Below are 72,089 nucleotides of genomic sequence, written 5' to 3'. Positions count from 1 at the left end.
GATTATTGATATATACTTGATTAAAAAGCCCTAATTTTGGGGTTGCTTTGATCTATTTTTATGCAGATAAATCGGCGATAAAGATGGCTAATGAAGAGTGGTTCTTTTTCTGTCCTAAAGATCGCAAGTATCAGAATGGGCAGCGATTGAACAGAGCGACTCTGGCTGGGTACTGGTGATTTTTTCTCTCTATCTAATTTTTTGGCTTGCTAATCAAACAGCTTCTATGAACTGGTTGTTGGCCTAGGTGTCTCAACCTGCTACGGTGCCTCCGTCCTCCACCGTCGAGTTAGCCACCATGTCTTCCCACCATGTCTGGTTAAAATATACACCTTTTGATGAGTTAGCCCCCATGTCTTTCCAAAGCAAACGTAGAGAATCCCCAATTTGATGAAACTGTAAATCTTCAATTTTTTTTCTAACACTGTTGGCAACAGATGACGTCTATGGTCTCCAAATTTTGCATCATTTCTACCACATACTATGCTGATTATGAACAAATAAATAAATAGTTAGCCAAAATAAAAATGTATTAACTTGGTCTCAATAGCATTCCTAGATACGATGAAATAAAATAAATGTTGTCCTAATTCAAAAATTGGGAGAATGGGGAAAAGAAAAACCAAAAAAAAAAAAGGTATTGTCCATTGCCCACACCAAATGTCAACATAAATTGGTATGAATTGTAGAATTATGAAGTGTAAAGATGAAAAATGAAAAATAAATTAATAAATAATGTTGGATGATGAACTGCATATCATTCATTTGGTTCTTCTGACTATCGATGAATCTCACAGATACTTGGCTAACCAGGGTAGCTCCTTGCTGTCTTTCAATGCAAAAGCCACATCATCGCTACCATAAAACATGTTGCAAAAAAGATCAGAATACTGAATTCACTTTCTGATGCTACTATATTTTTAGTTCAGCTCAGATAGTAGTTAGCGATGTGATTTTAGTTGGGGCTTTTAACCAGAAGAAGATCATGTTATTAGATGGAAATAAAAATTGCAACTCATGGAATGAATGCACACCACTCAGATAAACAAATGCAAGTGAAGTGAACTATTAGAAATGAAAGCTGAAAAGGATGGCCTCAGATTGCTTACAAATTCTCACATTGTTTAGTGCAACTTCTGTTTATAACTTAAGTTGGATGCGATGACAGCATATCATTCCATTTTTGTCATATGGCATTTAGACAACATGTCTCCTATTAAAATAGAATTGCATGCACTCATGCGCAAGCAGACATGGGGTCATCACCAAAATGACTAAAAGATTATTTTGAAAGCTACAAATTAGCTGTGCTTTTAAAGTGGTAAGAAAGGAATCATATTTATCCCAAGTACCACCGAAGGCAAAAGATATCAAATATTAGAGAAGCAAACAGAACATAAATGGGTCTGTATAGGACATAAGGTATGTTACACTTGAATAAGCTTGAGCAAATCCTGATTCAGGATAAGTTAGACCATACAAACCCTCCTAAGATGTGCAAAAAATGATTTAACTGGGAAGACTGCAAGAAATTTAGTTAAAATTTGAAGTATATTTCCACTATATTTTGCGAAAAAGGGATTGTAATCTTTTCAATTTATTATAGATATGCAGGGCTAAGGATGCTAAACCTCAGAAATGGGAATTTGTAGCACCATTGAAAGGGTTAGTGAATAGAATCTTCACAGAATTGATTTGTTTCAAAGAGCCCTGCTAGGATTCGTTCTCAGTTATTAAAATAAAATAAAAAATAAAAAGAAGAAGAAGAAGAAGAAGAAGAAGAAGAAAAGTTTACATAGTTCTGGACAATATTAGACACCTTTATTGGATGTAGTCTAAGTATTGTAACATGCTTTTTGTGATTATGCACTGAAGTTACATGAAAGAGGCCATATATTACATTTAGCTACTAGCCTACTACAATTTGATGTAGAATGAATATTTTACTATATTATTAGTATTTTCTAACTTTCAGAGCATTTATATTGTAGAATGAATATTTTACTATATTTTTCGTTCAAATTTTAATTTATTGTTTTATTGTTTTTTTTTTTTAATTGTTGGGTTTTGATTGTTGTGAAATAGTAAATCTCCAATTTTTTTTTGTTCCATATAATTTATTATTTTTTTGTTTTTTTTTAATTGTTGGGTTTTTTTACAGTTTATTTGTTACTATAATTTTTTTCATAATTTTGCTATTCAAATTTGGTACCGCTGTTTAATTTCATGATTTTACTGTTTTACTATGAAGTTGAGGGCTTAGTTGAAGTGCTCTGTTTCTAAAATAAATGGGGTTTTTTAGGCTGTGTTGACTTGTAAATTATGGAGGAATTAATTTAGTTAGAGTTTGTTGTTGAATTACCAAGCGAAGAGTTTGTTATTCTCTGCTTCTTTTCTTTTTTTCATTACCAAGATGAGTTCAATTTGGTTGTTAATTTAGATTTTGTTTTTTCCTTTTTTTCCGTTGGTGCGCTTTTTTATTTTTATTTTTTTGAAGTACATTAGTTAATGACAGGGCTTTTTTTTTTTTCCTTTGATTTGATGTCCAATTCTAAATTTAGGACTTATTTGTTCTATTTTTTTTATTTTTTATTTTAATACTAATACAATTTGTTATTGAAGTGATTAATTATTGAAGTGATGAATATGAGCATGGAGAGAAGCCTACAGATCACCACCACAGGTGGTGATGGTGTAGTTGGTGGTGGTGGTGGTTTGTTGGTGAAGAAGAGAGGGAGGCCAATAAAGTATGACTCAGATGGTAACTTGAGACTACCATCTACATCACCACCACCACCAGGTTTTTCTTTCTCACCTCCTTTTCCATCATTATTTACACCGTGCCTTCAAGCATGGGCATACCACCTGGTTCTGGTAACTGCCAGCTGCTTGAGATGAATAGGTGAGTTCATCAAATCAATCCTTCAAATCAACCTTTTCCCTTGCTGCAATTCAAGACTTCCTTCATCAAACACATTGAAAACAGTAGGTATGGTTTAACTTGATTTTTATTTTTTTGAAGTACATTAGTTAGTGTTATTGCACATGGTTAAATCGGAATGGAAGTGTTTATTCATTCTCTTCATGGGCTTTAGGTTCATTGAAGCGTATGTGGAAATAATTCGACAACCTTATGTATGGGGTGGAGAGCCTGAGTTGCTGATGGCATCCCATGTTCTCAAGTGAGTTCTATTCACTGTTTCAGTGAAGCATTTATGTTGTCAGTATGAAGCAATTTATGTGCAAAAAAAATATCATGGTGTTCATCAAAATGTTTTTGCATATTGCCTCATATACAATGGCATTTGTCTATTTAATAGTTTGACAGAAGGGTTTGTTTCTGGAAAGTTATATTTGACACTGTTAGTTGAATTGGATGGGAATACATAGGGACATGTGAATATGGAATTTCTGGGTTTTTGGCCATTGGTTTATCTAAATACAAATTTACCTCTTATGGTTTGTGAGATTTTGTTCGTTCTTGGGTTTGAATCACGCTTCAAATTTTTAAGTGGTTTGTTTTAACTGTTATGATGCTAAAAATTATGGTTCTGTCTTAACTGTTATGATGCTGAAAATTATCTCCAATGGTAGTGTCGTTTTCTTTAATTTCAATATTTTATGATGGTGAAAATGCTATTTGGTGCAAGTATGTCATATTCTGCCATTGATTAAACTCTAAGCTATTAGTTCACAATTGGTGGCTTGCTGCAACTGAAAATGCTATTTGGTGCAAGTATGTCATATTTTGCCATTGAATAAATTCAGCGAACTCTTTGAGCTACATTATTATTGAAGTATTAGGAAATTGATGAGTATCTATATAATAAAGCATGACAGTTTTTGAAAATATTTGGCATGTTTTTATTATTTATGTTAAAACCCAAACTTCAATTGTTCTTTCAAGTTTAATGCCCTACAACTCAACAAGATTATATTGCCTGTCTATTGTTATTTCAAGTTCAATGCCCTTTTTCCATTGTTGATTATGAAAACTTACAGGGCACTTAATTGCACTTAATTGCATTTGTTGATTATGCCCTTTTTTCACATGTACTGAATCAAGTAAGTTTTTACTTCTCCTGTTGGCACACTTGGGCTCCAACTAATTGAAGTTTCTTCCTAATCTTTAAGAAAGGAAAGGTGAACACGGGTTGTTTTTTCTGACCTCCCATTTGATTGTTTAAGCTTTATATATATAATCCAACCCCCAGTTGATAGACTGGAAGAAACCGTATGAATTAGGCTTGATGATTATATTTTATGATGTTTGATTATTGCATTGAAGTGCATGACTGGTTTGACTTTTATCTTGCAGTATTTACCGTTATGTAATTTTGAAACTTGAAAAACATTTTTGGTTTCTTTTGCTAAGTCCTCAAACCCAACTTCCCAAACATAGGCTATATAATTTATATTAGATTTGCAGCTCTTTTCCAATAAGTTTGCCTTATTATACTGAGTGCTTAATACATGCACTATTTTTGATCCATTATTTGTAGGTCTCCATGATGGATTAATGAAGAAATTAATTGTTGTAAACAAAGGTAGTGCCATAGACTTTTAGTAATTCAGTGAAGGGGAAATTGCACCAATGATAGCTATTCATCATTATTTACGTCGTGCCTTCAGGCACGGGCATAGGCTAGTATATATATATTTTATATTCATTGAATTCTTTTTAAATTTCTGCACAAATAACTTTTTTTTTAAGGACAAATTACACTAACAGTCCATATAATTTGGGACTCGTGTTATTTTGATCCCTGAATTTTCAATTGTGACAAATTATTTGACTCTAAAATTTGAATCTTGTTCCAAATAAGGACAATTAAAGATACCATTGCTTAATTTCAAGGACAAAATTGTCAATTTGCTAAAATATAAACTAATTTGACAAAAATAAATGTCAAAAAAATATTTTTAATTTTTTAAAAAATTATTTCTACACACCAAAGATAAAATTATATAAAATTGATAAATTTTTTAGACATTTATTTTTTTTTTACCAAATTAATTTTTTTATGTGTTTGGATGATAATCATGTAATGGGTGAGTGTTAGGATTTTAATGTGTAATCGATATATTTAATATATGAAATGTTTTTATTTGTTTGATTTAATAGATTGGTTTAATAATGATATCAAAATTGTCACCATATTTGACTTTTGAAAAAATAGGAACTAATTTAATGAAAATAAAAATAATCACCCATTATATGATCATCATCCAAACACATAATTAAAATTAATTTGGTAAAAGAAAAAATGTCTAAAAGATTTATTAATTTTACATAATTTTATCTTTAGTGAGAAGAAATAATTTTTAAAAATTCAAAAATATTTTTTTGACATTTATTTTTGTCAAATTAATATATATTTTATCAAATTAACGATTTTGCCATTGAAATTAAGCAATAGTATCTTCAATTATTTTTATTTGGAACAACATTCAAAATTCAGGATTAAATATGTCACAATTGAAAAGTTAGAAACTGCAATAATACAAATCTCAAACTATGGAGACTATTAGTTTAATTTGTTTGTTTATTTGTTTGTTTTTTTTTCTTTTAAATTATGTTTAGACTAGGTACATTTAAAAAAAAAATTCACTAAAAAAAATTAATTTTGAAAACTCAAAAGCAAGCTTTGTGAATGAATCAAGCCAATCACCGGAAACCGTTTTTGCTTTTCCTTTTTTGGAAAATTTACCCATAAGTCTTAGTTTTTGAAACGTTGAACCATTTAGTCCTAAAAGTTTTCTTATGCTCCATTTAGTCCCATTTTTACATCAACATGATGTGAATGATGTAAATGATCTGATGTTTCATTCTATAATTTCAAAATTTATTGAAATTTGATGAACATTAGATGTTTTTCATCATATATTTTCAAACATTATTGAAATTTGATGAACATTAGATGTTTAAAATCCAATGTTTGTAACATGACTCTGATGTTATTAACATTGTATCTGATGTTATTAACATTGTATCTGATGTTATTAACATTGTAATGGGACCTTTCAGTCTATAAGAAAACTTTTAGGACTAAACAGTGCATAAGTTATTAATTTGGGATTTATTGGTGCATCTCCCTTCCTTTTTTCTTTCTTTAAATATTTTCATTTTTTAGTTATAATAGAAATTCTAGATGCGCAAAATTATTACACGATAACTGCATAATTCAAATTGGTCGTAAATATGGTGTGTGCGACACTTAAAAAATAAAGGATGATTTTTTGATAAATCTCATTCTGAAGTGTTTTATTCCATCTAACTAAAATTATTTTTGACTATTCCAATAGGTTCCATACCTAGCTTTTTGTCCAAAACACCCCTGTTACTTTTTTGAATGTCTCTTGCCATTCAAACCAACATAATCTGAAAATATAGGAGTTCTCCCAAGCAAAGCGGAAACAATCTCGCAAAAATCCTATATTTCATACCTGTGAAATCATCTCATCATATCATCGTTTCATTGCCTCAACTCCTTTATCGTCTTCTCTATGTCGTCGGCCGCCGGAATCACCATTCTCATGCTTCGTTTATGCTGTGAATCTTCACAATGATTATCTGTGACAATCCAACCATCTCATAATGGGTACCAAACGTAATTGATTTCACTCATTTTGTATATAAATCCTAAACCCTAACTATTTTTTGCCCCAATGCGAACTTCCACACATCTCCGTGATTATATTGATATGATTTTGGTCTTTATTGTTCATATTATTGTTGTTATTTTTCCTTTCTTGCAGTTGTTGTTAGTATTGATGATATCCGTGAATGAATGTAAATCCCCTAAAGTTTTTGCTTTTTTTTTTCAGATTTTTTTTATTCTTAATTGTTGTTGTTGCTATTCCCATGGTGTAAACATTCACATAAAAATCATGGCGTGCATAAAATTGTTACATGATTGTTGTGGACCAATTCATTTGTATGTTACATTGTGAAGATTTACATCAAGCTAATACCTATGAAAAATCTCCTTTCTAGGACTTGTTATGTGATATATGGATAAAACTATTATTTTCTAATGTTGACATTCATACCAATGTGAATATTAACAATATGTTTTGATTCCCACAAAAATTGTGGTGGGTGGTTAATGTATTACTAATGCTATCATGTTTTTGTACTTTGTAAGCTATAAATGTGAACATTCCCATCATTATTATATTCAAAACAAGGCTTGTTTTTGTAGTTGTGTAATATGATGCAATGTTAATGTCAATCTCCACATTAACATTGTGAATTAACATTTTTATGTGAATATAATGTGAAAAATACCATTGACAATTATCCATTCTCACTTAATGTTGTCCATGTTTGTCAATTTAATATTCACATCATGTTTGGGTATGATGCAAAACTTTATAGAGTTTAGTTGATGAATTGGTGATATTGTCATGGTGTTTGGTAGTATGTAGTTATTATGAATATTCACATTACTCCCCCCCTCTCTTTTTTGTTCAATGTGAATTCCAAAACAACTATTTGATATTATCGTTATTGCGTTTCCCCTTCACGTTTGATTGTAACGAATTGATGTGAAATGCATGCTAACACAAATATATAATTCATCCCCAATCCATTCAATCATTTATCATATGTAAATGTTTACATCATTCTCCATAGATACGAACATTCACATCAATGCCCAAAGATGTGAATGTTCACACTTGTGCTTAGATATGTGAATGTTCACATCAGTATTTCAAATGTTCGCATTAGTGTTTTCATTGTAGGAAATAGCAGATTCAATTGATTTTTTGAATGTTCACACCATGTATTTGACTTTTATTGTTTTATCTTATGTTGTATTGTGTTCATGTGAATATTCACATCATGGTTTTGCTCAATGCAACCATGGTCACATCATTCCACTATTTACAACACATATAGTTTGTACTTACTATCATTTACCATTTGTGACCATTAACAGTAAATTTGTTTCTAATTGAACAAACAGATGTTGTTGATAGATTTCATGGCAAAATTTAAAGAGAACAATTTCACGTCAAAGACAAACTTAAACAAATAGCCAGCCCTTCCTCCCCTGAAAAGTGAAAATGAAAAAGGTCAACTACTGATCTAACATCATTGGGTTAGTGCAAACTAATGATGAGTACCAGATTCTCGGATTTTCAGCTGGATTGTTTGAAGGAAACGTCATTTTGATAGTTGTTTAATATGTTGAGGATCGGTAAAGTTGACCTCAATAAATGTATGAAGTTCAATGATGTCATCATATGCGTGCTACAGACATACAAGGCATCCAAAGACACATTTTACGTCGGTGAGAAAAATATGAATATGAATTCCACATCCTTTGTGATTTTGTAAATATTAGAATACATTAGACAAAAGAACCATAATTAGTTATTTTGATTGTACTTAATAAGACACAATTGTATGTTGTCATAATATTTGCTACTAGAAAGTCAATGTTAATATTCATATTGGTTTATGTTATTCTATAATTATGTACACATAACCATTGGCTTAATGTGACTAAATTAATTCATTTGATGTTTTATTCGTTATGTTAACATTCACATCAATAATCTGATTGTGCATAAACATACACTTCATGTTTGTGTACACACAAAAATGATGGTTTATACTTAATGCAATGTTGATGTAGTTATATTTTTAGAGATTAAAAAATCAATCTGAACCTTTACATTGTTGTCAGCTGCTTTACAATTGTGTACACATAATCATTGGTTTAATATGATTTGTGGGCAATGCAATTTTGATGTGAACTTTAATATCATCATTCCATACCAGTAATTAACACTTTGAAACCATAGTGTCTTCATCTATATTCCAGAATTCATGTGAACCTTCACATTCGTATATTTTAGTGTGAATATTCACATTATATTTGTATTCAAAATGAAAGTTGAGGTTTGTCGTTGTGTAAGTTGATGCAATGTTGATGTGAACTTTCACATCACCTTGTCACAGTGGTAATGAACACAGTGAAAACATATTCACCATTCAATATTATATTGGTGTGTGAATAATATTAACACCAATTGATAACATGATGACAAATTTTCAATTCAAATTAATGTGAATGTTAGCACTGATCACATCATGCAAAAGAAATAGCTAAGTCTATATTTTGCATCAGTAATCCCAAAACCGAATACTTTATAAACATTCACATTGTTCATGCGATGTGAATATTCACCACATTCAAAAATTTAAATCAAAACTCAAACACATGATCAACCAAAACCAACAACCCCATACAACCAACCAACCAAAATTTAATCTAGATAATAATGTTAAAAGGAAAAAAAAGAGCATACAATCCTTCATATATATTCACATTCTCCATGCGATATGAATATTCACCACATTCGAAAAGCAGAGCTATATTTCAACCACATAACCAGCCAAAACCCATAACCCCATTCAACCAAATAAAACTTGCATGTCCATCAATTCCAGAAAATGAAGTTCGAAAAAAGAGTTTAACAAAATATACTGGATACAAAAATAGTTGCAATTCAAATCCATCTCCTCTTTTCCTTTGATTCAATCCAGTTGAATGTGGGTTTCAATCAATCTACTGAACAAGTTTGTAATCCATCATCTCTGTTCCTTCGATTCAAATCCTCTTCTCTTCCTTTGATTTTTGGATGAAATCATAACTATGGCAAGAAAAAAAAAAAAAAAAAAAAAAGCAGAGCACAAACTTTGAATCGTCATCTTCTTTCCTACAGGAATGAAACCCTACCGTAACGAAATATTACCGCGAACTCTGTGTCATCGTCTTCTCTCCTATAGGAACGAAATCCTACCACAACAAAAACAGATGGAAACGTGTACATCATTCTTGTATATAATATATATCAATAATAGACATAAGGGTATAATAGTCTAACAAAAAATATAAATCAGGAAAAAAAAGATCTTATGAAATAAAAGTATAAACACATTGGACTAATTAGGTTACAATTTTTCTTTGTGGACTTATTGGGATAAATTTATCAATAAAAAATCCAAAAATAAATATCAATGTATTTTTCTTTCTTTTTTTTGAATAATAAAAAAATCTCAATGTATTTTTTGTGCTATATTGTATGTCATAATTATGTGCACATTTTTTTTTTATTTTTAAAATAGGGGAAGGCATATTTGCAGTTAATTTTGTCAATTGGAAGTGTTGTTGGGCTCTCGCGGGTTCACAACAAAGACTATCTGCATATTCGAATAGTTTATATTATTGGACTTACTGGAAAGATTATCTTCATCAAAAATTAGATTATTTGGAGAAATAATAATCATATAATTAGATTACATTTGTTATAAAAAATAAAAAATAAAAATGAGAGATTTATTAGAATTTTTTTTTTTCAAGTAATTGTATTTCAATTAGTCCATAAGATATTCTTGTATTTCAACAAGTCTTATTATTTGAACATTTGATCTACTAAATCCCAATTCTCATATTTAAAGTATTTTATGAATATTTCTACCCTTACAAATATTTTTTGAATGATTAGCAATTTGGTGATGTGAACATTAATATTTTACATTGTGAATATTCACATTGACGTGTGAATGTTCACATTGACAGTGTGAACGTTCACATCGATATGTTAGCATTCATATTAATGGTGTGAACATTCACATTGACGGTATGAACATTCACATTGTAAATGTAAATATTATTGGGAATATTTTAATAATTATGTCACTCATAGAACTTATTGGAATATAAAAAAATAATGTGGATTAAATAAAAAATAAATAGATGAAAAGAGATATATGAAAAAGTACCCCAATAAAAATAGACAGTAATTGTAATTTAGAAAATAAATTATTTATTATTTTGAAGATAAATATAATATAATAATACATTTATAATTATTCGATCAATCTTATTTTTTATAAAAATAACTTCTTTTACAAATTTTATAGTAATATAAACAATTTAAATCATGAAAATAATCATAATTGTGAGTCCAAGACAACCCAACAACACCTCTATTTAACTTTCACAACTGGAAAGGCTTGTTTTTTAATAGTTCTTCGAAGAATGACTAACTAGTTTGGAATTTTGTATTCTCACACTACCAATCATGACATCTACAAGTTGATGGTTTCACATAAGCTACCTTGTGTTTGATGATCACCATGTGACATCATAAGGTGCTCATATAAGGAGTATACATATTAAAGACCACATGTCTAGATAGGGAAAAACTATGTATATTTTATTATATTTTAACAGAAATAATATAAATCTATTTTTTTTTAACCTTCACAGACACATATCAACTAAAGATTGGAAGAAAAAAAATAAATAAATAAAAAATAAAAAATTGACCAATTATAACATATTAGGAGTAGTGGAGTTTTCCAAAAAGAGATCCCAACTTTTTTTTCTTTTTTTTTTTTTAATTTAATCAACCAGTAGGGTGGTGGTGCATGTAGCTAGTGGAATATTAGAGAGCCTAGACATTGTTTCACTCATCCGGCCAAGCATGAAGGTATCATCACTTATCCTCTAGCTCAGCTAACTGCACAGAATATGCACACAAGAGATTACATGTAAGAAAACCTTCCCTCCAGCTGTCAGTTGTGGATTGGATTGTGCATTTGAACCCTTCCGTCTATTACAATTATCATTTTTATGATTCAAATTATTCATTTTTAGAGGAGCCCTCTAGTCACTGTTTTGAATTGGACAAAGTTATTTCAGCTCATAAGACTCATTATAAACTCCGTTTTAATAATTTAAATCGTTCATTTTATTGGGTATTTCGTAGATTTTATTCAAAAATAAATAAATAAATAAATAAAATTAAGTCAATCCAATAATTATAACTAATTCAATTTATTGTATTTGTCATCAAAAAAATATATGATTTATTTTTTTTGTAGTCTATTTTTTTTTTGGTGAAAAATACGATAAATTGAATTAGTTACAGTTATCAGATTGACCTAATTTTTTGTATAGATAAAATACATAAAATACTCGACAAAATAAATAATTTAAATTATCAAAATAGAACCCGTAATAAGCTCCACAAACCGGAATAGTCTCGGCCAGTCCAAAACAGTGACTAGGGGTTCCCTCCATTTTATAAGTATTTGTACATAGATTATGCATTAACAAAAAAAAAAAAAAAAAAAAAGATTGATTCTATAATTGTGAACACATTACTTCATCACATTTGCATGTAAAAAATGGACAAGTATGAATTTTATAATAAACCCTCTTTGATTTATTTTTTATGCATAATCTATGTACAAATATTTATAAAATGAATAATTTAAATAAATGGTTCTAATAATGATCTCGGTTTGGATTTTCTAAAATCATTTTTTAAAAAATTCTACTTTCTTGTTTTTTATATTTTTTTTTGTTTTTTACTTAATTTTTAGACACACTTAACATGAGTACATTTAAGAAGTATAATTTTTATGAAAAAAATCTTTAAAAACTTCACTAAATACCAAAAATATAAAAATTCAATATATTTTTCGTATTTTTGTGTATTTATAAATTTTTTAAAATATTTTTTCACAAATATTTTACTTTTTAGATATATCTAAGTAAGGTGCATTTAAAAAAGTAGAAAAAAAAATGCTTGAAATTTTAAAAGTATTTACTAAAAACAAAAAAAAAAAGAAAATATAAAAAATTCAATTTTCAAAAAACTGAATTCAGAAAACTAAAATCAAACACACTGAATAGAGCTCGTAACGGGTCCAGAGGACTAGACACGACAGTCTAGAAAAGAAAATGTTTGGGACTGCCTTTGGGGATGACCCCTACACTCTTAAAGTGATCTTGGCCCTTCATGTATATATGAGCTCACTCATATATGTGTAAAATTCATATCATAGATGAGAGTCTTCTAAAAATCTTGTGAGAGTCTTATAAGAATGGTGTAGTCCCAATCATTACTCGGAAAAGCCATTCTCCACAAGAAAGAATACACGAAACTCTTGATCGGGTCTACACGTATGTGAGTGTTCTGCATATTTTTCTCTGATTGTGATTAGTTTTTGGAACGCAACTTCTGTCCAATCCTCTTGGAGGACAAGATGGTGTAGTTTAGGCCTCTGGGCGTATCACATATTTCACTTTAATGATTTAATTCGTTAATTTTCAAGCTTTTATAGACATATTATTTATATTAAAAAAAATCATATTAATTCCATAGGTATAATAACTTGATTTAATTGATCAAATTAAAAAATAAAATGATCCAATCTATTATATGAATTGATCCAGTCTATTATATGAATTTGAGACGAGTCTGTCCATAATTTTTGTGTATGTAGAATTGATACACACACACACACACACACACACGTAGAAAGAGGTTCCCTTTCAGTTCAGATTTTTGATTGGAGGGTGCTGTTTGGGTTTATAAGGCCTACTACGGGTCCCATTTTAATGATTCGAACAATTCATTTTATTGGGTATTTTGTGTATTTCGTTCACAAAAAAAATTAAGTTGATCCTATAACTGTAACTTGTTTAATTTATTACGTTTATCACTAAAAAAATATATGGTTTATTTTTAAAAATACAATGATTGTATATTTTTTTAGTGAAAAATTGAACAAGTTACAATTATCGAATTGACTTAATTTTTTTTGTGAACAAAATATATGAAACGTTCGATAAAATGAACAATTTAAACCATTAAAACAGGACTCGCAATCGACTCTACAGACCTAAGCCCTCCGGTCCAAAATTTGGATCGAAGGAATCCTCTCCATACACATATATTTGTGGCTAATGCAATTTAAATTTGAGAAGCCAAAAAGATAACCCAAGTTGTGAGAGTCTCTTTTACCAGACTTAAGGTTCGAATTTCGAGTCTCAATCCCATCCTCTCCGGTTATGATATATCTTTCAATTGTAAATAGATCACATTTCTCGAAAATAAAAAATAAAAGACATGAAGAACAAATTGGAAGGCTGATGAAGCAACAGGGACTTGTACAATATAATGGAAGAGTAGTCAAGACACAACTAACTAGACTTGATTACTTATTGGTGATTAACTTAGACATGCTTTTTTTTTTTTGGATGCGAACTTAGACATACAGCGACATCAAAACAGTGATTGAACCCTGTAACCGTATAAAATGCTCATATAATCTTTGTTTGTTTCATTGAAAAATTCAGAAAATATTTTATGCAGAATTTGTTTTTTGATAGAAAAATATTTTCTGTATTGTGCGGGGAGCAAATATTCAGACAAGTCCGGACTCCTTTCTTCCAAGCTCCTGCCTGTCCGATCGACCTGCGAGTACAACGGCGGTGAGTTACCCAGCAGTGTGTGGCCGGAAAACCCCTCCGACAATCAAGTTAGACACACACACAGGGATAGAGAGAGAGAGAGGACTGAGTTGTGTTTAGTATTTTTCTCACCAAATTGTGTCATCCCCCAAGCATGGGGGGCGCAAACATGCTTATATACCTTCTGCGCCCCAAATCTACTTTCAGTGATCTCTCGACACGTGGTATTGCTATTCCATCTGTCAGCACAAATCTTGCTGAATATCACCTAACCCGACTGGCAGCCCACTCTACTGGGAGCTCGGCCGCCAGGCTGCAACATCTCGGCTGTCAACGGCTGTGTTGTGCAGTTGGCCAGAGCGCTCCGCCCGCCGCGCTCCGTTTCGACCGAGCTCGGTTGCATCTCAGCATTGCCGAGCTCGGGACAGCTCACGCTGGTTTACCATCGGCCTTCCTGCCGAGTTAACTCTTGGACCGTGGAACAACCACGCGTCGCCTGGCGTCGGACATCCCGCTTGATCGGCTTCTAAATCGTGAAGCCAAACAGCCCGGTCCAACCACGACTTCCTTTATCTGAGCAGAACCTCTAAGGATGGGGCCGTGTTACCGCGGCCCAACCTTGTTCGGCCAAATCCGTCAGGCCCAAATCTGTCTGGCCATTATCACGGCCCAAACCAGATCATAAATTTCCCTCTCAATTGCCCCTTAATTCCGTCCGCGCAAGCGTGACTGGGATTACCTGTTCTGACCGGGTTAACTCTTCCTCGGTCTTTAGTTTTGCGAGAGGTCAACCGGGATACTTTACTTGCTTGGTTCCCTGACTTGCTCGGTCGTCGCTTCATCTGACCAACCTATCCCCTCAACTCTGTTGCCGCCATTAATGAGGGCACGTGTCATGCGCTGATTGGTCCTCGAGCGGCCAACCAACGCGTCCCTTAGCATTCAAATTTTTGGCGATTTTTCCACCTTAAAAGCATGCCCAGCTTCCTTCATCCTACTCTTCTTGCCTCTCCATTTTCTTCGACGACCCAGAGCTCGTGCCATTCTTCTATTGCCATTTCTGAGCTTGTGTTTGAAAGAGGAGCCACTGCCTTCAACTGGTAAGTCCTTCAAGCCCCCCTTTTTACTATTTCACTTGGTATTGCACATATTAGGGCATAAATCTATAGATTTTAGGACGTACCCTACCCCAAATCCTCACCTGGCCCTTATTCGCGTCGCTGTTCTTGCTGTTCTTCATTTTCCCTGATAAACACTGAAGATCTGGGGCGGACCGGGCTCCAGGTCTTCTTTTGATCCAAAAAATCGTTCACACCGAGCAAATAACCAGTCTGTCAAAACCTTAGGAGAAATCGGGTAGGCAGAGAACTCGGTCGCTAGACCGGGCTAAAATCTGGTCCGCTTGAGCGACTGAGCTCCTTGACTCACCCTATCGACCGAGGTGGTTGGCACCCTCTACGACCGAGCTAAAGTCAAGCTCGTTTTGCGCGACCGCGCTCACACTTACAATTGCCATCCTTTTCTTGCTGAGTCCAAGGGGACCACTGACCAAATATTGAGGCTCGCAAAGACCGAGCAGCCATCCAGACACCAGTCTTTGCCAAACCACCTCAGCCGAGCTAAACCAGCCGGCTACACATGGGGCGCTTCCACTTCCTCGTTGACACCCCGGCTGCCTTGGCCGTATTCCGGGAAGACTACGGTATCCCGGCAGATGTTCACCTAGAGCTCGCCGAGATCAAGACAACCCCTTGGGGCAATTAGACCAGTGCCCCTTCACCGTTCTTTCCATTGTTGAAGGAGGCCTCCGCTTCCCGGTCAACCCCCTGCTGACCGAATTCCTACGCCGTACCGGGCTAGCACCCACACAAGTATCAACCAACACCTACCGAATAATTAACGGCATTCACGAGCTAAATAACCAGCTAGAGACCAACTTAGGTTTAGCCGAGGTACTGCAACAGTACACACTTGGGCACATGGGCGACGGCCTCGCCTATTACTTAAAAATTCGACCGGGCAAAGAAAAGATAGTGATCGGCACCCTAGACAAGGACTTACACGATGACGACTTTTTTTAGGTATCTGGTAACTATGAAACGGCCGACGTACTGGGCTGGTTCATCAGCAAGAATTTCGATTCCACATGTAAGCCGTGACAACTTGCTCGGTCAATTGCCTTTGTTCCATATTCTGTATTTTAGCACTTCTTCTTTGCTTTGCAGCAATCCAAACCTTACAAGCCAACTACCACTATCCCAACGAAGAAGCCATCAGGGTCGTGCTTCGTTATAGCAACCGGGATTGCAACAAGCTGCTCGGCTACACCCCAACCTACCGGTACTCTGCTCCACGCAGGAGTAAAGTCACAGACTTTCTCTGTGCTCTATCACCTCCTCCAGACCCAACATTGCCGGACGTGCCCCTAATCCGGTTAACCGAGGCGGAAGAGATGGCAAAGAGAAGCCGCATCAAGAAACTGCTCACAGCAACTTCTACCGAGATCCCGAGCATCCAAACCCACCCAACTGCTGCCGATCAATCTAGTGGGGGCCGTGGTTGCCTTGGCTTCTCCGGCTGTCAATCAAGCCAGCGGCGAGACACGCCGTGCTGGCAAAAGACCACGTGCGGACCCTTCTGCCGAGCTGGTGATCGAGTTCAGCACCGAGTAACCTGCCATCACCGTCGACCCAACACCGGCATGGAGGCCCCAACTCAAACACCGGGGTAAAGACATCTCGACAACCGCTTCCGTCAAGGGTGACAAAGAGCATCTGCTCGCCTTTGACCTTTTGAAAGCACTCCTGCTACCGAGCGACGTGGTTGGCAGTGACCACGTGCCAGACACCCGGTTGGTGAAATCCGCAGTGAAGTCCATGACCAGGGTAAGTCCCAACTTATACTTAAATTTTCACAAGTGTTTGCACGGTTTCTTCTCTGATCAAGCTTTCTTCCCGCAGGCCATCCAGAAGCAACACTTGGTCAGGGAGAGAATTCATCGATTGCGGCAGAAGGCAAACGACACTGCCAGCCAAGTCCAAAGTCTTCAAATCGAGCTCGACTGAGCAAAGTCTTCATTGTAGATTGCCAACGCTGACAACACCAAGTTACTCGGCCAGCTTGGCGATGCCGAGAAAAAGAGGGATTCGCTCCAGGCCGAGCTGGACGCACTCAAAGAGTCAAGGGAGAAGGAGTGTGAAGATGCCAACAACACCGGCTTTAAGGAGGCCGATGACAGCTATAAGAAGCAGGTCTTCGCCACCCAAGACATCTATTTCAAAGCGGGTTGGAAGTCTGCTTGCGAACAGCTCGGTCAAGGTCCTGATACCGACGTGTTTTCCTCTCTGCCAGCTGTCTTCCTACCGACCTATCTCGTGTCATATGCCAACGACGTCTTTAGCGCGTTGGAGGCTGAGGCCGAGGAAGGACTTGAAGGAGCGGCCGAGGCAGATGTTGAGGAAGAGAACCGCCAAGAGCAGGAGCAGCCCGGCCGAACAGAAACCGGTGTCCAAGACAAATCTCCAACGGTCAACTTGGAGGAATCCGATGATGAATTCACCAACCTATCCCCCTTAGCCTAGTTTTCTCTCTTCTTTTTTTTTTTTTTTTTTTTTTTTGAACATGTAACTAGGCTAAATTCCCCACCTTTTGTATTTACTTTCACATCAATGAAAAAGCTCTAATTTCATCAAGTGTTTGTGTGGTCTTCAAGCTGTATAACTTCAGCCGAACAAAATACCTCGGCAAGACAAATGAAATTAATTAACTGATATAACCGGAAAAGACATCTCGGTTTGAATCATAGTTGAACAAGTCATCAACTATTTCGACCGGAATAAGCATCTCGGTTGAGACTAACCAAGTTGAGTAAAACATCAACTTTTTCAACCGGAATAAATATCTCGGTTGAGAATCACAGTTGAACAAATCATCAACTCTTTCAACCAGAATAAGCACCTCGGTTGAGAACACCTAAGTTGAGCAAAACATCAACTCTCTCAACCGGAGTAAACATCTCGGTTTGAATCATAGTTGAACAAATCACCAACTCTTTCAACCAGAATAAGCACCTCGGTTGAGAACACCTAAGTTGAGCAAAACATCAACTCTTTCAACCGGAGTAAACATCTCGGTTTGAATCATAGTTGAACAAATCATCAACTCTTTCAACCGGAATAAGCACCTCGGTTGAGAACACCTAAGTTGAGCAAAACATCAACTCTTTCAACCGGAGTAAACATCTCGGTTGAGAATAACTAAGTTGAGCAAAACATCAACTCTTTCAACCGAAATAAGCACCTCGGTTGAAAATGACTAAGCACAAAGCAACAATAAAAATGCCAAGGCAAAGATGTGACACTTCTATATATTGACAAAAAGAATATTACATCTTGAAGTGTAAGGCAAAAAGTTCTTTTGCACAAAAAGAAAGCAAAAGCTAGAAATAATACAGTTTGAGGTTGGCCGCATTCCATGGCCGGGGTATTCCTCTACCATTCAAGTCTTCCAAGTGGTATGCCCTCTTGCCCGCCAGACTGGTTATCTTGTAGGTCCTTCCCAATTTGCCCCTAGTTTGCCTTCACCTGGCACCAGGGTATTGCCCATGACTTTCCTCAAGACCCAATCACCTACTTTGAACAGTCTGAGGTGCACCATTTTGTTGTATTTCCTTGAGAGCTCTTGTTGGTAGGCGGCCACATGGATGAGAGCCTTTTCTCGGCGTTCGTCCACGAGGTCCAATTCCAGGGCAATAGCTTCGGCGTTCAGCTCAGGCTCAAAACTTTCACTTCTGAGGGTGGGCATTCCAACTTCCAAATGTATGACCGCCTCCATGCCATATACCAAAGCAAAAGGAGTTTCCCCGATAGATTACCGCGGGGTTGTTTGGTATGCCCAAAGGACGCTGGGGAGTTCCTCAGCCCACTTTCCCTTTGCCTTCTCCAGCCTTTTCTTTAACCCATCAAGTATGATCTTGTTCGACGCCTTGGCTTGGCCATTGGACTGTGGATAAGCCGGAGTAGAGTTGTAGAATTCAATCTTTTAATCTTCACAAAACACTCTGAATAGGCGACCGTCAAACTGGGTGCCGTTATCAGAGATTAGAATTTTGGGGACGCCAAACCGCGTGACGACGTTCTGCCAGACAAACCGCTTCACGTCTTTCTTTTTGATTATTGCCAAAGGCTTCGCTTTAACCCATTTGGTGAAGTAGTCTGTAGCCGCGATGAAGAACTTCCAGTTGTCTGGTGCTGTTGGGAGCGGCCTCACTATATCTAGCCCCCACATCGCAAAGGGCCAAGGGCTGGTGAAGGAAAGAAGTTCCCTAGCTGGCTGGTGGATCTGGTAGGCAAACTTCTGGCATTTCTCACACTTGCGAACATATTTCTGGGCGTCGGCTTGCATGCACGCCCACCAATAGCCTTGCGAAATAGCTCGGTAGGCCAAGGACCTGCCCCCTATATGACTGCCACAGATGCCTTCGTGAATTTCGTAAAGGAAGACTTCCACGCTGCTCGGATGCACACACTTCAGGTAGGGACCGGTGAAAGACTTCTTGTATAAAGCGCCTAATGGAGAGAGACAAAACCGTTCTGACTTCACTTGCACTTTATGTGCTTCCTTCTTGTCGACTGGGAGGGTCCGCTCTCTGAGAAAAAGGATGATAGGGTCCATCCAAGAAGGACCTAGCTCAACGCTGAGTACTTCTATCTGCCTGGTTTCCTCAATGCTGGGTCTCGGAAGGAATTCAATCAAAAGAGGGTTAGGGGATGCGCTGTCGACCATAGAAGCAAGGTCGGCCAACTCATTTGCTCGCCCGTTTTCTTCTCGGCCGATCTGTTGGACCCCAATCGCTTGAAATCGCTTGATGTGGTCCCTGACCAGAGCTTGGTACTTCATCATTCGGTAATCCTTTGCTTCGTAAACCCCAGAAACTTGGTTAACCACAAGCTGGGAATCACTGTAAACCATTAGCTAGGATGCTTGCACCTGAAGTGAGCTCTTGAGCCCGCCAAGAGCGCCTCGTACTCGGCCTCATTTGTTGGATGCTGGGAAGCCAAGGGTGATAGAATGTTCAATAGTCAGTCCGTCTGGCGAAATCAGAACTATGCCCAGTCCGGCACCGTGACGGTTCGAGGCTCCATCAACAAAAAGTTTCCACATTTCGCCAACAAAGAGCTTCCAACACTCTGAGGGGTCCTGAGAGGTTTGAAAGTTGATGGGATCATGGTTGCTCGACTGTTCGGCTTCCAGTTCCGTGCTGAGCGGTTCCACTTGAGCCCCCCTTGGTGATTCGGCGCCAGACTTAGCAAGTTGATCCATAATGCCTAAGTCCGTAGGCGAATCGCCAGGTTGCGGTATTATGCCGGCCGCAGGCTCTGTGCTGAGCGGTTCCATTTCTTCCCCCCTCGGTAATGCGGTACCGGACAGAGCAGGTTGGTCGGGCTGTGGTATCGTATTAACTGAAGGTGCCTCGGCGGGGCGCGCAAGTTTCGCGTTGCCAACACCGCCAAGCTGTGGTATTTCGGTCAGGCTTGCATTCACCTCTTCATCTGCAGCGGCAATATCGACGGGGCATAACGGATGAGTTCCGGGTGAGAATTTAGCAACGAAGTCGGCCAAAGTCTGGGCTTTTATGGTAGTGCGCGGCTGGAACTTGACGTCAAATTGTCCCAATTCAGCTGCCCACTTAAGAATCCGACCGGAGAAGTCTTCCCGTTCGAACAAAGCTTTGAGAGGGAACTCGGTCAAGACGATGATGGAATGGGCATGGAAATAGTGTGCCAACTTCCTTGAAGCCATCATCAAAGCTAACGCAAGTTTTTCCAGCGGCAAGTACCTCGACTCTACCGGTAGCAATTTTTTGCTGACGTAAAAGATGGGTTGATGTTTGATTCCTTCCGACCGGACAAGCACCGCACTGACTGCATGCTGCGATACGGCCAGATAAAGGTAGAGTTCTTCTCCAGTCTCCGGTGTGACCAATAACGGCGCTGAAGACAAATACTCCTTGAGCTCGGCCAAAGCCCGGTCACACTCTTCATCCCATGAGAACTTTGATTTCAAGGCTTGAAAGAAAGGGCGGCAGCGATCTGATGACCGGCTTATAAAACAATTAAGCGCGGTGGCCATTCCGGCCAGATGCTGCACATCCTTAGCTGAGCTAGGCTGTTTTAACTCTTACACGGCTCGGATTTGTGTAGGGTCTGCTTCAATACCTCGGTTCGTGACTAGGAAACCCAAAAATTTTCCGGATCCCACGCCGAAGGCACACTTAGATGCATTCAAGTGGAGCTTGTGCTTTTTGAGAATGGCGAACATCTCGGCCAAATCGGACAAATGGTCTGCTTGATGCCGGCTCTTAACCACCATATCATCAATATAAGCCTCCATTGTCCGCCCTAGCAGAGGAGTGAACATCTTGGTCACCATCCTTTGAAAAGTTCCCCCGGCGTTCTTCAAACCAAAAGGCATGACTCGGCAGCAGAAGTGTCCCCTTGGTGTAGTAAACGAGGTGATCTCTCGGTCGGGCCCATACATGGCAATCTGATGGTAGCCGCGGTAGGCGTCCAAGAAACTGAGCCTGTTATGTCCAGCCGTTAAGTCCACAAGCTGGTCTATTCTAGGCAGAGGGAAGCTGTCTTTCGGACAAGCTCGGTTGACGGTCTTGTAGTCAATGCAAACTCGCCACTTCCCATTCTTCTTGGGCACCACGACCGTGTTTGAAATCCACCGAGGGTAGTGCACTTCCTGAATTGCTCGCGCCTCAAGAAAGTTCTTCACTTCCTTCGCAACTACCTCGGCGTGATGCAGCGCCGATCTCCTTGTTCGTTGAATGACCAGCTTGGCTCTGGGAAAGACATTGAGATGATGGCATATAAAACTCGGATCGAGACCGGGCATGTCGTAAGGTGACCATGCGAAGACTTCGATGTTGGCCATCAAAAACTCAACTATGTCGGTCCTTTCTTGGGCTGTAAGGCTTGAGCCGAGCAAGAAGCACTTGTCCGAATACTCTGTATCAATGCGCACTTCCACCAATTCCTCGACCGATTTGTCCTCGGCCCTGGTGCCCATATCGTCAAGGACTCCCCGGTCTTCCGGCCCTTCAATCATTTGAACGAAGCCTTTGGCAGCTCGGCTCCCGTTGACCGCCACGAAGCATTACTTCGACATGACTTGATCGCCCCAAATCTCCTCTATTGCCCCCATAACCGAGGGGAATCTCATTACCTGATGATAGGTCGACGCTACGGCTTGCATAGCGTGAAGCCATCCTCTTCCAAGGATCAAATTGTAAGAGGACGACACTTGTAACACCCAGAACTCCACTTGTTTGACCACGGATCCCGCTTTGACCGGCAGGATAATCTTTCCCAAAGGCCACTCCGGTTGTGAGTTGAAACCAACCAGTGCCGAAGTTGCCGGGGCCAAATCTGTATCCCGGAGCTTGAGCTGTTTGAAAGCGTCGTAGTACATGATCTCGACTGAGCTTTCCTAATCGATCAAGATCCGTTTGACATCAAATTCTTTGACGCGGAGTGTAATCACTAGGGCATCATTGTGCGGCGTCTGAATGCGCTCTAGGTCTCTTGAGGAGAAACTGATCACATCTTTCTCTTCGGTCTTTCCTCTCTTGATCGCAGGCTGAACCGATAAAACTTCCCTTATATGTTTTGCCTTCTTGATCATACCTCGGAGTTCGCATACACGTGCTGGTTCCACTATGCCGTGGATGACATTAACAACCCCTTGTGGAGGCGCATCTCGGTCATCCGGTCCGCGCGGGTCAACTGGAGCTTGATTGGCCTTCACGCCCCCATCAATGTAAAGGTCCAGGTGTCCGGCTACGACTAGCTCCTCCAAGTGTTGCCTCAAAGGCAAACAGTCCTCTGTCCAATGGCCTCGCTTCTGGTGAAACGTGCAATGGTACCGCGGATTGAAGCCCTTCTGTCCGTCGCCCAACTTAGTAGGAAACCGGACATACTCCTCGTCATGGATTTCACTAAGTATGCGATAGATTGGAATCTTAAAGACCGTGGTGATACCTGTCCTGGCCTTCAACCTTCTGTTTGCATCGGCTACGTTATCTCGGTGGTAGTCATCCCGGTCATTCCGACGTCCCCTACCCCGATTTTTGCGATTTGAACCATGGTCCGATTCCTCAGCGCGATCATTTGAACTGCTGGACTCTTGTCAGACCGTGTGCACTTTGCTAGCCGACCTCTTGTCTACTGCTACCGGAGTTGCCTTCGCGGTAGATGCCGACGCATTATCCTCCACTCGGATGTGCTCATTGATGCGCTGCATTAGCTGGCCCATGGATGTCGGCTGTTGCATGGTAAGCGAGTCCCGCAGTCTATGTCCGACTGGGAGGCCACGCTTGTATTGTGTGATTGCAAAGTTGACCGGGCAATCCAAGATCTCGTTGAAGTTCTCCCAATATCTGGAGTTGTATGCCTTCAATGTGTCGCTCGGTTCCATCTTGACACTCAGTAGGTGGTCAACTTCCTTCGGTGGTTTGGTGTTTGTTTTGAAGCGCGTCACAAAGGCTTCGGCCAACTGATGCCACCTTTCTATGCTCCCCTCCAGCAACCTCTCAAACCATTTTAAGCTCAACTCGCCCAAGCTTGACGGGAAGATTAGGCACATAAGGGCGTCATTTCACTTGTGTCCGGTCATGACCTATCGGAAGTGACTTTTATGCATATAAGGATCGGTTTTACCGTCGTAGAGCGTGAACTTTGGCTGGTGGAACCCTGCCAGAAGCGGCGTTGTTTCTATCTCTAAGAAGAAAGGAGTGACGCTCAGCCTAGCCAAGTCTGTGTCTAAAGGGAGAGGGGCAACTAGGCGGGGTGGAGGCATTCCGACCTCTTCACTGGGATGAACCCCCTAGGATAGCCGCTGGAATGCCGGCACCCACTGAGCCTCTCACTAGCGAGCCCGTTCCTTCAAGACTGCCCGCAAATCCTCTGAATGAGCGGAATAAGAATACCTCGATGTCGTCGCCGGACGTGAGGGGTCGGTAAGTGCTGTCTTGCGTACTGGACTTCGTTTCGTGTGCGTCAGAATGTCCAACCTTGTAACTTCTGGTGATTGAGATGGACGGAGTATGCCGTTGGCTCTGGCTTCCTGAACGGCGTGGTTGGGTGCGCTCTCTGTGGTCGCCCACTCCAGCTATACCCTTTCCTTTGACACGCCGATTAAGATCCTCCATCTCCGCCGCCATTCGCCAGATGACGGCGTCTTGGTCCCTTAGCTTGTGTTCCAGTCGTCTGGCGTGCGATTCTCTCCGCCGCCGATGACCGTCTGGACTCCGTGAATGACCAAAGCTTCTTCCGTGCTTATCCCGCGCATCTATTAAATGTCCTCTTGGACAAGTCTCCAGGTCCGCCATCGGAGGGATGATGGCGGGATGCCCTTCTCTCTGTTTGCGTGACTCCGGGGTAACTCCGTCGATGGCAGACAACGGAATCTCGTCGTTGTTCGCCATGGACGGCGATCAGATGAGCCTGGAAGACAAGGTTTTGTATGTCAAGATTTCCCACAGACGGCGCCAATTGTGCGGGGAGCAAATATTCAGGCAAGCCCGCACTCCTTTCTTCCAAGCTCCTGCTTGTTCGATCGACCTGCGAGCACAACGGCGGTGAGCTACCTGGCGGTGTGTGGCCGGAAAACCCCTCCGACGATCAAGTTAGACACACACACAGGGATAGAGAGAGAGAGAGAGGACTGAGTTGTGTTTAGTGTTTTTCTCACAAAATTGTGTCATCCCCCAAGCATGGGGGGCGCAAACATGCTTATATACCTTCTGCGCCCCAAATCTACTCCCAGTGATCTCTCGACACGTGGTACTGCTATCCCATTTGTCAGCACAAATCTTGCTGAATATCACCTAACTCGAGTGCCAGCCCACCCTACTGGGAGCTCGGCAGCCGGGCTGCAGCATCTTAGCTGTCAACGGTTGTGTTGTGCAGTTGGCCAGAGCGCTCCGCCCGCCGCGCTCCGTTTCGACCGAGCTCGGTTGCATCCCGGCATTGCCGAGCTCGGGACAGCTCACGCTGGTTTACCATCGGCCTTCCTGCCGAGTTAACTCTTGCACCGTGGAACAACCACGCGTCGCCTGGCGCCGGACATCCCGCTTGACCGGCTTCTAAATCGTGAAGCCAAGTAGCCCGGTCCAACCACGCCTTCCCTTATCCGAGTAGAACCTCTAAGGATGGGGCCGTGTTACCGCGGTCCAACCTTGTTCGGCCAAATCCGTCCGGCCCAAATCTGTCTGGCCATTATCACGGCCCAAACCAGATCATAAATCTCCCTCTCATGTATAAAATGTTTTTATATGTGTGCGTACCGAATACCGCACTAGATGATTCTGGATCGGAACTTCGCACTTGATTGGACTATTCAGGAATCGAGACCTTGCAACAATAAGCACCGTTAGAGCTGCCCGGCCAGGGTTGGCCGGATAACCCCTCCGGCGTGGGAATGAGTAATCGGAGAAGATTAGAGGTACTCTGTAGATGTAGAGTGTTATGTTTAGGTGAGTGCGGCACATCTTAGGTCAGTTACCTTCAGTGTAAAGTTAGCATAGTTTATATAGAACTCCTTACTTGTTGCCCAAGATGGTTTCATGAAGCTCTGGTGCTGCAAAGTTTCCTTTAGCATTCCTCAAGGTCGAGGACCATCTGTTAGTTGACAAGGGGTGTATATACTCATTGTAAGCATGCTTGTAACAGATCACATTCCTTTGATCAACTGTTTCCGTGATTCCAGGGGAAGGGGACCAGCTGAGGTGGCACCCTCCATGTGCGTGCATTCATAGCTTCCATGTTTCTCTGTTAGGTTCTGCTGGCTCGGTATCGTCGTGCCTCGGCTCGGCCCTCTTATGAGATTGTTTGTAGAAATGGGCTGGCCCAGTAGGATATCTTTATATGGGCTCGGACCTTTTTAGGTTTGGTCTAAGAATCAGATCCTGCAGCTCAGCCCAGTCTAGTATCGTGGCTAAACTGACCTTTTCACTACAGGTTGAGCCCAAATGCTTGAGGACTTGAGTGGGTTACTGATGATGTAACTGGGCTAATCTAACTGGCCCACTTATTTACCTTGCTCCTCAGGACTTGAGTCTAATGGATTGGGCTGGACCAAAGCTTGGATCTGACCCATTTTATATTTAGTCCATTCAATATGTTTGATTGTGACATTAAAAATAACGTGTCAAGTCGTTGTATTAGCAGTAGTGATAGAGAGGCAACGGTGATAGTCATAGTAGTAGTAGTAACAGTAATGATAGGGAATTAGTGATAACAATAATGGTAACTGTGGTGATGATAAGATAATAGTGTTCAGGTATAAATCTAGATTCCGTTATCTAGGGGCATAACAAACTCACTGGGGCCAATTTTATTAAAGGAACAATTCTATTTGTACCAAAACATTCAAACAAATTATTAGAAAAATTACGTGGTAACACCATTTTTGTAAATGACACTACGCCAAAATTGGGTTTTAGTGGCGGTTTTTTACCGCCGTTAAAGGCTGTAAAACCGCCGTTAAAGCCTTTAACGACGATATTAACGGCGGTTTTGTTACCGCCGTTTATGCGCGTGTCGGAAAAAGTACAACCGTCGTAAAAAGGTAAATTACCGTCGTTAAAAGTCAACCAAAAACGGCGGTTTTTTACCACCGTAAATAGGTTCAAATTTTTCAAAAAATAATTCTTTCTTCTTGCACTCCCCAAAGTCTTGAACCCTCAACCTCTTATCCACCCACACTAACCACTCTACCATAGCCACTCTTCATGAAATATATTCCCTAAATAAATATTTAAACATTACTTTTACTTTATTGTAGATAGTTTCGCCGGAGCTCGCCGGAGTTTCGCCGGAGCACGCCGGAGTTTCGCCGGCAAAGACCGCCGTCATTAACGGCGGTTTTGTTACCGCTGTTAAAAGTGGGCATTAACGGCGATTTTTTAACGGCGGTAACAAAACCGCCGTTAATGATACCTTTAACGACGGTTTTCGTTACCGCCGTTAATAGTACCTTTAACGACGGTTTTCGTTACCGCCGTTAAAAAAACGGCCGTTAATGCCCTGTTTTGGCGTAGTGTAAGTGTCATCTTTATGGACGTTTTGTTTTTAAGTACATGAATCACATTGAGTCACATTATTATTTTGTATAAAAATTCCGTATACTTTTTATTTATTTATTTATATATAACAAACAAAAAAGTAATTAATTTCTATGAGCATTGGTGAACCTAAGCACATAAGTGAATTATGTAACATCGTTTGATTCAGGACAATACCATTTTCAAATGTCATAATATCATAATCTAAGGGTTATTTTAGGAATTAAATTTTCTAGTGATTTTTTTAAAAAAAAATTTCACTTAAAGAAATTCAAAAAAATAAAGAGAATAGTTGACATTTTTATAGTGATTCTTTTCTTTTTTTGACTTCTCATAATAGGCTTAAATACTTAATTATTCTTAATTCTCTACAGGTGTGTGTAGCCATCATTAAAGCACATAGGAGAAAATGATGTTTAGGAATTGTATGTATGCAACAATGACACTGCTCTCATTAGAATGAAGATACATTTTATTAAGAAGTCAAGTGTTAAAGTTGTAACACCTTTTTGAATTTTAGAATGAAAATATCACAAATTTTCGTTTTTCTTTTTGAATCAAACCAGTAAGAGACTTGATGAACAAGGATCTCATGGTATACCAAATAGGTGGTGGTGGTGGAAAGCTATATGCTTGGTTTGAGAAGTGAGTTGATTTTTTAATTTTTTGACTTTTTTAGTTATTTTAGTCTGGGATTAAAAATTTTGGTTTGTGAAAAGCTTTTGGTTTTTTTGATTTTTTTTGATTTTTTTATGAGAAAAGAATGTAATGATTATGAGTTGGATGTGATATTTTGTCTTATTGAGACTAAAAAGTTTGTTTATTTTTTATGACTATTTTAACCCCAAACTCACTTCCCAAACATTGGCAAAAGAAAACAAAAGTAACAGAGAAAAGGATTCGACTTAAATATTTTGGGAAACAAAAAAAAAAGTCAACTTTTAATTTTTTACCCATTTTGGGTCATATCACCTCTCATATATTTTATTTATAAAAAGACAAAATAGACTAAAAAAATTTAAAAATAATTTTTTACCAACTTTTCAAAACATCACTCTATTTCGTGTATTGTTTTTCCCATATTAATCCAAACGTAGTGTATTTCTAGATATTTTACATGGCGAAGCAAAAGCGAAAGAGAGTTTAGAACAATATGAAAAATAATTAAGGAGTGGTAAATGTTATTTCAATAAAGTTTTTGGGATATGGGCAATTCAAAAAAAAAAATTCATATGAATGAGAATGTGAACACATGGAAAATAAAAACAATATTAGAAATAATTAAAACATGGTAAGCGTCCGGACACCCAGTCATTCAAAAAAGAAAAAAAAGTGCCACTTCAATAAAGTTTTGGAGCATTACCAATCAGAACGGTTATGTATTGTTTGGTGTAATTTATTTAACTTGTATCCTTTTGTAATTTAAAAAATTTGTATTAGAGTGTTTGGTACAACTTTCCTTCTAACTTATGTGGTAAAAATAATTTGAATATATTGATTGTTGAGACTCAATGAAAGTTGGTGTTTTAGCTTCAACTCCTTGGTTATTAGCTTTTAGCTTGGTTCGACGGCCGGTTTTTCCGATTCTTTTAAAATAGGCCGGTTTTTCACTATGATCGGTTCAGTGGGTGTATCCGTGCCGGAACCCCGACCGGTCAGCGGTTTAACTGGTTAAATCGGCCGGTCTGGTCTCGTTTTTAAAACCATGAGGGGAACAAAAAGAATAAAAGTTATATCAAATAATTTGGCATAGATTAGAAAAAAAAAAGAAAAAAAAAAAAGAAAGAAAGAAAAAAAGAGCAATCCAAAAGTTGTACCAAACAACCCCATCAATCCTATTTGGTGTAACTTATTAGGTTGGTTATAGAATTTAAAAAAAAAAAAAATATATATATATATATGTGCACAAGTATTTGATGCAGTTTTTACATACATCTGATAATATACAAATAGATTAAATAAACTAAAAACACTTGATTATTGAGAAGTAAATGAAATGGGGGTGCTTTTATCTTATTATCAAATTTTAACTTGATAAAAGTTGTACCAAAGAAGTCTATGTCTAGTTGAGTGTAGTTTTTTTTTTTTAATTAACAAAAAAAAATGGCAAATTTGGCTTTTCTACCTCCATTAATCCTGACTCACCACACACCATATTTATGCAAAGTTTAGACACCAGAATTGTGTCCTAACACGTACCGTATGATCAAAACTATAGGATTCGGCCCGAATTTTACTTTGATCATTGTTCCAAAAACTCAAAATTAATCCTACTTTATTTTTATTTTATTTTTTTTAAACCCAAATTAATCCTACTTTGATCATTTGTTATTAATCAACAAATTGTTTACTTATTCCATCATGTGATTTATATTATGTGATGTCTGAATTCATTGTTTATCATTGTGGGATTCAAGTTATCCTATTTGTTCTCATATAGATGCAATATCTATATAATAAAGTAGGATGATTTTTGAATTTATCTTACACATATTTGTCCTATTAGGACATTTGGATGGTTTAGATCTATTCAAATTATAAAACAACGGCTGAAATATGTTTTTCAAAAAATATCTTATATGTACATTTCCTATTTTCTCGCTTCTCTCTCTTATTTTTCTATTTTCTCACCCATCTTTCTATGATCCCATGATCTCACATTCATCTCTCTGTTCTTTTTATTTTTTTTATTTTCTCATATTTTTATTTTTCTCTCTATTTGTTTAATTTTTTAATTTTCTCATTTTTGTTCACTTATTTTTATTCATATTATATGGAAAAGTCTGCGATTCCATAATTAGGAGCTAGGTTTTACTGTGTGTAGTGGATATTAAATTAATGAATTTTATAGTTCACGAATTAAATGAATTTGAACAATTAATTATTATTTTTAAATATATTGAATACTTGATAGACTTCGTAAATTTAGACCTCATATGAATCTTCAACATCTATATAATAAAGTATGATGGCTTTTAAATTTGTCCTACACACATTTGTCCAACTAGGACATTTGGACGGCTTAGATCTATTCAAATTATAAAATAACGACTGAGATATATTTTCCAAAAAATATTTTATATGTACATTTTCTATTTTTCTACTTCTCTCTCTTATTTTTTCTTTTTCTCACCCATCTTTCTATGATCCCATGATCCCACCTTCATCTCTCTGTTTTTTTTTGTTTTTTTTATTTTCTCCTATTTTTATTTTTCTCTCTATTTGTTTATTTTTTTTGTTTTCTCCTTTTTGTTAACTTATTTTTATTCATATTATATGAAAAAATCTACGATCCCACAATTATGAACTAGGTTTTACTGTGTGTAGTGGAGATTAAATTAATGAATTTTATAGTCCACGAATTAAATGAATTTGAACAATTAATTATTATTTTTAAATATATTGAATACCTGATGAACTTTATAAATTTAGACCTTATATGAATCTTCAACATCTATATAATAAAGTAGGATGATTTTTAAATTTGTCCTACACACATTTGTCCTACTAAGACATTTGGATGGCTGAGATCTATTCAAATTATAAAACAACGGCCTTGATATATTTTTTAAAAAATATCCTACATGTACATTTTTATTTTCTCGCTTCTCTCTCTTACTTTTTCCTTTTCTCACATATCCTTCTATGATCCTATGATCCCACCTTCAACTCTCTTATTTATTTATTTTTTATTATTTTCTCCCATTTTTATTTTTCTCTCAATTTGTTTATTTTTTTTTCATTTTCTCCTTTTTGTTCACTAATTTTTATTCATATTATATAGAAAAGTTTGTGAACTTAGAATTTGGAGCCAGATTTTACTGTGTGTAATGGAAATTAAATTAATGAATCTTATAGTCCACAAATTAAATGAATTTGAACAATTAATTATTATATTTAAATATATTGAATTCCTGATAGACATCGCAAATTTAGACCTTATATGAATATTCAACATATTTTAATAAAGTAGGATGATTTTTGAATCTTCAACATATTTTTGTCCTATTAGGACATTTGGATGGCTCATATTTGTTCAAATTATAAAACAATGGCTAAGATATATTTTTCAAAAAATATTCTACATATACATTTTTTACTTTCTTGTTTCTCTCTCTCTAGAGAACTTTTTTCCTTAATGTAGGGGTTTCTTTACTTCCTTTTAATACCTCATTATAGATAGACATCTGTAGAGTGACAAGAATTAAGCTCAAAATTAAGTATGGATCTAAGTGTTGAGGCCGCTTAAAAAATGATTAAAGGGGAATGGGTTAAAGCCCAAGGGAAGTGGGTTAACAGTGGGTCAGAACAGGTCTGACCCGCCAGAGGTCCGAACAAGCTCCATGAAAAAAAAAGGCTAAGTCAAGTTACAGAGGCAACGCTTGCACGGTCAAGTTGCTGAGGCACTTTGTTTCAGCACTGCCATCCCAAATATTGTCAGCATCGCCACTTGTGTCGCGGTAAACAATTGCCGCAACAACTACAACCACTGCATCTAACTTATAGAGGGAGGACTCTACTAGGGTGATAACTACCTTTGAAAAAGGCTTCTTCTCCACAAGTATAGACTAATGCTTGGCGCTAATAGTAGGCCCCAAGGCATTATCAGCCTAGGGCTGATAGCAGGCCCTAAAATCATTATTAGCTCAGTGTTGATAGCGTGCCCTGAAGCTCACTAGCTTGGCGCTGATAGCAAGCCCCAAAGCTAACTAGTTGAAGCTGATAGCAGGCCTAGAGATACTAGTATACCGTAGTAATCCTGGGAGGATGGGATGAGGAGAGCCCAAGCGTAAGGGACTCCTTTTCCATTACTCAGGTTATGGACATACCTTGGTTGCATAGGCAAGAACAAGGAAGCCCCATTGGGCTTGGTACTAAGGCACATCATGGTTGACAGTAGGCTTAACTGTGGCCTTTGCCTTAAGAAGTTGGGAAGTTTGTAGCTAGGTGGTTAAAGGTGGAGGTGTCGCTGAGGTAAACATGAACATGGTTGATAGCAGGCTATGAAGTCCTAAGCACGCATGTCTTGGCTAAACCAAACTGAGAAGACAAGTGCAACGACAAACGCTACAGCTGCAAATGCACTTGCTAAGGTTGAAAAATGTAGTTATGGAGGCACTTGTGCCAAATAGATAGTAGATAGTACATTAGAGGAACACGTGGCACTTTTAGCTTGGTGGTCTAAGGCAGAATATTTTATGTGATTCTTCGGGACACATGTCCTCACCTTATTTGGCTACTTGGTATCTTTTGGTACCAAGGAAAAACTTATAAATAGGACCCATTTCTAGAGCTCCAAGAGGAGGATTTTCTTAGGATTTAGGGAGGTGCTGCCCATTTGTGCCCTGTCATTCTTTTTTTCTTGAATCACTTCCTCCACCCTCACCCAGCCGTTCATTCTCCAGCTAACTCAAATTCGTTGGACCATTGGTATAGTTTTTCCTTTTTAATCACTCTCTTAATCACTTTTACTTCAAACCCCCTACATTTTTTGGTGACTCCATTGGGGAGACTGCTTTGTTGATGGTCTATACTTGTAGTAGCTTGCATATTTTGATGAAAGGAGATATGCCCATTTGAAATCGGGCCTAAAAACAGATTTTTGTGGCAGTGGTGAAAATTTTGACCTTTTTTTGAGTAGATTGACCCACTTTTGGAGGGGTGCCGCCCACTAATGTGTTTTTCCGTCCATTATTGATGGCTTGCCGACCACAAGTGTCAAAAAATAGATTTTTTTGCAAATATTTTCCTCCAGCTATTTCCACAAAGCTCCACGTGTCTCTATATAGATATTTCAACCTGGGGCTCTTGTTTTCTATATATAGAGGACCTTCTCTCTTGGTTTAAAGGTTAGAAAACATTAGAGGTGAAGAAATATTTTGGAAAATATCTTCTCTCTCTACAATTCTCTCTCTATCTTACAACTTGCATAGCCATTGCCAAACACTCTAAACCAAACCTAGAGAACTTCTTGCTAAGATGATTTGAGCTTGAATTTGAACTCTTGAAGCACTTGAGAGTGTGAAATTGGTGGTTTATGACTTAAGGGTTTATTCCTCTCCAAGAGGTATACATTTTCTTGCTTTTGCACTATCTCTACACCATTTGTTTTCCATGTTTTCTTGCTTTTTTTAAGCTCTTTAAAACCTATTTTTATGGGCTGCAGTTTCTGGTTTAAGGCTATTAAAGGTAGAAAGGTTAATCACCATTTTTTGAACCTTGTTCTCTAAGCCTTTCCACTTGTGTTTCCTATTCTTTTCTCAATTTTTTTTGGAGCGTTTTACCACTGATTTTCAGAGGTTTTCAAAGGCAAAAAAAGTGGTTTTGAAGTCCTAAAAATGGAGGTGTTAGCCACCCCTCCTTTGGCTTGTTTACTTGCTTGAATTGCTCCATTCTAGCACATTTTTGTACTGTTTTTGGGCTGTCTTTGAACTGTAAAAACTCTTCATTTTTGGGCTAAAACTTGGGTTTTAGGGCCATTAAAGGTTGATGGGTTGATAGCCCTTCTTCGTACCTTGTTTTAGAGGCCTTTGCCCTTGTATTTCCCACTCTTTTACTATATTTTCCCAAGCTTTTAAACATTGATTTTTAGAGCTTTTTCAGTGGCTAAAATCATGTTTTGAAGTCCAAATTTGGAGGGGTTAGCCACCCCTCATTGTATCTTGTTTGCTAACCTAGTTAGCTCTATGTGTTAGCTTAGTTTTCTAAGCTTGTGCAGCTTAATTCCAGCATGTTTTAAGCTATATTTTAGTCTGTTTTAACTCTGTTTTTGGCTGTTTATTGCATTTGAGTCTTGTATTGCATGCCTTTAGTATAATAGTCCTCACAAGTTTGGTGTTTTAAGCCTTTAGACACCCCTTGTTTGAGTTGATTGCCATGTTTTAGAGCTTTTCTTACTCCATATCAGCACTTATAATCTCTGCAATCTTCCTCATTTCTTCACTTTTTATTTGCTTTGAGAGTTATTTCAACCTTAGGATAGTTTAAGCTTGAATTAAGATTCATTTCTTAATGGTTTAATCCTCTTTTGGGGGTTCATTACCAACGGTAGGACACCTTTCTTTTTCCTTAAACTACCCCTTGTTTGACACTTCCTTCCCTTTAGAAGACTTCTCACCAATGGACTTAATTGGTTAAAGAATGGGTTGGTAAATTAAATTGAGTAACTAAAAGTTGCAACTAAAATGGTGCAAGATAAGAAATTGGTTGTGTCTTGTTGTGCTTAAAATCTGACGTTAATTTGAACACAAGGAAAAGTGAGACATTTCATACTCAAAGTGATGAAATGTGTCAACTTTCCTAGGTCTTCATTGCCCTTGATCATGCATGATAAGGTGATGGTCTTTTTGGGGCCTTGTTTGTGCGTTTATTAACTTGTACACATTGGTTCCTTAGCTATCATGCAATGAAATTTCTTGATTGATGGTTTGAGGACCAAGTGTATCACTTCTTTGAGATGTTTTGATGGTAAGGAGGGATACATAGTATAAACAACCTGTGAGAATACCCTCTTTTTGCTCTGTTTGCTCTCTATTACAGCAAGAGAAATGATGTGTCATTAGTGGCCGGTCGACCACTGTTACTGGCCTGCAGGCCACTAGTGTTGGACGACAACCCCCCAATAGTGGCCAGCCGGCCACCACTTCTGGCCTGTTGGCCACCAATGAATTTTGAGCAGAATGTTTGTGAAGCATAGCAGAGTTGATCTAGAAGAGGAAATCAGTGCAAGGGTTATGGAACAGAGGCTTTCAGGAGCAAACAACGGATGTTCTTCAGGTGAAAACCAAGCATGCATGGGCCTCTATTGCTTCCTGGGACTAGTTAGCTAGTTAATTAGTTTAATTAACAATTAATCATTTAGTTGTTGTAATTAATTAGTTGTAGCTAATTAGTTTATGTTGTAATATTTTAATTAGCTTAATTAGTTATAGCTAATTAGTTTGTATTGTAATATTTAATTAGCTTAGATAGTTAGTTAATTATTCATTCAAGTTTTGTAATAATTAGCTTAAGTAGTTTAGCTTAGCTAGTTTATTCGTTTGGACTCTTCTTCGTGAGAGCGTGTTGTAATAATGTGTATGTCTTTCAACCCCACGTCTTGCTTCCTTTTATTTATACACTTTTGATGGTCAGATTAAGGACATGTTTCAATTAGCATACCTTATGCTTGAATCTATTCATCTTGTATTGCGTGCACCGGGGCTCGGCACATCATTCTAGATGCATTGTCGTTTAAATACTTATTTGAATACGTGCTTAGACCACATGCTATTTAAATTGATTCATATGCCATATTAGTAGCCGAGCCTAGTAATTACATATCGCATGTGTTGCATTAGTCATATCGCATAGTTAGGAATCATGTATTTTTCTAACTAGTTTCTCTTTTAGCTTGGAGTACTAGCAAAGTTTTTAATGATTTAGCATACTTGCATGAGTGTGAGTGGTTGCCATGTCTAGCATGCTTGCCATGAGGCTAAATGTTTACTTGTTAAACTGCTTGAATGCCTGTGGATGAAGGCTTGTTGTTTGAATTAGAATGATTCAATAAATGTACATTTTAAGCCCATTATGTCTAGTGGCAAATTCGCAAAATTTAAGCCCACTTGAGGTGGCAAAATTCAAACCCTTTTTGGAAAACAAACATGAATTGAATTATTCCAATTTGGGCAAACTAGTCTATACTTTCTTGTGCGCATCACGTAGTAATGCTAGCCTAATAACGGGAACAAGAGCACATAATGTTGATAAGAATCATATCATGATTAGTAGAGGCCGATCTTTGATCCGGCAAGGAGGGGTACTCAATTCATGACCTTCCTTTTTCGTACCTAAGTTCCCAAGCTGAGGCAACTTTGGTGATGACGGACACATGGCCTTTGGCACGAGTCATGGGTTCCTAAACTTTTTCAAAATAAAATATTTAGGTGGCGACTCTGTATCTGGCGAAGCAGTCCAATTTTGGCATTTTTGATCCTAAAATCAAATTTTCAAAAGATTTGTCAGATTTGGACTCTTTAGTGTTTATCAATTTCACACTGCACTAGTGAGATTACATTCAGAATCGCGAGAGTCTGAACTGTAGACTTTTTTTGAACCTTCCGAAAGGGGGGCGCAAAAAAGTCGAGCTACAGTTACATCAGTTGAAAAGTTAATGGTGTTGAGTCATGGTGTAGACACCCCATTTTTTACGGCCCTTAAGACTTGAGCGCCATTTATTGATCACTCAATGATGAATGTGTGCTTGCCAAATGCTTGACTTCCTCAGCAGAAAACCTCAGTGTTTAACCTACAAACCTTGTGCCTTGTTTTGGACTAAAATAGTGGTTTTTCAGGCCTGTGCCTCCTGGGACTTGCTGTCCACTAGTGCAAAAAACTAGATATTTTCTGCAAGCTATCCCTCCATGTGCATGCACCATTCCAGCTGTATGTATATAGATATTTTCGAGATAGACACATGGTTTTCCATATATAGATGACCTCCCCTTTTGGTTTCAAGGTTGGAAAAATTGAGGAGTGAGAAAATACTTTTGGAAGAGCAAAATTCTCTCTCTCTACAATTCTCTCTCTCTCTCTCTCTCTCTCTCTCTCTCTCTCTTATAACTTACATAGCCTTTGCTCAAACATTCTAAACCAAACCTAGAGAGTTCCTTGTTGAGCTGATTTGGGCTTGAATTTTAGCTCTTGAGGCACTTGAGTGTGTGAAATTGGTGGTTTGTAACTTAAGGGTTCATTCATCTTCAAAAGGTATACCTTATTGTGCTTTTTATACCATCTTTACACTACTTGTTTTCTATCATTTCTTGTTATTTTTGAGCTATTTATTAACTGTGTTTTTGGGCTGAAACTTGTGGTTTAAGGCCATTAAAGTTAGAGCGGTTGATAACTCTACTTTGACCCTTGCTTCTAAGGCCTTTTCTCTTGTGTTTCCCACCTTTTCATCACCTTTTTTTTGAGCTTTTTACCACTAATTTTTAGAGATTTTTCAAAGGCAAAAATCATGTTTTGAAGTCCTAAAAGTGGAGGGGTTAGCCTCCCCTCCTTGTGCTTGTGTGCTCGTTTTAATACCTCAATATTTTAGCTAGTTGTTTTAGTTGTTTTTGTCTTAGTTCCAGTACTTTTTTGGACTATTTTTGTGAGCTAGCTTCATTTATGCTTTGTATTATAGGCTTGTAGTGTAACAGTCCTTATAGGTTTGGTGGTTTTGGCCTTAGCCACCAACCTATTTGAGTTGATAGTGTTTGTTTCTTGCTTTCTATACTTGTATTCATCTCTAATCATCTCTGCAAGCTCCCTCATTTCTTGAATTTTTCTTTGTTTTGAAAGTTATTTCCAACTAATTGATTGTTTAAGCTTGAGATAGAGGTATCGTGCTTAATGGTTTAATCCCTTTGGGGGTTCATTACCAATGGCATGGTGTCTCTCTCATGCCCAAAACAACTCTTTGTTTGATGCTCCTTTCCATTAGAGGACTTAAAGCTCATTGTTGGACTTAAATGAATTAAGGAACGGAAGGTAATTAAAAAATGAAATAATAAAATTGGGATTAAAAGTGATGCAAGATAATAAGGTTTTGTGTTCAATCAGACGTTAATTGAACACATGGAAACTTAGGTTATTTCATATTTGCTAGTGATGAAATGGTTCAAGTTTCCAAGATCAACCACTTCCCTTGATCAATCCATGATAGAGAGGAGGTTTTATTGGTCTTTTGTTATCTATTTATTGAAAACTGTGTCCCTTGATTCATAAGTCATCACGCAATGAGATTGTGTCGATTGATGGCTTGCGAATCAAGCCTGCCCTTCCTTTGATTAGTTTGCTGATAAGGAGAGGTAGGGTGGACAAAAATCTCCTAAAATACTTTGGTTTGTGCTCTGTTTGTCCTCTATTGTTGTAGGAAAGAACAAACATTAGTGGCCGGTAGGCCACTTTTATTGGATGGCAATCCACTTTTAGTGGGTGGCCGGCCACTACTTCTGGGTTGCCGGCCACTTTTTCTAGGCGGGCAGTGTCCTTTTTCCAGCAGAGCAAAGCAGAAGCTAAGATGGAAAAATAGTGCAATTTTCTAATTGTGCAACAATTGTGCAACAAAGGCATTCCAATAGCAAAATAGAGAGCATTATCGGGTGGAAATCCACATTCATGCATGAGCTATCCCTCGATTTTCAGGATCCGTGAAATGATGTTGTAATATTAGCATGTTGTGCTTGGAGTAGCGGATTTGTAATTAATTAGTTAGAATAATTAGTTAGTTGTGTTGTACTTTTTTAATTAGCTAGAGTAGTTAGTTAATTTGTTATTGTAATAATTAATTAATTAGCTAGTGTGGTTAATTTATTTCATTTGATTTTTAATAGTTAGTTAATTAGGTAATTAATTAGCTAATCCATTTATTCGGACCCTCTTGTGCGAGAGCCAAACTTGTAATAATGTGTATGTCTTCCAACCCAACATCTTTCTTCCTTTTATTTGCTTGCTTATGATGGGTAGTTTAGGACATCATGTTTCTTTAAGCATTCCTCATGTTTGCAACCATTTGTTTTGCATCAATCAAGGCTCGGTTCATCATTCTAACAACCATTGCAGTTTACATTACTTCATTGAATACGTGTTTAAACCACATGCTTTCAAATTGATTCACATGTCATAATTAGTAGTCGAGCCTATTAATTACATCTTGTATGTGTTGCATTAGTCATGTTGCATTAGTTAGGGGCATGCATGATTTCTAACTCTTTTGTTTATTTTGGCTCGCCTCGGAGTACTAGGTGATCATTTTATTTGCTTTAGCATGTCGCATTAGTGTGATTGTTGTCATGTTTGGCATGCTTGCCATGAGGCTAATTACTTAATTGATAAATTGTTTGAATGCCTGTGGATGGAGGCTAATTGCTTGAATTGGAATAATTTGAGTAATGTTCATATGTGATCACTTTTTCAAGTGGTACATATTCAAACACTTTTCAAAATAAACACGAAATCAAAGTGTTCCAATTTTTGCAAATTAGTCTATACTTGTGTGCGCATTACATAGTAAAATTAGTCTAATAATCGGAACAAGAGTATATAATGTAAATAAGAATCATATTATGATTAGTAGAGGCCGGTCTTTGATTGGGCGAGTGGGGTGCGTAATTCACGACCTTTCCTTTTCGTACTTAAGTTCCCGAGCTGAGACAATCTTGGTGATGACAGACACGTGGCCTTTGGCACGAGGCATGCGTTTCTTAAATTTCCTAAAAATATTTAGGTGGCGACTCTGTATCTGGCAAAGCAGTCCATTTTTGGCATTTTTGATTCAAAATCGATTTTTCAAAAGATTTGCTAGATTTGGACTCTATTGTGTTTTTCTATTTTACATTGCACTTGGGGAATCAGATTCAGAACCACAGAAGTTCGAACTGTAGGGCTAGTCGTATCCGAAAGGAGCACGAAAAGTCGAGCTACACATGGTATGCTCCAATTGAAAGGCATTTCTTGGCCTAATCTTCACAGTACAAAAGTTGCGCTATTATTTTTTGGCATATCCGATCCAGGTTGTGACCAAGAGTGATCCAGTCCATTACCTACTGAGCAAGCCGCTCTAACTGGGAGAATGATGAGATGACTATTGGCCTTGGTAGAATATGACATCACTTGCATTATGCCAAGGGCTATCAAGAGCCAAGCACTTGCAGATCTGCTATCACAATTCCTATCTGGTGAACATGAACTTGCGGAGGTATCTTTACTTGGTGAGGTTTACATATCAGCAACAAAAGTTGAGACTTACTAGGACTTGAAATTTAATGGAGCCTCCAGGGCTGGAAAAGGTGATATTGGCATAATACTAACAAGTTAAGTTGGAGAGAAGTTTCACTTATAATACAAGCTTGACTTTGAATATTTGAATAACGAGGCTGAGTATAAGGCATTGATACTGGGCCTGATTGCTGCTCAAAAGAAAAGGCCTTTGCAAGTTGAAAATTTAGGCGACTCTAAGTTGGTCGTAACGCAAACACTTGGTGATTTCACCTTGAAGGAGTCTCTTATGGCCCCTTATTGCACCATAGTTTAGAAGTTGCTTACTCAATTTAATGATGTCCAGATTCAGCATGCCTCTCGAGCACACAACCATTTCCATGATGCCCTAGCTTCACTAGGGGCAAAAGTGGATATACCTGATGATAGTATAGCCATTATCATCTAGAAAAGAACAACACCAACAGTGTTAACTGAGGGACATACAAATCAAGATGCTGAGGGATAGAAATAAGACATAGTTCAATAGTTGAAAACAGGCCAATGAGTGATTAGACTAGCAGAACTTGCATCATTCCCGCTCCTCAGAGGTGAGTTATACTTTTGTAGCCCCAACAATCTGTTAGCAAGATGCGTTGGTAGGTAAGAGGCAAATTACAGACTTAAGCAGATTCATACTAAGTAAAGTTTATTATTGGCTAGAGATGGATAATGAAAGCATTGAGTTGCAGAGGCAATGTACAAAGTGTCAATCTTATCCTAAAGAATAAGAACCCATTTCTTAAGCAGTGAGGAATGGAGACAACCACACATTGACTTTCTCAAAAAGGGCACACTCCCTGAGAACAAAGCTGACGCAATCTGAGTCAAGAGGTAGGCCCTCAATTTCTTTCTTGACAAAGGAAAGTTGTATTGCCAAAGCTTTGAAGGGGCACCCTTACCATGTATGTCCAAAGATGAGGCAAATGAAGTATTGAGAGAAACCCACAAAGTAAAGCATCAAGGAGGGCAGTGACTGTATGAGCACCTTATTCACCTCGGCTATTACTGCCAACAATGGAGGGGGATACTAAAAACTTTGTAAGGAGGTGTCAGTCTTGTCAAAAGTTTGGGAATCTGATACATGCGTCGTCAGTTGAGTTGCACAATGTCAAGACACCCTACCAATTTCATACTTGGGCATTCGACTTGATAGGCCCCATAGCACAACAGTCCAAGGGCTATCGATGGATACTTACAGTGACTGAAGTTAGTATCAAATGGATAGAGGTCATACCAATGAGAATGGAAGGTGGCGCGAGAGTGGCTAACATCATCAAAGAAAACATTATTTGTAGGTTCAGCATACCCGAAGTGGTGTTATCCAACAATGGAACTCCATTTGTAACCCGCCGTGTGGAAAAACTACTAGACACTTATCGAATCAAACACCACAAGTCCACTCCATGTTACCCCCAAGGGAACGGATAAGCCGAGGCAACTAACAAGACCCTTATCCGAATATTAAGCAAGATGATGGATGAAGTTGGAGGCACTTGGTCTGAACAGATCTCCATAGCACTTTGGGCATACAAAACATCGAAGAGGAAGCCAACCTAGGCAACCCCATTCTTTTTTCGTGTATGGGTTCGAAGCCCTACTATCGGTTGAGCTGACAGTACCCTCAACAAGAGTGGCTATGTCAGCACACTTGGTTCTAAATACCAAAAGAAGTGACATAAAAGCAACCAAAAAAAAAAAAGTGATTGGGCCTTGTGAGTAATGAAAAAATACTATCAATCCATAGCCCGCGCCTACAATTAATCTATCCAGAATAGAGAATTCAAATAGGGGGATCTCGTGTGGAAAACAGTGGATGCAATCATATTGGGGCAGTCAATTTGTAAGTTCTCATCAAGATGAGAAGGCCCTTATAAAGTTGCTGAGGCAAGTAGCAGCGGGTACTACAAGTTGGTGAGGGTAGATGATGGGTTTAGAACTGGCATCGTAAATGCCAAGTATGTAAAGGAATACTTCCCTTAGCTTAATAAACAATTTTAAGTCTTTGTCAATATTTCCCAACACTAGTATGAAAAAAGTTTTCATACGTAGTGAAATTTTATCCATGTAAAGACTTAGTCATGTTGAAGTTTTATCTATGGCAAGCGTTTTTCTTATCTTTTCTTTAGAAGCTATGTAAAAGCAATTTAAATAAAGTAATGAAATGAAATGAAACTCAGAAGTACTACCAAACATCCATACTTTTCATAAAAGTCAAACTTCTAGAACATGATTACAATGCTGGAAAAGAAGTTGTGACAAAGAAAAAAGAAAAAAACAAAAAGAAAACTACATCATATCAAACCCTGTATCAAGGAGTCTGCCAAACTAATATCCTAGGGCAGTTGGGTAATAAGAGCAGAATTATTTTTCCTTGAACCGAGCCAGGTTCTGGCAATGTTGCTCTAGGGCACACTCATAATCTTTAATGGTTTCCTCCAAAGAAGCAATCATGACTATGTTGTCGGCGTGCTCAAGAAACCTATCAGCCACGTGAAGCTTGGCCTTCATTCAACGCAAGTTCAGGCTAGTTATCTCAAACCCACTGAGGTTTGCCTCAGTACCTTCCACAAACTTGCCTGAAGTTGTTAGAACCTTCTTAATGCCAAGATCACGAACAAAACCAACAAAAGGCTCCAGCAACACTATTTGCACCATTGAGCCTGGAACATTAAAAGCAGTGAAGGTTTTGGGATGTAGCTCTTGGAAGCGGACAAATATAGGGGCACCCTTAGCCAAAACCCAGTAGTTCAGGAAGGAGACCCTTACTAAAGGCCTTGGAGATTCTACCATGAAACCACTGGCTTGGGTGATAGAAGGAAGGCTCGCAGAATGATGAAAAGTCTGAGGCCGACGAACCTCCCCTAAAGAAGACTATCTAGCATTTGTAGTGACATTGGAGTGAATAGATACTGGAAGGTGACTAGGCGAACTAAGCTCACGAGATAAGCCAAAGTTACAACGACTACCTTGCCGGTCTAAAAAAAGATCGTTGGCGTGATAATCCCCAACGTTCAAATATGGGATTACGGTACTGTCCATCCTTGGAAAGAAGTCATGTGACCTCCCAAGGTTAGCCGACACTTCAGGGAAATATGTGGAGTAAAGATCAGCAAGTGCTCCAAAGTTACTGAGGCCATGAGATTAGAGGTACCCACAGTGGTAGTAATAGTAGCGGTCGCCAAGTTAATAACCACCTCCGCATGATAGGCTAAGCGCCGAGGCTCCATGCTGGGAATAGCCATTGCAACTTTATCTCCCTTAGCAACTAGGACTCAGCAGAGTGAGATGAATCCCCAAAAGCGAATTTTACTTAGGGTGGCTCAACTTCAAGTGGTTAATTCGTTGCATGTCTCTCTTTAGGAGTCTTAGGGACAAAGTCTTCACTACCAATGAAAGAATGGTCAGAATGAACAGAAGGGTCTAGAACCCTTGGATCCTCAGAACCCTTAGTAGTTACGCCGCCCCTGTAACTTGCATAGTAATTTGGATTTGTTCACTCTCAACAGAAAAAGTCAGTGCGGTCTACTTCCATATCTTGAGCCTCAGTAATTGGCTCTTCCTCTGTGTTAGGAAGTACTAGCTTGCGGCTCTTGGCCTAATGACCTATGAAGCAATGGGAAAATCATCATCGTCCCCGTCTAAGGAAATTCCAACAACTATTATGAGCCCCCTAGACTTGAGGGCGGAATGACAAAGACATTGCCACTTTCCTAGACAAGTAAGCCTTGGAAAAACGGAAAAAAAAAAATTATACAACTGTCAGAACAATGATGGAAACCAAAGAAAATATAAAATACAAAAATTATTCCAAGTGTTGGTACCTTGCGCAGTCTTTTTCTAGTTAGTGAGACACGAGCCTTCGTAACAGCAACCGTTGCTTCTTAAGACACCCTTAGCCTTGAGCGGGTCATACGAACTGTTGTGCCTGCAGGTGGAAGAGATGCCTGGAGGGGTTGAATAGCTATTGCACTAGATAGGTGAGGCTCCTCTGAAATGGGCGAGAACAAAAGTTTAAAATGGTAGAAGAGGCTGGTTTACTTTCCACAGCTAGAGGGTTGGCGTAGAGACAAGTTCGTCTATGGAATAGGTTCTACGACAGGGACAACATGATCACTGTTACAGAAGTTGAAGAAAGAGTTAAGATTGTGGTAATAACAGAGCCTGTTGTTAGGGATAAAGACACACTTCCTTCCAATCGAATTTAACTCCATAGTGGTGAAACCTTCTGCAAGTAAGTAGGTATGGTTGCGAATAAATCGCAAGAAACTCTAGTGGAAGTTTGTTTGAGGTGGAGGGACTCTAGGAACACCCTAATCCATGTCAAATTTCCTAAGGACCCTATTAGGGTGGTAGATCATGCTTGACATGCCCTCCTTGCATCATGCTTGCAGGTACCCGAGGCGAATCATGGCAGTCACTAGAAATGAATTGGCATGAATATTATCAAGGGAAAAGTCTAGATGGCAAGCCTCTAAGAAGTAAAAGGGAACGGTCGAAACACCGGTGAAAGTCTAGGAATAAGGACAAAAGATGCACTCTTCTATGTGATCAATGTAGTCTAAAAATGCCCTATTGGAACCCATGCCAAACCATCAAGCAATCCAACGAAGAGCATTTTTTATTTGCCTTGTGATTGCTTGCCCCTTTGCATCTAGAACAGAGTTACTGTGAGGCCTTGATCTTTGCATTATTTTCTTTAACCCTTATTTTTAAATTATTTCTTTATAGTCCCTCAATTTCTTAATTAATTTCAATTTTAACCCTAGAATAAAAAACATGCGCTAACCAGAACTCGCAAACCCTAAATTGAACCCAAAAACTCAAGAACCATTTCTAAAACCCTAATAGTAATTAAATTAATTTTCTAAGCATATTTTCCATACAGAAACCCTAGGTTTTTGGTTCTCAGTACGATTTGCTATTTAATTCAAAAAAAAGAAGCTTTAACTAAATTAAAATTTTAGACCTTAAATATATTAAATACTACACTTAATTAAATGTTCAAATTCATAAATTAAAGCCAAAGCCCTCACATTTTAATCAAATTACAAATTGACCCCAAGTTAGTACTTATATATATATATATATATACTTGTACCTTTAAACTTATTTAATAAATTGTACACAATATCTTGAAGTAATTATCAAATAATACACGAAAATAAAAAAGGAAAATCTTCCCAAAATCACCATCAATGACTGGCCACCCTTGGGAATAGAAATTGATGCATTCTTCTCAAACATAATCTATGAATTTGTGGACAAAGTATTCTAGTACACCCCAAAACATGGAACCTTGTTTCTACCTCAAGTTTCATTCCAACTAAAGCCTAACTAGATCATGATTAATTGCATACTTAAGGCCTCTAATCATCCATTATTCCATTGAATTCAGACTAAATCTAAAATATCCAATCAATTTCCAACCAATGGGCAATTTGGACCTTTTATACCAGATTTGTTAAATAAAACCTCTCCCTTAGTATTTTGCACACTAGAGGCTGAGAGAATAAGGAAGGGAAAGAGAGTGAGCTTGGTGGAGGAAAGGAGAGAAAGAGAAGGTTTTGTTAGCAATTCAACCTAACTTCAAGTAAAGCATAACACAACTCTCTCTTTTATTTTCCTTTTTCAAATACATGTTATTAGAGGTTCAAAATTAATATTTTTAGATGTGTTTTAATGTTTTTCTTGTGTTAAATTGAAAAGAATTGAGCCTTATTGCACCCTTACCTGTGTTTTCTCTGAATCATTGCAAAACTATCTTTTTCTACACCTATCTCTCATAATTTCTAAAGGAACACATTCAAGCTAAATTTATGAGTTTAATATATACTATTTAGCATGTTTTTATTATAAAAAAAAAAAAGTGAAAAATTATCCTTGGTTACCCTCTTTTCTTACATTCTCCCTTATTTCAAGTTTTGTGCTCCAATAACCAGTTTTTCAGTCAACTTCTAAAATTCTAGAAAAATGTAGAAAAATTTCCTTGGACTCATTTTTTATGTCAAAAAATTCCTTAATGGGTTAGCTTTCAAGTAAAATTGGTTTCATTGAAAAAGAGTGAGCGGTTTGAAAGAAAATCCGATTTTTGTAACGATCAACGAATCTGAATATCGCTGGAGTGTTTCTTAAATAAATAAAACTCTAGGAAAGCTATGAAACTTCTAAACGATGTTCTGAACACTAGACAAAATTCTCTATGAACCATAGGAAAGCCAAGCTTATGGGGGGGGGAGAAATCTGAAAATGCCTTTTTGTTTACAATCTTTATGACAATGCAAATCTGGAAATTTACATTCTTGTGTGATATTATTCTCTTAACTTCATGAATATGCCTAGAACTATTGTGAATATTTTTCTATGTTAATCTCATGTGTTGTAACTTTATTTCCTTCCATTTGTGCTATGAAGTTGTTCATACTTATGCAATAGATGTTGTTTCATGATCATGTTCTAACTCTGACTTAAATTATCTAACGGTAAACTTAATGGGTGCTATTGGGTTTACGAACTGCTGGACAAGTTATTGAGTTATTGATTGGTTGACGGGATGTGTTCCCTATTTGAAGTAAAATCTTGCGCAAGTGGTTGTTTTGGAACCTTTGAATGGAGCAGTTGTATTTGGACCCTGGGTCGTTTTGGTATGAGGAGGGAATGGGCAAGGCCCTTATTTTACGGTCTCTTTTGAGGCCCTGCAGTTGGTGCTACATGGTATATAACCGTTGGTAGGTATCTGAGGTAAGGTCTGCAATAAAGCAGCGAAAGAGGGGGTATACCGAATAATCTGCGTTCGGTCTTTGTGATTGGGAGGATGAAATCTCTTTGGGGGATTTCTAGACTCCTAACAACTAACCTTATAACCCTTGTTATTTACTTGAATATCATGTTTCTTTCCCCTATTGTTGCATATGCTATTGTATATTAGATTGGAAAAAAGGGGACAGGGTGTATGCGCGTTTACTGGGCATTCAAAGCTCAAAGCTTATGGCGTTTCATGCCAAGTATTGAAGAAACATACGAGGCTGACGAAGAGGTAGAGACATTTGAAGACTTGTGTCTATTTTAGAGAAAGTTAGAAGCCATTTTGCTTATGAGTCTATTCGTGTTTTTATTTTTGGATTGTAATAGTAATGGAACTCATTTTGTAATTTAAGATTTGAAACACTGTAATTATTATTTGCTTTTGTAATCCTATGCCTATCTCTGCATTACTTATGAGAACTTGTGTTAGCATTTCTTAAAATCTATTAAAAAGATAGCTTGCTATCTAAGGTGGTTGGACTTAGAAGGGAGGCTATATTGACTCCTTCGACCCTCCTAGGATCTTACTTGGCTATTGACTAAAGAACTCTTTAATGACGTTACCCTAACCCATAGAGTAGAAATTGGGGAGTCATAGTTACCCTCTGCATCACAAACTTCATCAGTGAAGGAGGCCTTGAATTCTTTGGAGAAGAGGCCCATGGTAAGGAACTGCTCGTAAAAGAAGGCAGTCAAGAACTGAGTATGCACAAAACTGCATATGTCGTAGCAGTCCATGGACGTTTATATGTCCGAATGAATCAGATCAAGAGAGAAATACAAATTCCCCAAGAAGAAGGGAGCTAGAGGGATAGGGATGTCGCTATAAAGCTTGACGACTGAAGGGAACACCAAAGGGTTTATAGTTTTTGCAGGATTACTGGGAAGAACAAAGAACGAAAGGAAATAACTTACAAAAGCAACCAAATATACGTTATCGCAGTAACTCGAGCTAACTATGGAGTTACGGTTTTCTTCAGTCACTTTACCGACCACTGGTTGGATGTCCTTGAAGAAATGTTTTAACTAAGAGGTGTAAGTAGTCTCTCTTCGGCCTCTTCGCCAACAACTCACTAGTTTTTAGGTTGTACCAAGACCCATGCTTTCTCGCCTCATGAAAGGCATTTTGGAGAGCAATGATGGCAATCTGTTCTTCTACAAGCAATGAGTTGGGGTTGAATGTGTGCTCCCCGTAAATACTGAAGTAGCAAAACTAAGACATCCTCAAGGGTAGGGGTGACTTCACCCAAAGCAAGAGAAAAGGTATAAGTATCGTTGCTCCAGTGGGAAACTACTACATCTATGTTGGTTTACACTTTACGTATGTAAAGCTCTCTCAAAATCAAGATAGCATTAAGCGTTGTTTGAAGGCATCATCCTCTATGATGTCATCTATACAAAGGGGCCAATCAACCAAAAGGCCCAAGTGAGTGTGGTAATAGATGTAAGAATGAGGAAAGACACCACGAACAACTCAAAATCGTAGCACATAGGTAGGGTTAACCATGTTAGCGTCGCCCAAACAGGCCTTTCCAAAAGGGAATAAAAGCTCTTCCAAGGCGGGAACATCAAGGCAAAGAGCTTCAACGGTTGTCCAGAATGGGTCGACAAGCCCCCCAAAGTATGAAGCTCGCCTTCATTCGGCACGAGGGGGGATAGACATGTTTGCTACGAATCTTGTAGTTTCCATGTGAAAGGTATGGAGAAAAGGGAGAAAAGACTTTGGGAAAGACAAAGAAATCTGTAAGAAAATGAAGGTTTGGGAGACAAGAAGACAAGAAAAAGGAGTTTAATGAGAAGTGGGGGTCTAGTGGACCCAAAGAGCCCTATTTATAAAGAAATGAAAGAGGAAGAACCTCTACATCTCCCAGAACCATCATGACCCATCGATATCAACATGTTTTTTCAGAACCATCATGACTCCACAAAAGGCCGATACAACTTTTGAAAAAAAATCGCTAAGTAAAGTTGCAGAGGTAACACTTGTAGCGATCAAGTTGTTGAGGCACTTTGTCTTAATGCCGTCGTTCCTAGTATTATCGGTGCCGCCATCCCAAATATTGTCGGTGTCGCCACTTGAACTTGCCGCGGAAAACAGCCGTCACAGCAACTATAACCGCTGCAACTAACTTGTAGAGGGAAAACTTTACCAGGGTGATAAGAGCCTTTGAAATAGGCTTTCCCTCCACAAGTAGAGACTAATGCTTGGCGTTGATAGCAGGCCCCAAGGCATTACCAGCCTAAGGCTGATAGTAGGCCTTAAAGTCATTATTAGCTCGGCATTGATAGCAGGCCTCGAAGCTCACTAGCTTGGCACTAAAAGTAGGCACCAAAGCTTACTAATTGAAGCTAATAGCAGGTCTAGAGATACCAATATACCTTGGCAACCCCACGAGGATGAGAGCAAGGCAGCTCGAGCATAAGGGACTCCTTTCCATTACCCATGTCATGAACCTGCCTTGGTTATACAGACAAGACTAAGGAAGCCCCCTTGGGCTTGGTACTGAAGCACAACATAGCTGACAATAGGCTTAGCTGTGGCCTTTGTCTTTGAAAGCTAGGGAGTTTGTGGTTAGATGGCTAAGAGTGGAGATGTTGCTAAGGTGAACATGAACATAACTAATAGCAGGCTATGAAGTCCTGAGAATGCATGTCTTGGCCAAATCGAACTGAGAAGGTAAGTGCAGCGGAAAACATTACCACCGCAAGTGCACTTGCTGTGGTTCAAAAATGTAGTTGTGAAGGCACTTGTGCCAAACAGATAGTACATAGTACATGTAGAGGAACACATAACACTTTTAGCTTGGTGGTCCAAGGCAGAATATTCCATGTGATTCTTAGGGACAGATGTCCTCACCTTATTTGGCACTTAGTATCCTTTGGTACCAAGGAAAAGCCTATAAATAGGACCCACTATTTCCAAAGGTGTGAGAGGAGGATTTTCTTGGGATTTGGGGAAGTACTACCCATTTGTGCACTGCCATTCTTTTCTTTTTGAACCACTTGCTCCACCCTCACCCAGCCACTCATTCCCCAACCAACTCGGATTTGTTGGATTATTGACACAATTTAATCTCTCTAATCACTCTCTTAATCACTATTCACTTTGAACCCTCCTGTAACACGTGGTAGTTTTTATCGCATTAAAAGCATGATTTGTAATAGGATTTTGGAAAGACATGAAGGGGGTTTGGGGTTTTGAATTTTTAGAATTAAATAATCATGTTTTGGGTTGATTTCGATAAATTGCGAGGTAGTTAATCATGTTTTCATTGATAGTGGTGAAAAACCCTATTTTGTAATTAAAAGATTGATAAAATGAAAGGAATTAAAGTTGAGTAATTGTTGGGCTATGTGTTTACATTAATGAATTAGAGTTGTAGTTGCTAAAAAGAAATTAACTGGGTCTTGTGATTATTTAGTGAATGCTATGTTGTATTGGGTTGTGGTTGTGTATCAACAAATTGAGATTTTGATGAAGGGGTTTCGGCTAATAGTTGTGAGTATTGGAGATTTGGGAGAACAACTTTGGTTTTGAAAACAATATGACATTTGTAATTCTTTTGTGAAATAAAATGGAAAATGGAAAGTAAGTAGGGAAAATGGTTGTTTTGAAATGATTTCATTAAAAACATTCTAAACTTGAATTGGTGGAATCAGTTGTGGATTTGAATTACGAGAGTCGTGTATTTAATTGTTAGAGGTTTTGTCTTTGGTCATCGGCAGAGGATAACATTGTTGTTGTAGAATAGAATATATGCATGTGCTATATTTCTAGATTACTGATGTAATCTAGATTGTAGTGATATAGATTGGGGGTCTGTTTCCCGAAGGGTTAGGCTAGTAAAGTGTGGTGCCTTAACAAATGGTTCCTCTCCCTTCCGATTTGCACCCGGTAAAGTGTGAATTGAGGTTTTTTACCCTCCAGTGGGACTGGTTAAGTGTGCCGCCTTGAGACAGGTTCCTCTTTTTTTCGATTTGCACCCGATAAAGTGTGACCTGCGGGTCGTTCCCGTTAGGGTGAGGCCAATAAAGCATGTTGTATTATGTGCATTGTCTCATTAGCCATCTGTGCTTTAGGTTGGTAAAAATAGAAGTATGTGTTGTTTTTCATTATTCACATTTAGATATATACATATATGTATATTGTTGTGGGTGTTCCTTTGCCCTTATGCTTAAGACTAGGGAAGGTGGTGGATGTGTTGGTGGGTATGTGTGTGTAATGAGTTGTGATGTAAGACTGGATTATGACTAGAATATGTGAATGTGTTCTCAAAACAAATGTTGATATGGAATTCTTTTGAATTAACATAGAAGGTTACAGAGAGAAAGAAATGGTTTTACACCTTGTTGTGTTAAATATGAAGATTTTGGGAAAATGTATTTATATAAGTATATTTTGGATATAAAACTGTCACAATACTTATATAGTATGATATAGTGCATTCATGATCATAACTATTTGTATGTTGCTATAGTTTTAGACTATTTTGGGATCTCTACTTGACTTTATGTTTATCCCACGTTGCTAATCATTTTTCAGGTATACATCGAGAAGTGGTTCAATGTTGATGGATCTTCTTAAATTGTTGGCCAAGGAGCCTTTTGATTTGTTGGCAGGAGACGATTGTTGTAAAACGGTTAAGCCCTTTCTTTTTGTATAATAATGTAAGCTTACTGTGTGAGTAATTTTCTTACCACACTGCCTGCCTAGTAATCAGCTGGAGAACACCGGCAGAATAGATGGCTCCAGTAACCTGTAACAGAAAGAAAGGGCTCCGGCGGTGGCTCCTCCACCCGGGGGCACTCCGACGATCAAGTCAGTATATCTCTCAAAGATAATCAAGTTCTAAACTCATAAGCTTGAGTATAAAACTACGTACCTTAGACCCATGGGGGTGCCTCTCTTTTATAGTTAACTCAATCCAAGTCCTACTAGAAGCATGACTTCTATAGACTTCAATTTAGTGATTACTTAGGATTTCTCAAGAGATAAAGATAAACTCCCTAAGAGCTTTATCCTTATCTTGGCTAAGTCCCTTCTTTGTCCTAGGACTCTTGTCCCTTATCCGCTTATCTCAGATTCCGATATCTTCGGAGACAACCTCGGCAACTCCAAGATCACCTCGGCGTAATTTCCATGACACGTGGTACCTTGGCCAAATACGTCGGCGTCGTCATGCCACGTGTTGGTACCCAAGAAATATATCCCCACAACTGCCCCCTAGGTTCTATTACCTCGGCATCCTGAGGTGATGGAACCTACATCGATATTTCTTTCTGCATAATGGCTCAAAAACTGTTTGGCCGAAATAATTTATTTTTAAGCCGATGTGTTCTCTTTGGAGAATAAGAATTCAAATGTACTCTATCACGCGCATGAGCTGTCATGCACATCTAACCGTTCCTTTCACGTGCTTTGTCTTTATTGGCCCATGTCTGTGACGTGCCTACAAGCTGTCTTTTATTCGTCTGCGCCGTCTGACGTATCCGGTGCTCCAGGCGCAATAAATGCCCTGGTTTTAAGTTTTTTACAAACCCTTTCTTTCCCTTTTCTTTTCTTCACTTTTTGCATTTCTGATTTCTTGTTTTCTCTTTCTCTAAAAGCTCTAGCATTCTTCGAATCCGCCATTGTTCTGAGTCCCAAATTCTGTGATCATCCTTACTCTTCCATTTCCGTGAAGCTTTCGCTACTGTTACAACTGTCGTCTGGTCTCGGCGAATATTGCTTTGGCTTCAGTTTATCCGGTAAGCAACTGGCCCCCTTACCCTCTTTTTCGAATTCTTGATTGTTTCTGAAGTTTCTTGCCATTGCTATTCTGTTTAAGTGTTATTCGTGAATCTTTCACCTGAATGCGTTCTATTTCATGATTTTATGAACACTTGCATTGTTTCACTACTGTTCTTGGCCCTTAAGCCTTTGTATTCTTCGTGTTCTTGATAGCCCATCCCTGTTCTTGTCTCTGAAATTTCGCTTTTGTTCGCTGTTTTTTTTTTGTTTTTTTTTGTTTTTTTTTTGTTTTTACCAGATCTGTGCCCCCGATCTTCATCTTTATAATTTTAGGTTTGGGATTTGTCTGTAGAACCTTCAATCTTTTAGGAAAAACTGAAACAAACTTTACCAGCCCTTTCCCAAGTTTTGAATCCGAGGTTCTAGCAACCCTTTTGAAACACCTATTTTCTAAAACACAGCTTTCTGAACTTAGGCCGACGTCATGGGTATGTGGAGACATCGAGTAAATTCCCCAACAAAACTTGAATACTTTAGGCAAGAGTTCTCCATCCCAGCCGATGTTCACCTTAGGCTAGCTGGGAATGGTGATTCCATCATGCCCACAGATCATACAATGCCCTTTCCTATTGTAGCCTTTACTGAATGTGGACTCCGGCTTCCACTCAATCCCCTTTTTCGCGAGGTTCTCCACTTCTATAGGTTGAACCCTATGCAACTTACCATCAACTCTTATCGAGTGATTAATGGTATCATAGCCCTGGCTAGGCAAGAGAACGTTAGGATCACCCTTGCCGATATCCAATTTTGTTATACCATGTGCCCCCTTAACCTGAAGGAAAGAGGTTATGTCTACTACCTCAAGCCGAGGTCTACCGAGTTCAAAATTGTAGCCAACCTCCCGGATTCCAACAAGGGAGCCGGGGATGACTTTGTCATTGCTTCGGGAAATTGGAAATTTGGCCCAGATGAAGATGTTCACCTCTACCCTCTTCCTCGAACAGTTAAAGAGGGCAAGGGTAAGAGCCCAGTGTCAATACTTAGTTGTTTCTTTTCCAAGTTTCTAAAAACTCTGTCTGTTTCTAATGTTGGTTTTGCTTGTCTTGCAGATCTTCATCAGCCACCCAAAAACTTTCGTCAATCTTTCTTCCCTGGAAAAGATTTAAAGAAGCTTCTAGAACTTCCAATTCACAAGCGCAAGGCTCCCCTGTTACTAAACTTTATCCCGACATACAAATCCACATTGCCCGACGTCCCGAAGAAAAAGAAGAAGAGCCTCTCTCCACCTACTACCATAACTATAACCGCTTCTTCATCCCGAACAGATCAAGAGTCCACATCTGACCCAATCACTCAACCATCCACTTCGGCCCCATACTTGATCCCAATACCAGAGAGAAAACGCCGGCGACGTCTTGTAAAAAATGCCGAAATGGGTCGTGCAAAGCCAATTGCCCAAAATCTCCTTGCCGACCTTCCGACTGATGCTGACGCTGTACCATCCCAATCAATGCCCCCCCCCCGGAAGCCGAAAAGAATCAAGAAGGCCCAGCCTAAGGCCAGAGCTGTTGAGACTGAAGATAGCCTGCTTATCTCCAAACTGGCTGATAGTAAGAAGACTTCTTCTGCTCCTGCAAAAGGGTCTGCCGAGACCCAGCCCTCTGAGTCCACCCAATCAAAGAGGCCGAGGTCTGCCTCAGCTACAACTTCGGGGTCCAAGAAATCCGATGTCCCGTGGGCACCAAAGTTGACTTTGGAGGATAGGCCAATTATGTCAACTGAGAGTGCTGACGACATTAATGTCGGTGTCGCCCACAATACTGCTCTTCTCCTTCCAAGTGATTTGGAGCGAAATGCTGGGTATAGCGAGTACGAAAACTACGCGCTAATGCTCCAGCACTCCGTTCAAGTAAGTGTTTCTGGTTTTGTTTTTTCTTTCTGCTTCATACTTAGAAGAGTTTCTAACACTTCTGTTTTCGTTCAGGCCATCCAGCACGCCCATTCATTTTCGATGCAATCTTTTGAAAATCGGCAAAGAGTGGTTGACATGAAGAGGGAGATTTCTGCCCTTAAAAAGGACAGTAAATCTTTTGAATCGAAGATGAAGAAATTGGAAGATCAGGCCGAGGCCGCTACTATGGCTCAGCAAATAGCCGAAGAAAAAGCGGAGTCTGCTGAGGCTATTAGAAAAGTTGCTGAAGCTGAAAAGGAGGAGTTTAAATCGAAGATGGCTCAGGCTGAGAAAGAGCTTCAAAAGGCTCTGGCCACAAAAAAAGCCGAAATTGAAGAAGCTGATGAGAAGGCCTATGCCCAGGGCACGGCCGACGTCACTGAGGACTACAAACTTCAAGTTAAGCAGGCATGCAACAGGGGCTTCTCCCTTGGTTGGATGGCCCTTGCCAAAAAACTCAACATCCTAGATGACTCGCCGTTCCGCAATGCTGAAGCTGTTCCTCTCCCATTTCCTCCAAATCAGGCTGAAGAAGAATCTGAGTCTGAGCCTGAAGCCGAAGATAACGATGACGGTGATGCTCTAGTAAGGAAGCCCAAGGACGCTGGTGAGATCCAATCTCTTCCTCAGGATGATCAAATCCTAGACCTGACTCACGAAGAGGATGAGGAGGTTATGAAGGAGGTTACTCCTGAACAAGCATCATCTGACGTCCCTCCTATCGATGATAATCTTAATCAAACACTTGCCGAAATTGATGCCGAGATCATGGCCGAGAAGGCTGCCGAAGTAGTTTTTCAAGAACCTGCCGAGGTTCAAGTTCAAATTGCTCCTGATGCTGAAGAAGCATAACTCCCATGTCTTTTGTACTTTTTTTTTGTTTGTTTGGCAATATAGGTTTCTTTGTATGGCCGATGTGCCTTTTTCTGAACAATTTTTCTTATGGATGCCTCAATCTGTTAATGTCTTTTCGATTTGCTTCTGCATTTTGCTACCTTTGTGCAATCTCCTCGGGGTTACATACCTCGGGTATAATAACTACAAAACTTTTACTTCGGAAAAATACTGACCTGCAAACTTTTCATAAGTCTCAACAAGTGTAAAACATATACTATTCAATATCAATTTTGTAAACTTTTTTCCAAGTTTCAACAAGTATTTAAACAGTGATCTTGGTCTAACCAACTTGTAAATTGCTACAAATTTCAACAAGTGTTAATCATATACTGAAAATTTTTCTTAAGTTATAACAATGATCTACTTGTAAATTGCTACAAATTTCAACAAGTGTTTAAACAATATACTTAGTTTTTACCTCAACCTGTAAATTGCTGCAAATTTCAGCAGATGATCACATATCGGCTTAACATTATCTTGTAAATTGCTATAAATTTCAACAAGTTTTAAGCATCTTCTTTGGTTGGATCAACCTGTAGATTGCTATATGTGTGCAAACTATAACCTTGGCTTTATTTCGACTTGTAAATTGCTACAAATTTCAACAAGTGAAGAGAAACCGTAATTTCGGCTTAATTTCAACTTGTAAATTGCTACAAATTTCAAGAAGTGAAGAGAAACAGTAATCTCGACTTAGCTTCAACTTGTAAATTGCTACAAATTTCAACAAGTGAAGATAAGGAATCAGCTTGACTCCAACTTGTAAATTGCTACAAATTTCAACAAGTGAAGACAAGGAATCAGCTTAATTCCAACTTGTAAATTGCTACAAATTTCAACAAGTGAATTAAGGAATCAGCCTGACTTCAACTTGTAAATTGCTACAAATTTCAACAAGTGAAGGCAAGGAATCAGCTTGACTCCAACTTGTAAATTGCTACAAATTTCAACAAGTGGAGACAAGGAATCAGCTTAATTCCAACTTGTAAATTGCTACAAATTTCAACAAGTGAATTAAGGAATTATCTCGGCTTAACTTCGGTTAAGCATTATCTTGGTCTAATTTCAGTTTTAAACATTATCTTGGTTTAACCAACTTGTAAATTGCTACAAATTTCAACAAGTGGTAAACGCATTCTTCTTCTTTCTGCCCTCAATGTGAACCTGAGTTCTACTTGGGTTCTCATTATTCATGTCTCCAGAAAACATCAGTTTGTAATTTTATCAGTCATATGTGTTTGAAAGAATTTTTGAAAAGACTTTATTGATGATATCGGCTAAAGAATGATGCACATCTAATGATAAAAAAATTTCAAATTACAAGTATTCCAAGGTCTGGGCAATGCTTTGCCCTCATTGTCCTCAAGCCGATAAGCTCCATTGCCTAATACTGAAGTAATTCTGTAGGGTCCTTCCCAGTTTGGGCCAAGCTTGCCCTCTCTGGGATCTTTTTTGTTGCCGACGACTTTTCTCAAAACTAGGTCGCCGACTTGAAAATCTCTTGGATTGACCATTTTGTTGTAAGTTCTAGCAAGCTGCTGCTAGTATATTGCTAGCTGAATTGCAGCCTTTTCTCTTCGTTCTTCCAAGAGGTCCAGATCTCGGGCTAAGACTATGTCATTAGTGCCATTCTCTACTCCCTGGGTTCTGATCCCTGGGATGCCGATCTCTAATGGGATGACAGCTTCTGTGCCATAAGCCATGGCAAAGGGGGATTCCCCTGTTGATCTTCTCGGCGTAGTTCGATATGCCCAAAGCACGTTGGGCAACTCGTCTACCCACTTTCCTTTTGCTGCCTGCACCCTCTTCTTTATTCCATCCAAAATTACTTTGTTGGATGCTTCTGCTTGACCATTACTTTGGGGGAAGCTTAGTGTTGAAAAGTAGTTCTTGATCTTGAATTTGGCACAGAAGTTCTTGATGAGTTTGCTGTCAAACTGTGTTCCGTTGTCGGCGACGATTGCTCTTGGAATGCCAAATCTGGTGATGATGTTTCTCCATATAAAGTTCTTGATGTCCACATCTCAGATTTTGGCAAGAGGTTCTGCCTCTATCCACTTTGTAAAGTAGTCTGTTGCTACCAGCAAGTATTTTCTTTGCCCAGTTGCCTGGGGAAGTTGCCCAACCAGATCCATGCCCCATTGGACGAACGACCAGGGGCTGGATACTGGGTTCAGGTCAGTAGCTGGCTGATGTATCAAAGGTGCAAACCTTTGGCATTGTTCACACTTCTTCACGTAGGCTTCAGCATCCTTTTGCATGTAGGGCCACCAATACCCCTGGGTAATGACCCTGTGGGCTAATGATCTGCCCCCAGCGTGGCTTCCACAAATTCCTTCATGGATTTCATAGAGGAAATCTTCGACCTGTAAAAGGTGTACGCACCTTAAAAGGGGTCCAGTGAAGGATCTTCTGTAAACATGTCCATCTTCTGTCAGACAGAATCTTGCAGATTTCAATCTAGTTTTGTGTGCTTTCTTACGATCTTCTGGCAATTTTCCTTCTTTTAGGAATGCGATAATTGCATCCATCCAGCTCGGCCCCATGTCCACACACATTGCTTGCTGCTTTGTGCTCTCTGGTCCTATGCTCGGGCCCGACATGTAGTCGATCATAATTGTTCTTGTTTTTCCAGTCTGAATTGAACTTGCCAGGTAAGCCAACGCGTCGGCGTGGGTGTTGTCATCTCGGCTAACCTGGAGTAGTCGGCAGTTCTGAAATAGAGTTGCTAATCTAATGACTTCTTTTGCATATGCCGACATCCTTTCGTCCCTGGCTGTGAATTCACCTGTTGACTGGTTAACAATAAGTTGTGAATCACAAAAAACTATTACCTCATCTGCTTCTGCTGCTGCTGCCAGTTTTAGCCCTGCAATTAATGCTTCGTACTCCGCTTCATTGTTTGAGGCCTTGAACCCCAAACGGATGGACTGTTCTGTTATTTCTCTATCAGGAGATATCAGTAGTACTCCTGCCCCTGCTCCTTGACGGTTTGAACTTCCATCGACGAAAAGTCTGAATGAGTCGCCGATGTAGATGCTGCAGGGTTTAAGTTTTTCCTTCCTTTGTTCTTTTGCCTTTGGCTGTGTTTCTCCTTGCTTGCTGGGATGCTGCTCATCTCGGCTCAACGGAGCCCGATGTTCCATGGTTTCTGGGGTGAATTCTGCCACGAAGTCGGCCAAAACTTGGCCCTTTATTGCTGTTCTCAGCCTGAACTCCAGGTCATATTGGCCCAGGGCCACTGCCCATCTTGCTATCCTTCCTGTTAAGTCTCCTTGCTGTAACAAGGACTTCAGTGGGTGCTCTGTTAGGACCACAATCTTGTGTGCCTGAAAATAATGGTTCAACTTCTTTGAGGCCATTACTAAGGCCAGCATTAATTTTTCTAGCGGCAGATACCCTGTTTCTGCACTGGCCAAGGTTTTACTTACATAATAAACCGCTTTTTGCTCCACTTTTTCTTCTCGGATGAGTACTGCACTTATTGCGTGTTCTGAAACTGCCATGTACAAAAACAGTTCTTTCCCTGGTTCTGGATTGGAAAGAACCGGAGTTGTGGTCAAGTACTTCTTTACGTTGGCTAGAGCGGTTTCGCATTCTTCTGTCCGCAGAAAGTCTGTGGCTTTTTTCACCAAGTTGAAGAAGGGTCTGCATTTATCTAAGCTTCTGCTGATGAATCTGTTTAGGGCTGCGGCCCTTCCAGTGAGCATCTGAACCTGTTTCGCCGACGTCGGGCTCTGCAGCTCTAGGATGGCCTTGATTTGGTCTGGGCTGGCCTCTATGCCCTTTCTTGTTACCAGATATCCTAGAAACTTACCTGATCCAACTCCAAACGCGCACTTTGATGCGTTGAGTCGGAGCCGGTATGTTTTGAGTATATCAAAAATCTCTTTTAGGTCGGCAAGATGTCCCTTAGATTCTTTGGTCTTCACGACCATGTCATCGATGTAGACTTCTACTGTTTTGCCAATTAGGTGCTTGAACATTTTTGTTACTAACCTTTGATAAGTTGCTCCTGCATTTTTCAGCCCAAAAGGCATTACCTTGTAACAGTACAAGCCTTTAGAGGTGATGAACGCAGTCTTCTCCTCGTCTGGACGGTACATGGCAATCTGGTGGTATCCCCTGTATGCATCCAAAAAACTCATCCTTTCGTGCCCTGAAGTTGCATCTACTAACTGGTCAATCTTGGGCAGAGGAAAGCTGTCTTTGGGGCAGGCTTTGTTGAGGCTGGTAAAGTCTACACAGACTCTCCATTTACTGTTCTTCTTTTTCACTACTACTGTGTTGGACAGCCATGTCGGATAGTGAACTTCGCGGATGGCCTTGGCCTCCAGAAGTTTGTCTACTTCTTCTTCTACTGCTTCGACGTGCATCAACGTCGGTCTTCTGGCTCGTTGAATCACAGGTTTGGCCGACCTGTCGACATTCAGTCTGTGGCAAGTGACCTCGGGGTCAATGCCAGGCATTTCATAAGGTGTCCAGGTGAACACTTCAATGTTGGCTCTTAAAAAATCTTCCAGTTCTTTTTCTTCTTCTTCGGCTAAACCTGAACCAAGAAGAAAGAAACGTTCCTCGTTGCCCTCCTGGACTAGGATTTTCTTTAGTGTCTCTTCACTCTTTTCGGTTGGCTCCTTGCCGACATCATCTAGGACTTTTATATCCTCGTCTTCAATCTCTGCCTCTTTTGGTTCTCGAATGTTGCAAGTGGACTTTGTTGCTGCCATAGAACAACTTTTTGCTTGTAGTTGATCTCCTCTGATTTCTTCAATTCCGTGCTCTGTGGGGAACCGGAGTAGTTGATGTAATGTTGAGGGAACTGCCCCCATTGCATGCAACCATGGTCTTCCCAAGATGATGTTATATGGTGAGGGTGTGTTAATTACCATAAATTCTGTTTTGATCTTCTTAGTACCGGCTTGTACTTCCACGCTTGCTGCGCCCAGTGGCCATGTCGGCGTTCCATTGAAGCCGACCATAGGGTTGTTGGATTCTTCCAGGTCGTCAGGATGAAGGCCTAGCTCCTTATAACATCTGATATACATTATGTCACAAGAGCTGCCTTGATCTATTAGGATGCGTTTTACTTGGCATTCCCCAATCTGGAGGGATACTACCAAGGCATCATTATGCGGATGCTGGACCATTTCTAGGTCGGCTTCAGTGAAGGTTATCATTGGTCCTTGGCTTTCTTCAGGCCGAGGTCTTTTTTCCCCGATTTGGTGGACATGCTGTAAATGTCTTACCCTCTGGGTTTCTCCTCTGACTTCGTTCTCGTTGACCCTTGAGTGGATCACATTAACCACCCTTGGCCCTCCTGCCTGTGGTTGCTGTGCTGGAGGTGGTGGAGCTGCTGGTGCTTGAGGCAATCTTGCCTGTTCTTCTCTGGTCCTGGCCTCATCAACGAGGTCCCTCAGATGACCTTGCCTTACCAAGTCTTCTAAGTGTGCTTTTAGGGCTCTGCAACCCTGGGTTGGGTGCCCTTCTTCATTGTGGTATGCACAACGCCTTCCCATGTTTCTTCCCAAGAATTCCCCTGGTGCTCTTGCTGGAGGTCTGAAATAGGGTTGGTTTCGTATTTGATCCAGGACTTTATGGATGGGGATTCGGAACACCGTCGTCACTGCTTGTTTGCCCTTCAATTCCGTTTCTTGTTTGGGTGGTCCGTTGTTACCTCGGCCTCGCTTCGGCGAGCCGTTTGCTTTCTCCTGCTTTATTTCTTTGTTTCCCGATGTGTCTTCATCGGCTCTAGCGTATTTCTCAATTCTTGCCATGAGTTCTTCCATGCTTTTTTGCAGTGTTTTTGCCAAAGACTTCCGTAGTGGGCAGTCATCTTTCAGGCCGTTCTTGAAAGATACGACCGCCACTTCTTGGTTGCATTCGGGTATTCGGTTGAACACCTCGTAGTATCTCTTCGCATAGGCCCTAAGGCCTTCTTCCTTGGTGATTCTTAAAGCCATCAGGGCGTCGACCCTTAGGGGCTGTAATTTGTTCGTCACAAACCTGGCTACAAACATCTCGGCCAGGCCTTCCCACGTCTTTACGCTTCCCTTTGGCAGCTTATGGAACCAATCGGATGTAATTTCCCCAAAGGATAAGGGAAATACTTTGCAGAGCAATGGCTCGTTCCCACTGTATAATGCCATTGAATTCAGGTATAATCCAACATGAAAGTTGGGATCTAACTTACCATCATAAATTTGGAACCTCGGCATACTGAATCTTTTTGGTGCTTCAAATTTATCCAGTTCCACCGAGAATGGTGTTCTCGGCTTAACTTTAGAAGTCACCTTGGTTTCAACATTCTGCTGCCTCTTTTTGAAGTAGTCCCTCAAGTCTTCTTTACTCCTACCTGGAGCTCGGCTATCTCTGGACTTCAATCCTTTCGGCACACTACTTTCAGCCTCATGGTGGGCCCGTTTCGATCTTTCTCCATGGGTTGTGTCAAAGCAGAGCGCTTGCCCTGGAACATGCCGATGTTCTTTGGGCCCTGGATCCTTCATGCGATATGCCCTTCGGGACTCTTCTTGCCTTGGTTCCTCTCGTCCGACTTCCCTGGAACGTCGGTGAGAGTGGCTTGCACTCCTGGTGTGCTGAGGGGCTTCGGGGATTGGTTTTCTTCCTCCCTTCTGGGTATTAACTGCTGGCATCGGTGTGTCTTGTAGCGGGTACGATGGCTGCATAACATTGTTTTGCATCATGAAGTTGACCACGGACTGTAAGTCTGCCAGCTTGTTCGCCAAGTCTTTTACTTCCTCATCCCTTCGTAAGCACCTATCCCTCCAAATCTGAAGGTCATCTTCATTGTAGTACTTGCTTTGGTTTGTCCTTTTTGTAGCGTCGTCCTCCTGGCTGACGTCTTTTTGTCCGTGGCCTTGGTCATGATTCTCTGTACTGTGGTTGTCTCCTTCAACGTCAAGGTCGATTGGTCTTCCACTCCCAGCAGGAGTTTCGCCCCCAATGTTTTCTCCTTGTCCGTCACTGGCCATCTATTCTTCTAAGATTCCCACAGACGGCGCCAAATTGTGTGAGTAATTTTCTTACCACACTGCCCGCCTAGTAATCAGCTGGAGAACACCGGCAGAATAGATGGCTCCAGTAACCTGTAACAGAAAGAAAGGGCTCCGGTGGTGGCTCCTCCACCCGGGGGCACTCCGACGATCAAGTCAGTATATCTCTCAAAGATAATCAAGTTCTAAACTCACAAGCTTGAGTATAAAACTACGTATCTTAGACCCATGGGGGTGCCTCTCTTTTATAGTTAACTCAATCAAAGTCCTACTAGAAGCATGACTTCTATAGACTTCAATTTAGTGATTACTTAGGATTTCTCAAGAGATAAAGATAAACTCCCTAAGAGCTTTATTCTTATCTTGGCTAAGTCCCCTCTTTGTCCTAGGACTCTTATCCCTTATCCGCTTATCTCGGATTCCGATATCTTCGGAGACAACCTCGGCAACTCCAAGATCACCTCGGCGTAATTTCCATGACACATGGTACCTCGGCCAAATACGTCGGCATCGTTATGCCACGTGTTGGTACCCAAGAAATATATCCCCACACTTACGAGCATTTCTTTAATTGTAAATCATTTTGCATCCAATGTATATACAAATGAGAGAATCTCTATCTATTTATGAATGTGAATGTATATAGCTTCCGCATGTTATTAATGAAATTGGGTTATAATAATGGATGTGATAATATTATTCGAGTAATAAATAATGGGTCATAACATAAAAAATATAATATTCTTACAAAAATATAAAAAATGTTCATTAAGAACAAAAATAAAAAATAAAAACCAACATATTTCTGTTTTTTTTTTTTTTTTACCCTTTAGTGAACTCTTTTAAAAATTTCTTTCATATACATCCACCAAAAAAAGGACTAAAATATAAAAAAATTACTAAAACAAAAATAAATAAATAACTCATAAATAATTTTCAAAAACTAATATCAATTGTTAATTTAACTTTATTCTTAATTAAAATATAAGGCTAATGTAATGAAACTCATTATAAAAGGAAAAAGGGAAAAATTCTTGGCAGACAAGCTGAAGACCATATCTTAGTTTGATATAAAAACAAATCCATCAATCATTTTCATTATGAAGAAAAATAATTAAATTTCTCTTTATTTATTCCAAATCCAAATTATATACTGATCCCAATACTCCCCACCATATCATTCTTTTTTATTTAATAATTCTTAATTTTTGTCTTGTTGCATATGATATCGGCAAAAAATTCTCTCTTTCTAGTTTTTTTATTTGTTTATTCATTTTATTTTTTTTATCTTCACTCATTCAATTATATACTTTTCCTAAGCTTATAGTAATCAATAGAGAAAAATTATTTGTATTTTATGCCTCATATTACCTTAAGAAAAAAAAAACCTTAATTACACAAAAATAAAAACAAAAAAAATTCAAATAAGAGAGACAAAAAGATGTGTGTAACTTTCTCATGTGTGAAACTTTGATGTTTAATTTATCTGCACATAGCGCAACTATTAACATTATTATCCTGAAAGTCAAATGAGAGAGAAAACACTTGATCAATGATTTATGCGAATAGGATTCATCATATTGTTGCTTTAAACAACTTTAGGAGGGAAAATAGTTTTAAAATAAAAAGAAAAATTCTTGAAGAGCATAAAAAAGTAGTTCAATTAAAGTAGAAAATTTTCTATGTTACTTCCATGTGGAAAATGTAGACTCAAGAAGCAAGACCCCATCTATCAGCTTAATTAAATCCAAATTGAAATTGGGGTATATAATGTTATGGAAAAGTAAAAGATGACTAATAGGGATAAAATCCAAGTTAGATCCAAATCAAATAAGCAAATTCCTTTTGTGGAATATGAGTAGATGTCAATAGAGTTATTGAGTCGCCATGCTGGAATCAGCTGATTTCAAATATTTTTTTTTTTTTTTTTTTTTTTTTTTTTCAATCATAAAAGTTGCAAAACATAGGAATTATGTTTATTTAGTTTAGTTTCATTTGGTCGTTTCTATCGAAAACTTTGGTATAGTTGTAATCTAACTCAAGTACCATGGGCATACTTTCGATTTAATGTTGGTCCTTCTTTTTTTTTTTTTTTTTTCTTCCAATTTTGACTAATTATTTAGTCTTTTAAAAACTTTACAATGACATTGTATCTATCCAATAATATACGGGTATGTACTTATGTGGACTTAAAAAATAAGAATATATTGGAAAAACTTAAAACATAATTTGATTAATTTCTGCTCGTTTGGGAGTTGTACATATTTATAATTAATATACTTATTGATGTATGTTTCTCTAATTGTACAGCTCTGGTATCTATAAATATTGGGTATCATAGTGAATTTTTTTTTTTTTTTTGGTGATAAATAAGGAAAATGCATAGATTTAGTAGAGTTAGACAAGAGTCTGGGGTAAACAACTCCTCTAGCATCATCAAACAGTTCTTAACAAAGAAAATAGGAACAAAAATATAAGGATGCAGTTCTTCTCCTATCTTGTTGCCTTTGTTCGTCAACAGATCCGCACAAGCGTTTGCTTCTTTGTAAATATGCTTAATCTCCATGACTTCGAACTGGGCCATGAGGTACTTGCAATTACAAACGAGGTTGCTAAGATGTACGATCGGTTATCATCCCCATCACTACCTCCCTAATCAATTTTGCATCAATCTCCACATCCAAATTTCGAATATTAAGATTGAGAGCCAACTATGGACCATCCCTTAGAGCCTAGAGTCCTGTTGCAACACTGGTTGTGACACCAATGTATGTTGCGACTGTACCCCTTAATCCACTAGCCAAACCAAATTCTATGTAAACCTCTGGTAGAGGCAGGTGTAGACACCCCATTTTTTACCGTTCTCAAGACTTGGACGTCATCGTTTGAACACTCGATGATCATCCATGCTCGTGTTTGTTTTGAGTTCCCGAAGGTCTTGGCTGCGCGCCTTGCCTTAAGATCTCTCAACTTGTTTGTTTTGTGTTTGGTTGTGGACCAAGGACTTGTGGCTTTGTTTCTGAGGGAAGAGGGTGGCTTGTTGGCCATCCCTGTAACCCATCGGCTAAGGCATTGTGCCATCGGCCATGTTTTCTTGCCATCGACCATAAGTGTTGGCCGATCGGCACTCTTTTTGGTCGATCGGCCATATTTTTGAGCCGAGACCTTTCCATCTGCTTTTTGCAGATACTTTGTGCCAGCTGTGACAGCTAGTGAGCACAATTCTCTCCCTCCATACACGTGTATGGAGGGATTGCATTCAAGACTCAAGCTTGTTCAACAAGCTTGAAAATTGCAATTCTATAAGAAGGGAGGCCCTTCTCCCTTTCCAGAGGTTCTGAGAATTTGATATACAAGTTCTATATATCTCTCTCTCTCTATATTTTACCTCTCTCTCTTGTTTGGCCCTTGTTTATGCCCAAAAGTGTAAAATCTTCACACTATTGCACACAAACACCTACTAGAACACCATCCTTTTGTTGCTGAGATACTGAGGAGTTGGTTTTAGTGTTCTTGGACTGGTTTTAGCTCAGAAAAGCTGCTGGAATTCTGTTCTTGAAGGTGTTCTTCAAGGGTGAGTCAACTACCTTTTAATCCCTTGTTTTGGCTTAAGCTTTTAGACCTATTTACATGCTGATTTAAGCTTAACTTTCTATTGTAAAAAGTTCTGATTTTTTATGCTTGTGATGTTTATTTAAGGTCACTTTTGTGTTGGGGGTAGTCTACCCCTTCTTAGGCCTTGTTTTGTGCCTTTCTTTTTGAGCTTTGGGACCACCTTGTTTTGGCCTTCTCACCACTGCAGAGGATTTTCAATGGTGAAAATGTGGTTTTGGAGTCTTAAATAGGAGAGGGACAACCCTTCTCCTTGTGTCTCATATGCTAGTAAAAATGGCTCATAGTAGTAGCATGTTTGCTTAGTATGTTTTGGTTCCATTTCAGCAACTTTTTGGTGTTATTTTAGCATGCTATACCTCTGTCTAAGGTTGGTTTGATAGCCTCTTACATGCATCATGCACTTGTAGTGTAATCCTCTCTATTGCCTTAACATGCATCTTGCATTTGGATCATCATTCTTGCATGTTTTGGCTCAACTTAAAGAAGCTTTTAGTCATATTTTACCATGCTTGAGCTCTGTTTCATGTTGTTTTAGTAATGCATGCACTGTTTTGTATAGCCTTGGTTCAATCTAGCTTGTTGGCTTTGAGTGTCCAAGTCATTAGCATGCATTGCTTAGACCATTTTCATGATCTGGCATCATTTCATATGTGATTTCAGTCCAGGTAGTGTAGCCATACACTTGCATTTGCCACCCTTTTGATGTTTTGAAGGTTTGGTGTTTTATGCCTTGAGAATGGATCATTGTGCATGCCTTCATGCTTAGGCCTTTAGGCTGCCATCTTAGTGGGTTTTGGGGCTTATTTTGACATGCCATAACTTTGATTTTTATTGGTTAAGTCATGCCATGTTTGGGTTTGATAAGTGTAGTGTAACACCCCTTTGTTAGCCTTGCATGCTTCATGCTTTTCGTCTTTTGTTCTAGCTTGTGTTGGCTAGGTTCAAGCATGTTTTTGGTCTTGGATTGACCTGCCTTAGGACTTTTTTGGTTGCCCTTGGCCCTTTGAGGCTTGCTTTGCATGGCCATGGTTTAATTCCCTTTGTTAACCTTGAGCTTTGAGCCTCTTAATATGCTATATTTGCTTTATTTGGTTGATTTGGCATCATTCCATGCTTAATTTCAGGACCTATAGTATTGTCACTTGTCCACACTTTTCACTCTTTAAGTACTCTTAAGAGTTGGTGTCTTCATGCCTTAATTCTTGGGCCAATTGGCATGCATGCTTGTCTTGCATTTCATGTCGTCAATTCATCACTTTGGCCACTGATTTGGGCATGGCTGAGGTCTGCCCATTTTGGTTTAAGTCCATCTTTGCATGTTGTTGCATGCTTGTCACATTGCATGTTGTTGCATGCTTGCTAGTTTGCATGTTGTTGCATGGCAGTCCATTTTTGCATGTTGTTGCATACTTATCCATCTTGCATGTTATTGCATACTTGTTAGATTGCATGTTGTCGCATGCTTGTTGATGGCATTGTTATTGCATGCTTATTACATTACATGTTTGCATGTTGCATATTACATTACATGTTTGCATGTTGCTTATTACATTACATGTTTGCATGTTTTAGGTTGCATTGCATTGCGCATGCTTGAGTCACATTGCATTTGGCATGCTTATGTTGTATTGCATAGCTTCTCCATGTTGCATGCATGGCATTGTGTTTGGTTTGGGTGTTGAACCAAACACGAGGAACGAGGGACGTTTCATACTTGAAGTGATGAAACGTGCCTTAATCTTCGGTCGCCGACCCTCTTGATCAAACATGATAGAGTTTAAGGCAATTATGTGTTTTTGTGCATTTCGTTCACATTGAATTGTGCAACTCGGCCTCTTTGGCCATCATGCATCGAAATGCGTAATTGATGGCTCGAGAGTCGAACACTACACTCCTTTAAGTTTCAAACATGATAAGGGGTATAGTTGCACAACATTTTCTTGCAAATGTATTGCCATGCCTCTATTTGTACTATACTGCAGCGAAAAGAGCACTCGGCAGGAAGAGATGGCAGATTGGCTATCTGGAGTGCCGATCGGCTAACAATTTTTGGCCGATGGACTCAAAAGTAGTTGATTACCCTTTTCCCTTGGCCGATGGCCATGTCTTTTGGTCGATGGCCTCTCAGGATGTCCATGAGGTGGTTCAGAAGCATCACAAAGATTTGTACAGTTTTTAGAGGTGCAGAACAGTGCAAACAAAGGCAACATGAGGCATGGCAACGGATTTCCGAGCGAGGCCGACCGAGCTTGCATGTGTCCCTCTTCTCGAGGTCGTTTTAACTGCTTTGTATAGTTAGTTAATTTGTAATTAATTAGTTAATGTGTTAGTTAATTCAATTCATTGTTGTAAATTTTTAATTAGCTTGTTAGTTAATTAGTTTTGGTGCTGTAATAATTAGTCTAAGTAGATTATTAGATTAGTTAGAATAGCTTAGCGTAGCTAGCTTGTATTATTCATTCGGACCCTCTGTCGAGAGGGCGGATTTTGTAATAAGTGTGCATGAGTGTGTGAATGTGTTCCAATCTCACGTCTTTCTCCCTTTTACTTAACCGCTTACGATGGTTAGTTTAGGACATATTTCAATTAGCATTCCTATGCTCGCATGTTTGCATCCATTCATCTGTATTGCATGCACTGGGCTCGGCGCATCATACTAATTGCATTGTATTTCAATTCCTACTTGAATACATTATTATCAATTTGCATCTCATATGCCGTCTTAGAATAGCCGAGCCTATTTCTAGTTGCATTTTGCATGTGTTGCATTAGCCATCTTTACATAAACTAGGATCATGTATTGATTACTAACTAGCTATTGTTTTGGCTCAGAGTACTAGGTAAGCTTTTATGCTTTAGCATCTTGCATGAGTGTGAGTGTTGCCATGATAGCATGCTTGCCATGAGGCTAACTGCTTATGTGTTTAACTGCCTGAATGCCTGTGGATGAAAGTTGGATTACTTGAATTGGAACAATTCATTGAAATGCGAGTTTTAAGCCCACTTGAGAGTGGCAAAATCATGTTTTCTTAAGCCTACTTGAAGGCAAAATCCACATCTTAGCCTACTTGTGAGTAGCACCTTCAAACCATTTTCAAACAAACATGAGATGTTTTGTACCAACTTAGGCGATCTAGTCTATACTTGTATGCTGTGTGCATCACGTAGTAAGCTAGCTAACAAATCGGAATAAGAACAAATGAGCTTTCAAAAACAAACTCTCATGCTTAGTACAGGCCGATCTTTGATCGTACGAGCAGGGGTGCTCATTGCATGACCATCCCCTCTCGTACCCAAGTTCCCGAGCCGAGGCAACTTTGGTGATAACGGACACGTGGCCTTAGGCACGAGTCAGGGTTTCCTAAATTCTCCTAAAATAAAATATTTAGGTGGCGACTCTGTATCTGGCAAAGCAGTCCATGTTTGACACTTCTTTATTAAAATCAGTTTTCCTAAACGAATTGTCGGATTTGGACTCTTTGGTGATTTATCAATCTTGCATTGCACTTTGCAAGATTAGATTTAGAATCGTGACATTGAGTTCGAACTGTAGTAGCTAATGAACAAAACAGATTTCGCGCCATTTTGTGCGCGGTACCGGGACGTTCGGGCACGTCTACAGTTTCTGCCGACTTTGCTAGGGATTTAGAGAACTTGACTCGAACTCATGATATCTTGTTTTGTCTACACTTATGTGTTTCTTTGCATTGCATTTACATTGGTGCGCCTAGGACACCGTATTTGCCGTATGCTATTCCTGAACGGTTTACCGGAGGCTTGCTTTGAGAAGCGTGCCATAAGGCTGACCAGTTGCGGGCTCTGCCACGACGGGAACACAAATCCCGATTTTTACTGGGGCACCCTTTTTGACCATTCGACCTAGTGCATATCGAAAACTGTAGTGACTATTCCAAACTAGGACAAGTTGCTTACCCGATTATAGGTTGTCTGAAACCGCTGTGTGCGTAGTGAAACCCTAGCTCCTGACAATAGGACAGGGAAACCCTACCCCCTCCATAGGGGTGTTTTGGCTCTCACTTGCTTGTTATGTGCTTTTAGAGTTGGCCTTTACAGGAATGCATGTATCAGTTTGCAATTCTGGGTATCAGGCCTGCAGGCATCAGTATTTGGGGAATCAGTTTCACCTATGGGTATCAGATTCAGATTTGGGGCAGTGATTTGGGAACAGTGATCAGTGCTTGAGAACAGTTCTTTCAGCTTGTGTTTGCCAACCGTGTGTTGTCTTTGTTTAAGCTGTTATGCTGTCTGTTTTTCTGGTTATTTGTTTCCTTATTATGCTTTATTTATCTTTTTGCAAGGTAGTTTAGCACCATTGCATCCGACCAGGCAGATATTTCCCGAGCATTGAAGATTAGAGGTCGTAGACTTAATCGATCCAGGGATCTGATAAACAGACAAGCGGTGTTGCTTTCTTTACCCCCGGTTACCAGACGAAGGTCAAAAAGGCGCAGTGTATCAGTACAGCGGTCGCCAGATCAGTGGTCTACCCCACCAGTGAACAGTCAGGCTGAGGTCTCAGTTTCTACTACAGGGACAGATATACCGGTTGTTCAGATAGAACAGCATAATTTGGCAGGCATAGAGGAGATGATGCGTCAGCTCTAGGAGAGTATGAAAGCTATGCAGCAGGATGCAGCTCGTCAAGCAGAATTTGCCGCACACCAAGCCGAGGTTATGGCCCAACAAGCAGAGTTGATTGCTAGACTTCAGCAACAACAACCACCACAGCAAGCCGGAGCATCTGCTTCACACCCAGCTTTTCCTCCATTAAGAGTTCCAATACTCGGGGAGACCGCTAATGTCCAGGAGAATACGGACGTTCCGATAGGGCCGGTTCCGCCCCCAATCCTACCCCAATTATCCAAAGCGCCGACCCATATAGTGGACACACTGTTTGAGTTTAAGGTGGATCTCACAGGGCTAAAAATGAGCAAGCTTGAAAAGCTGTTCAAGAAGTCTCAAGGCGTGAAATCCATTCTGGATATTGAGGATGGGTACACCGACTCGGCCGTGACTCTGCCGGACCGATTTAAAATGCTGCACATAGACCGTTTTGACGGGTCTGAAGATCCTATGGTGCATTTGCAGTTGTTCTCGGATATCTTAAGGTCGATGGGCCTCTCCAGATTGCAGAAGCTTTCCTTGTTTGGCTGGACCCTGCCGGGTGTAGCAGTTATTTGGTATGCAAAACTGGAGGACTCCGTTAAGAGGAACTGGGAGGAGATGGATGAGACTTTTGTAGCCCAATACTCCTATAATACACAGATCGAGGTCACAACTCATGATCTCGAGACAACTAGGCAAGAGCCGAAGGAGAACTTCTCTGATTTTGTGACTCGGTGGAGGGCTAAAGCCTCGATGATGACCATCAGGCTTGTTGACAAGGAGCAAATACGGATGGTTGTGCGCAACCTCCAACCCTAGCTCATGCAGAAGATGATCGTCCTCCCCCTCCCCACCATTGCAGATCTACATGAGATAGGGGTACAGATTGAGGATGTGATGAAACAGGGCCTCATTGATCATGAAAGAGAACAGCCCAAGAGGGCATTCAACCGCAGTACGAATGCAGGCACAAGCAGTGCTGCAGCTGCTAGGACTTCAGACGTGGGCATGGTCACCACCACCACCACCAACCCAAGAACCCTTACAGCTACGCCATTCACTGGTGCGTCTGGAAGTAGCTCGCAAATAGCCAAATTCCCACCCCGAGGCCAAAGAACCTTCACCCCACTATACATGTCTTTGTCCAAGGCTTTGGGGGTTTTGATCAGGAAAGGGCACTTGAAGCCCCTAGAGCAGCGGCCATTGCTAGAAAAACATCCCCCCTCCCATAACCCGGCGAAGTACTGCGCTT

Source organism: Camellia sinensis, chromosome 13 (assembly GCF_055761805.1).
Source record: "Camellia sinensis isolate YWXY chromosome 13, ASM5576180v1, whole genome shotgun sequence".
In the NCBI taxonomy this organism is placed as follows: Eukaryota; Viridiplantae; Streptophyta; class Magnoliopsida; order Ericales; family Theaceae; genus Camellia; species Camellia sinensis.
Note: the sequence above shows the minus strand (reverse complement) of the source record.